The sequence below is a fragment of the Staurois parvus genome, unplaced genomic scaffold (genome assembly GCF_062004578.1).
Source record: "Staurois parvus isolate SC_StPar_1 unplaced genomic scaffold, SC_StPar_1.0 ptg000385l, whole genome shotgun sequence".
Lineage (NCBI taxonomy): Eukaryota > Metazoa > Chordata > Amphibia > Anura > Ranidae > Staurois > Staurois parvus.
Genome location: NW_028318181.1, coordinates 727,805 through 799,893, shown reverse-complemented (window position 1 = coordinate 799,893; position 72,089 = coordinate 727,805). Strand labels below are relative to the sequence as shown.

The following is a 72,089-nucleotide window of genomic DNA, read 5'->3' as shown; positions in this document are numbered from 1 at the left end:
GAGACTAAACACAGCAATCTGATTGGCTGTGTTGAATCAATACATACAGAGACCATTCCTCTTAGATACCTTGTTAAGTATTCTATTAAAAAAAAATTAAATGTGGTGCAGCGTGAGAGTAGGATAACCAATATTGCTGAAATGTACTCTCCTATAGCTATAGCTAGACAATTCCTTGTAAGATAAACAAACAAAAGGAGTACAGAGTGATCTTTGTTGAGTGTGATCACATCACAAGACTCCTTGTGACATTGTTGGGAAAAACAAGTCTTACCAGCACTGGATTCTGTTGATTGTCACTACGGGAAGGAATGTGAAGCTAGCATTGCATCGGTCAGGTGTGCAGCACACATTCTATCATACAGCTCCCCAGACTTGCATTTGACTTCCACCATTAATAACCTCATCTGTTATATTATTATATTGCATAGTTTTATATTATGATAGGTTACTATTATCAAGTATTTTTGTTTAAATGTGTTTACAATAGTCATGTCATCAAAGCAATTTGATGAAGAAGGAGGGACCCCCTAGGACTTGAGACTTTGAAGGTTTAAATAGTACCAAAAATATTAACAAAATAACATTTTGTTTGTGAAAAATTATTATCACACATAGACATACAATACAATACATCATACAGAGTCATAGTACAGCATCGAAACCCAAATATGAATTTACATGATAAGGATACCCAGTATGACTATGTTTGACTGGCCATAGAGGATATGAATTATGGTATCATCATTGATGTATTGATGTACAAAAACTGCAGAGATACTATTCTAATTGTTCCAGTTTTTGTATCTCTGCAACTTTTGTACATCAATGATGATACCATAATTCATATCCTCTATGGCCAGTCAAACATAGTCATACTGGGTATCCTTATCATGTAAATTCATATTCGGGTTTTGATGCTGTACTATGACTCTGTATGATGTATTGTATTGTATGTCTATGTGTCATAACAATTTTTCACAAATAAAAATTTGTACTTTTTTAATATTTTTGTTACTATTTAAGCCTTCAAAGTACTAAGTCCTAGGGGGTCCCTCCTTCTCCATGTTATTGTTATTTTGGAGATGGTGGCTTACAATCAGGAATTTTCCCTCTTTTCCATGTCATCAAAGCAGAGGCATTCTTTCATTTTCTGTCTTTTTTAGTAAGCTACAGCCAAACTGATCAAGACCAATTTTTGCTTGGCCCCAGCAGAATTGTATTTATTCAAACACTAAGAATTTCTATATACTGTATTAGTTATTATTATTATATTGCTTTTTAGTTTGTACCACTGATGCTTAGATTTGCAGAGGGGGCATAAGGACTGGAGCCTAGGGTGACACAATTTGGTAGGGAACACTGTTTTCATATGAAATCTAAGTAATATATATATAGAGTAAATATATGGGTACATTTACCACCCACAATGTGTTTCTACTGAGCCCAAAACTTCTTCAATTACTATGTGCCTGACAAACATATTCATACAACTTCATTTAATTTGTAGGATGAAGAATGGTTGTTATCAATATGTAGAGAAATAACTTGCCTAATGCTGTACAAAATTCTTGGTTTAAATTACTGTTAATTTTGACATCAAATTTTGATTTAGTTGTAGTCATAATCTTTTGACTAAAATGCAATTTTAGTTCTAGTTGTATCTTAGTAATCTTAATTTTTTTAGGTTTAGTCATATTTTAGCCAAATCTGCAGTACATTTTAGTGGAATAAAATCTCCAATCTTTATCGGCAAGCTGTATTGGCTGAAAGCCGCAGGGTCCCTCTGTCTGCCTGCTGCCTGGGAGTTCCGGAACAATGCCCTGCAAACCACAGAAGAGGAACTCCTCTGTTAGATTTGTGTCTGTCTGGACATGACGAGAAGAGGGTTTTGCACTGTGCAATATTACATTATGTCATATAATGTGTTATTACTGCCTCCCCAGACCATCCAGCTCTCTGCTCCTTTCCTCCCTCACTCTCATTTTCTTCCCCATCTCCAAAGTATAATGCACCTTGCCCTATGCCCTCCCTCACTCCCATTTACTTCCCCATCCCCACTTGTAGCCTGGCATTACAACCAATAGAGTTTACAGGTTTTTTTATATTTTAAAGTTGCACTTCTGTTTGTCAAAAAGCAATATTTTTGTTTGTTTATAAAACCTGGTTTTATTTATAAAGATGTTATATATCACAACGGCTAAATATGTGTTAGCTGTGAATGTTCAAACCTTAAAGTGGAAGTAAACTTAATTTTTTAAAATTTTCTGGCAGGCAGGGTATGGCAGAAGAGACCCTATTGGTCTCTTCTGCCATAAATGCATTCACCTGCCTGTCAGCTGCATGTTCACTGAGCCACACATGCGCAGCTCAGCCAACATTTACGGCCCCAAGCTGTGCCACGGCGATGTGACTCCCACGCGCATGTGCGAGAGTGATGTCATCGTGTACTGGCCTATCAAATGGTCGAAGACACAGAACCTGGAAGAAAGACCAGGCGAAGATGGAATTGCAGAGAGCCTGCAAGACTGATCCCATTGCAGTGCTGGAGGACATAGATTGACAGGTAAGTCTGCCATAATCTACTAATATGCTGTGCATACCAGCACATAAAAAGAAAATGATACAGCAGAGTTAACCGCCACTTTTATGCCATAAATAATAACATGTTATTAGTGTAGCGCTACCCCCACAGGTGCTGCTTGATAATGCTTGTCCCTAGTGGTTGCCCTGACCTTATAAGCCTCTCTACACCTCTGACACTCTGGGTTCAGACATATTTAAACTGTATGTAATAATGCAGGAGACACAATTCTTTAGTATACCTCTATACAGTATTAGTCTTGTTAAAAAGTGTAGACCACAAGAATAATGGGTTTAGGATATTTAATCCCAGTTAACACATAAAAATAGAACAATGGTAAGATAGAAATAATCAGTTAGCAATGTTTAACAAACGATACAGTCATGAGTAACAAGCTTCAACTGTTAAACTGCAACACCAGCAGTAAGAGGGGGAAGAAAAGGCTTGTTGACTCATCAGCTCCCTCTAGGCCACTGGCGTTGCAATGGTGGATGCAGAGAAATACATAAATGTATATTCCAACATAAATACAGTGGGGATCGAAAGTTTGGGCACCCCAGCTAAAAATTTGTATTAATGTGCATAAAGAAGCCAAGGAAAGATGGAAAAATCTCCAAAAGGCATCAAATTACAGATTAGACATTCTTATAATATGTCAACAAAAGTTAGATTTTATTTCCATCATTTACACTTTCAAAATAACAGAAAACAAAAAAATGGCGTCTGCAAAAGTTTGGGCACCCTGCAGAATATATAGCATGCACTGCCCCCTTTGCCAAGCTGAGACCTGCCAGTGTCATGGATTGTTCTCAATCATCGTCTGGGAAGACCAGGTGATGTCAAGCTCAAAGGTTTTAAATGCCCAGACTCATCTGACCTTGCCCCAACAATCAGCACCGTGGGTTCTTCTAAGCAGTTGTCTAGAAAACTGAAACTGAAAATAGTTGACGCTCACAAAGCTGGAGAAGGCTATAAGAAGATAGCAAAGCGTTTTCAGATGTCAATATCCTCTGTTCGGAATGTAATTAAGAAATGGCAGTCATCAGGAACAGTGGAAGTTAAAGCAAGATCTGGAAGACCAAGAAAAATATCAGACAGAACAGCTCGCAGGATTGTGAGAAAAACAATTCAAAACCCACGTTTGACTGCACGATCCCTTCAGAAAGATCTGGCAGACACTGGAGTTGTGGTACACTATTCCACTATAAAGAGTTACTTGTACAAATATGGTCTTCATGGAAGAGTCATCAGAAGAAAACCTCTTCTACGTCCTCACCACAAAAATCATCGTTTGAACTTTGTAAATGAACATATAGACAAGCCTGATGCATTTTGGAAACAAGTTCTGTGGACCGATGAGGTTAAAATTGAACTTTTTGGCCGGAATGAGCAAAGGTACGTTTGGAGAAGAAGGGACACAGAATTTAATGAAAAGAACCTCTGTCCAACTGTTAAGCATGGGGTTGGATCAATCATGCTTTGGGGTTGTGTTGCAGCCAGTGGCACAGGGAACATCTCACGAGTAGAAGGAAAAGTGGATTCAATAAAATTTCAGCAAATTTTGGATGGTAACTTGATGCCATCTGTGAAAAAGCTGAAGTTAAAGAGAGGATGGCTTCTACAAATGGATAATGATCCTAAACACACCTCGAAATCCACAGGGGATTACATCAAGAGGCGTAAACTGAAGGTTTTGCCATGGCCTTCACAATCTCCTGACCTCAACATAATTGAAAATCTGTGGATAGACCTTAAAAGAGCAGTGCGTGACAGACAGCCCAGAAATCTCAAAGAACTGGAAGACTTTTGTAAGGAAGAATGGGCAAAGATACCTCAAACAAGAATTGAAAGACTCTTGGCTGGCTACAAAAAGGGTTTACAAGCTGTGATACTTGCCAAATGGGGCAGTACAAGATATTAACTCTGCAGGGTACCCAAACTTTTGCAGACGCCATTTTTTTGTTTTCTGTTATTTTGAAAGTGTAAATGATGGAAATAAAATCTAACTTTGTTGACATATTATAAGAATGTCTAATCTGTAATTTGATGCCTTTTGGAGATTTTTCCATCTTTCCTTGGCTTCTTTATGCACATTAATACAAATTTTTAGCTGGGGTGCCCAAACTTTCGATCCCCACTGTAGGTATGTATCCTTATTTGAATAACAATGATCTTATAAGAAAAGAGGTCCCTTTAACTAGAGATTGCAACTTGAGTTCAGCTCACCAGTCCTATGAATAGCACTGCCAGAGCTCTTGGCTAAAAAAGGAAAAAAGGAACAATCCTCCTACGCTGCCAAATGGCTGTATTCCCCACCAAGTGGCCGCAGACACCTAACTATACTCCTATAATACTATATATACTACTATAATGGTGAAAGCAAAAAATGAATGATGGATTGGTGCTGTGGTACTTAGTGCATAAATAAACAATAAACATATAAATGTAATGAAGTATTAAGATGAAAATAAAATATACCCCATCCTCAAATGTAAAGATGAAAAAGTGCTAAAACAGCAACAAGTGTAAAAACGTGGCTAAAAATAATTATTGTAAACAATAAATCATCTACATAGCCACAAAGTGTAATCAGATAAACAAGTGAACGAGTGAGCAACAAATATATATAAATAAATATATGAAAAATGAATATAATAGTCCCATAAACAACAGACACAGTGAATCTTCAGCACAAGCCGTGAGACATCCAGTGGTCACTGCAAACAAACAATCCTCCACCAGCTAGCGTGAGCGCTCACCTTTAGACTGCGACCCACCAGGGGTCAAAAGGCATAAAACACTCAAACGATGGTCTCAATAAGAGTTGACCTCAGTAGTAAACAAACAAAGACTCCTCTCCGATGAAAATGGCAAGCACTCACAGGTGTAACTCAGATGTCCTTATAAAGATATAGCCATAGATCTCTTTCACCTCCAATATCCTCACATGGAAGATTAAACAAGAAAACTTCCCATAGTGTAGTAAGTTAAAAGATTTATTATAAAAAACACACAGAGTAACTACCCACATTAAAAATTGGGGTCCGCAGACCCATACAGGCAAAAGCACTTCAACAAACTGCAGACAAGTGTATGTGGTTGGGAGTACCAAGATGGCGGCTGCCGTCCGTACCAGAAATGACGTCACCAATCCTTCCGTCTTACGCATTACGTCACGAGTCACAGCTTGTGCTGAAGATTCAATGTGTCTGTTGTTTTTGGGATTATTATATTAATTCTGGGACTTATTTACTGTGTCATGTTTTGTTCATTTTTCATATATCTATTTATTCATATATATTTGTTGATCACTCATTCACTTGTTTATCACTGATCATCTGATTACACTTTGTGGCTATGTGGATGATTTACTGTTTACAATAATTATTTTTCGCCACGTTTTTACACTTTTAGCACTTTTTCATCTTTACATTTGGGGATGGGGTATATTTTATTTTTATTTTCATCTTAATACTTCATTACATTTATATGTTTATTTTTTATTTATGCACTTAGTAGCGCAGAACCAATCCATCATTCTTAGCTTTTGGGTGTTTGCAGAGATTTGCAGAGTTTCTGCCTGACAGCCTATCAGCGCAGCGTGCAGAGATGTCTGTGTGAAGACCGGATAGTGACAGTCCAGATGCGGAGAGGCTGATGTGATCCCGGTGTTGTTATCGGTGTCACTGCTGTGCTGAACTGATGTGCAGAATCCCGCAGCAGTAGGCCAGAAATGTGTCTCTGGAGGAGAATGACAGCCCCCTGTGTTCAGCTTTGATTCCCATGCCAAGAGAGAGAGCCACTCCCTTGCTGTGGAATATATCACCTCTCCCAGAAACCTTCTGGTTCCCCAGCTTTCTGGAAGTTGTAGTTCAATCAGCACTCAGAAATACAGGATGTATTGGCTATAGGACTACAGGTCCCAAGATTTTCTGCTGTTAGAAGAACTGGATCCAGTCTGCTAACAGGAGGTGATGTAGAAGTCCCATTCCTGGGCACTAGGAGGAAAAGGAGTAATCATGGTCACATCTGTAAATATCCCTGAAAGGCATAATGATATAGCCAGCTCCTGGCTACATTAAGATTTTTACTCTAGGAACTCTGGACAAATGCTTAAATAATACATTACAATTTAACTAAGCCCAAAAGATTTTAGTCGATTGAAATGTACTGGAGATTTTAGTTGACTAACTGAAAATTGGAATTGATTTTCATCATAGTTTTTCTCAATTGATAGGGGTTGTTCACGGTCAACATGTTTCTTTCCTGAGTGTTTCTGTTGCAAGTGTTCTCGCAGTTTTACCGCCGCTTCTATCACATTCATCATGTCTTCTCTGCCCTTTCACAGGTAAATGTCTGTATGCAATATCCATCTGTACTTATTCATCTGTACCATCTGCTATGCTATACAGTAAATGTCCACGTGCAATATCCCTTAGGCTTGTCTATATACTTGCCGATTTGAATTTTACCTCCTTTTTGCTTTAGCAATCAAAGAATCAATCACCTTTTATGACTTTGGCCCGTGTCTATGGCTTGTTTTTTTGTGGGTTTTTTTGCCCTCTCCCTCCTATTCAAGTGTCTGTAATCAGATCCTAATTTTAAATTTAGTTCAGCTTAAGGGGAAGTCTCAGACAGAGGTAGGTCACGAACACTCTTTTTTTCGTGAGTGTTGTCGCAGTTTTACCGCCACAGTTTAAAGAAAGCTATATGAAGATATAACAAGAACTCTGCTCCACTTTGGAAGGATGGCAAACAAATCAGCATTTGATATTGCCTTTCCTATGACGTGTGATTCCCACTAATATGCTCCCTCTACTCTTCCTTTTCACACTAGTGTTTTCTGTCCTCAAATTGTCCTTACTTTACCCTTCATCTCTACCCCATAGTTTATACATATCACCCTCACTCCTACCCTTTCCCTTTTACTGCACTCATCACCTCTTTCATACTGAACCCACATGCTGACACAAACACCAGGACAGTGAAATGTGTGCGCTCATATACATCCCGTTCCCATCTTGCTTTCCTCACCCTCCTCCTCCTCCTAATCTCTGGGGACATATCCCCCAATCCTGGCCCGCCATTTTCTTACTGCATACCCCACATCCGGCACCCTTCCTCCTCTGGCAACAGCCACAATGTTTCATTTCTATCCCCCTGCTCCCAAAAACCAGTCCCGCAATCTAATTTGCCCTCTGGAATGCCAGATCAGTCTAGAACAAGCTCACATCTGTGCATGACCTTTTTATCTCCCATTCCTTTAACATACTTGCTGTAACTGAAACTTGGGTTCAAGATTCTGACTCGTTTTCTCCTGCTGCCCTTTCCCATGGTGGTCTTCACTGGACTCACTCACCCAGACATAGTGGATGGAAAGGAGGTGGAGTTGGATTCCTTCTATCCCCACAGAGCACCTTCCAAGTCCTTCCTACCCCTTCCTCTCTCTCCCTCCATTCTTTCGAGACGTACTGTATTCGTCTGTTTTCTCAAATTTCTCTGAGGATTGCAGTGATTTATCGGCCTCCTGGACCAGTATCACACTTTTTTGACGAATTCTCTGTCTGGGTACCTTACTTTCTCTCCTCTGAAATACCCACTATTATTCTTGGTGACTTTAACGTCCCTGTTAATGTTAACAGCCTGGCTTCTGCTCAACTTCTCAACTTAACCTCATCTTTTGACCTAATACAATGTACACAGACTTCCACTCACTCCAATAGTAATACCCTTGACCTTGTATTTTCCAATCTCTGCACTCCTGGCAACCTTACCAAACCTTCCTTTCCTCTCTCTGATCACAACCTCATCACTTTCACAGTATCCTTATCTTCAACCACTTACAGTATCCCGCAAAGCTGCAAATGATTATTTGTACTCTGCTACTGACCACCTCTATGACCCCTTTCCTGTCCTAACCTGGCAACCTCTGTCTCATCAGTTCACTCTCATCCTCACTAGATGCTTTTGCTCCTCTCAGTACACGAAGAATCAGGCCCAGACCATTACAACTCTGGCAAACTGACAACACCAGAAATCTCAAGAGACATTGTCCTGCTCAGTGACAAACTTCAGATGGGCCTGGACATGTGCTTTCTTGAGCAGAGGAACCTTGCAGGCACTGCAGGATTTCAATCCTTGTCGGCGTAGTGTTTTACCAATTATTTTCTTGGTGACTGTGGTCCCAGCTGCCTGGAGATCATTGACAAGCTCCTCACGTGTAGTTCTGGGATGATTCCTGACTGTTCTCATGGTCATTGACACTCCACGAGGTGAGATCTTGCATAGTGCACCAGACCTAGGGAGACTGACAGTTGTTTTGTGTTTCTCCATTTGTGAATGATTGCACCAACTGTTGTTCGATTTTTAGACTGATCATTTCTTTGTGAGTGGGAAAACATTCAAAATCAGCAGGGGATCAAATACTTATTTCCTTCACTGTATATTATTATTTTATTTCAGGTACTTATAAAACACCATCAATTTACACAGCACTTTTACGTGTTTATTGTACATTCACATCAGTCTGTAACCCTCAAGGGGTGTGCAATCTAAGGTCCTTAACCCACATTCATTCATACACATACTAGGGCCAATTTAGAGAGGATCCAATTAATCTACCAGCCTGTCTTTGGAGTGTGTGAGTAAACCCACACAGGCATAGGGAGAACATGCAAATTCCAGGCAGGTGGTGCCATGGTTAGGATTTGAACCAATGATCCTAGTGCTGCCAGGTGGAAGTGCTAACCATTTAGCCACTGTGCTGGTAAGGACTCTAGTATGGTGGTACTACATGCAGTAGTGGCAAGTGTGTCCTATTACTGACAGCCAGCGCACGTCACAGGATAGTCCAGAGACCATTAATCAAGATGGCAGACAACTGTGTTAGTGCGTGCATGGAACAGCGTGTGGTGATGAATTTTTTTGTGAACAAAGGCATAACACCCATGGATATCTATTGAAGACTTCAAGCAAAGTACGGTGATGAGATGCTCAGCTGCAGTAAGACATTTAAATGGTGTAAACATTTCAAAGATGGCCGTACATCTGTCAGCGACGATCCCGGTCGTGGTGGTTCTCAGCCCTCAGCAGTCATTCCTGTGAACATTCAGAGCGTGGAACTCCTGATCCTGGATAATCGATACAAAACCTGTCATGAATCTCTCTTTGGGAACAGTGAACACAATGATGATGAGATGAAGTCGGCTGTCCTAGGTTGGGTCAGGTGTACTGACATGTCTTTCTATGCCGAAGCTTTCCAGGCATTAGTTAAACACTGGGATAAGAATATAAATGTAGCAGGGGAGTATGTTGAAAAATAAATGCAGTTTCCACTCTATGAAATGTGTTCTTTTATGATATAAACTCAAAAGTCCCGGTTTGACTTGAATGACCCTCATATACAAAATCTCCACTGAGTAGCCTCAAATATCCTAATGGGCTGTAGGTCCAAGTGGTTGTATGGTCTATGCAAACCTGACTACTTTTCAAGTTGATCTATAATCTAAAGTATGTAGAAAATTAAAAAAAAATAATAATATAGCATGTACAGTACAATTGCTACACAAGCCATGTTGAAAATGAATTTTGTTAAAAACTATCTTTCCCTTACAATCTGCAGCTGCTGTAATTTTCTGTAAAACTCAATGCAATATAGTCAAATTTTAGGCATCCCTTGTAATAGGAGTTTAAGATTTGAAAGCTGAAAGCCTAACAAGGCAGCCAGAGGGGGTCATCTGAGTATGAAAGGCAGCACTGTCACTTGCAATTAGGGGATGGCAAAAACATACGGATGAGCCATGTTTTTTATCCCCAATTGCTCCCTCTTAAGCTGAAAAGGTATCAGATCCTCCCTATTGCATTAGTTGGGTAGTACTGAATAGGGCCATGTTGCAATCACATGCAGTTTCAATGCAGCAGTGAGAGCTTTTAAGGGTTAAAACAGGCAGTGAGGTGGTGACATAATGCCCTCAAACACCCTCTGAAAAGTGATACATTGCTGATCACTATTTAGAGGGTGACACCAGTGTAAACACATCTTTAAATAGATCAGCCCCAGTAGAGTATTGCACTTGTTCCTTGCTACAAAGTTACAACTTTGCAGTCTGATTAATGAGGGAGAAGAGACTGAGAAAATGCTGCCTCCCACCTGCAACAGACTGGTCACTTCATCTCAGCCTAGGCAAAGTCACTCGCCTGGAGCTCATGCAATGATAAAAGGTGGAGTTTTTTTGATCATTTCTACTGTTGGTCTGTGATAAGAATGTCAGGAATGAATGCATGCAGCTCTATAAAACTACAATAATCATTTCCTTGAGCTTGCTCACCCAGTAATACATCTGCTGCTCTGTGACTCTTCGTCGCCTCACATGGCTCCGATCAGCAGTTTACTGAAATGTATATCAAATCCACCTCTCCGCACTGTTCATCTATGGACACAAAATAAAGCTAAGCCAAATCATTATTAGCAATTAAGAACATTCTTAATGAGGTCAGCGGCTTCCCTCCACAATACATATACAAATCCTGAAATGTAAGCAGAGCTGGACATCCACCAATCAAAGAGTTCATGTGTCATGTTACACGTGCTTTGATGTCTGAGACATGTGACGCGCTTTTCATTTTTCTGGCACATGGCCGTAGCAAGTTCACGTGCCAAATATTTAACATGCCAGTAATTACACAAATGCTTTGTTAGAGCAAAGTCCTCTTTTACTTGAGCAAGGTAATGTTCCTTTGTACGTTGTAGCAGGAATCAAAGAACACATTTCTTTAGGCGTGTTCTGAAAGTAGATGGACCATCCACCCGGACACTGACAATAGCGCAAAGACCTAGCCGAGGTTCACACTACACAATCATGCCTTTTTCAGTGCAATTTTGTAGTGCCTTTTTTGCATACTTTTGATGCATTCTAATGCCTCATTCTTTTTTTTAGTGGAGGGTACTGGTTGTTTAACCTCTTCACGTTGGCTGCATACAAATGTGTGGCCTCCCGGTGTCTGGGTCTAGATGCCGAGTGGTCGCACATTTGCGTTCTATTAAAAATGTACATATGTGCCGAGAGCGCGCGCCCTGCACGCTCCCAGCACACATGTCCAGTACTTACGGAAAGGTCCTGATCTCTTCTTTTGATCGGGACCTTTCCCGATCATGTGACCGCCGTGGCGGCGCGTCATGGCGGTCACATGTCACTAAACCCCGCCTCCCGGTATCTGGAACCCTTACAGGGCCAGGAGGCGCTGGCGTGAAGGGGTTAAAACAAAACATATCACTCCAAAAACACGTTTTTCTTTTGCTCTGTTGGTGTTAGAGCACTGTTTTCTTTTTTTATGTGCAATTGATGGCCCCTGCGTGGGCGTGTTTTGTTGCTCCTGTCTTCTTAAACTGTTTATAAATTAATAAAAACATTGAAATACAAAAACACATTTTTCATTGCCTTTTTTGATACACTCCTATAGAGGTCTATTGGGCCAAAATGCACCTAAAGAAGCACATGCACCTTTTCAAATTGCACTGAACCATGCTGCATTGATGTGAACAGGCACCACAGAGAATAATGCGATTTCCATTGCTGTTCATTACAGCATGATGGCAGAAGCAGGAGAATTCACACTAGTGCCTAATAGAATCATGACACGTTTTTATTGAAAGAAAAATCCCCTCTGGGTGATCAGTGTGCATTTTGGGGATTTTAACAAACTTTGTTGCTTTGGCTACTTCCGATACTGATTCTGAAAGGGAGGGTCTGATTCATTATAATCACCTGGTGCACTCTCAGTGTCCTGATGATAAAAGCTGCAGTGTCAGCATCCTTTTAGAAGTATTTAACCCTTACACAGTATCACATCAACACTAAAATGCCCATATTTTTTTTTTCACAAAAGTGGAGTTATCCTTTAACCACTTGTCTACTGGGCACTTTTACCCCTTTCCTGCCCAGGCTAATTTGCAGCTTTTTGCAATTTTCATGCTTTGAATGACAATTGCGCGGTCATGCAACACTGTACCCCTATGAAATGTTTATCCTTTTGATCACACAAATAGAGCTTTCTTTTGGTGGTATTTACTCATCACTGAATGGTTTATTTTTTGCATTTTAAACAAAACAGAGCAAAAATGTTGAAAAAATAGGTTTTCTTTGTTTCTATTGAAAAAGTTTGCAAACAGGTAATTTTTCTGTGCGTTGGTGAGGCTGCACTGATATGCAGCACTGATGGGCAATGTTAGGCAGCACAGATGGGCACTGATGAGGCAGCACTAGTGGGTATTGATGAGGAGGCACTGATGATGCTGTACTGATATGTGCCACTGATGGGCACTAATAGGCAGCACTGATGGGCACTGATAGGCAGCACTGATGGGCACTGATAGGCAGCACAGATGGATAGTGATGAGGCAGCACTGGTGGGCATTGATAAGGAGGCACTGATGATGCTGCACTGATATGTGGCACTGATGGGCACTGATAGGTGGCACTGATGAGCACTAATAAGTAACAGTGAAGGGCACTGACTGGCGGCACTGACGGGCACAGATTGGCAGCACTGCTGGGCAGCACTGTTTGGCACTTTTGGGGCTGCACTGATAATCAGAGCACTGATTATCAGTGCAGATGTTTCCTTTGACAGTTTCCAGTTATCTGTAGTACTTTCCTCACGCTGTCACAGCATGAGGAAAGTGCTGCCATTAACCGGCAAGTGTATTTACATGGTGATCAGCTGGGATTGGATACAGCTGATCACATGGTAAAAGGTCACTGTGATTGGCCTTTTACCATGTCATGTGATCAGCTGTGTCTAAAGGACACATAGAGCACAGACAGCACTGGGTGCATGCCGCTGGGGCATGTTCTGGGAGGACGCCATATGACGACCGCGCTGTAGCTGTCATTCGGCTATAGCGCTGTAAGGAGGTGGTTAAGCTGGCCATACACAATTTGAATATCATCCAGTTTCTGATAAACCAGCCCAAATTTTCTCCAGCGGTGACCCTTTCAATACCCTCCCACACAGTTGGGGTAGACATTTTTTAGCTGATTGTTGGCTGCATTCAATCAGAATGTTGGGAGATCACATCACAATAAACACAGCTGCACACGTGCAGTTCAGTTTACATGTCACAGAGACTGCAAGCAGGATGTACATGTCATTTCTGCGATAAATAGGCTGCCTACTTGTAAATTATTTACAAAATGCCTTTCGTTGCACTTTAAAGGTTCAAATGTTTGTAAATCCTTAAATATATCCAGTAAAGTGACTGGCCTTGGGTGGTGCACAGAAGTAAAACAAATCCTCCTACATAAGTTGTTATTGTATAACTGCAGTCTTCTCTATATCTTTTCTAAGTGCTGAATTTATAAAGCTTGTCTGAGAGTTCAGAAAAACAAGAACAGAGAGCTGAAATTACTCACTGCAGAGCTCAGTGAACTGATTGGAGGGAAGGGACACCCCCCCCCCCCCCCCTTCCACACAGCTCACAGGAACAGATCTGAGGCTGTCAATCTGCTGGAGGTCACTCCCCTGTCACCATTTTTCTCTTGGTGTCATGAAATCTTGTCAGAAGGGACTCATGGTGATAGCAGAGGAATGAAGCAGCAAACAGAAATGACACTTAGTGCTCTGGATAGAGACAAGTACACACTATAGAGGGATATGTTTTGTTCATGTTTCATGTCTGAAGTTTACAGCCACTTTAACTCCAGAAATGTTTTTTTTTTACATTTTAAGTTACATTGGTCCATTTTGGTTACATCTAATCCACCATATCCCACATTTAGAAGGCTGCTGTGGATGCAGAAATTGACCATAGTAGCCTGGGCTACATGGAGTCCGCACTGGTCTCCTCTTGGTGCTGCTTGAGTAATTAGCTTTCTATATACTAAATACCAGAGTCACTCACTCAACACCTCTACCATTCAGAGACTGTCATTTATTTTCAATAGCTGCAAGGAGTTCTCTTATTGGACGGAGCATCTTCATCTCCCCTCCTTTCTGCCTTGTGCCATGAGAGACTGCCTTGTACTCAATTAAAAAAATTCAAGATGTTCACTAAATGGCAGAGGTCCTGAGTGAGCGACCCTCTGTACTCAGTATATAGAAAGCAAGATGCTTGAGCAGCAACCAGAAGAAACTAGCGCTGACTCCATGTAACACAGGCTATTACAGGGAATTTCTGCATCCCCAGCAGCCCTGCAGGAGTGATGGATTAGATCACCAAGCTGGACCAATGTAAGTCTGAAAATAATAGATCATTCCTGAAGTTCAGCTTCAACCAATTTCTGATTGAACTTGCCCTTCCTATGTGTGTTTGTATGTCCCTCTGATAGGAACATTAGATTGAAAGCTGAATGTGAATGATTTTATGTACCCTCTCATACATAGTACAGGGGCTTGTGCTGACTTTATTTTCCTGAGTTTGTCATATACTATATTGCCAAATGTATTAGGACGCCTGCCTTTACACGCACATGAACTTTAATGGTATCCCAGTCTTAGTCCGTAGGGTTCAATATTGAGTTGGCCCACCCTTTGTGGCTATAACAGCTTCAACTCTTTTGGGAAGGCTGTCCACAAGGTTTAGAAGTGTGTCTATGGGAATGTTTGACCATTCTTCCAGAAGCACATTTGTGAGGTCAGGCACTGATGTCAGACGAGAAGGCCTCGCTTGCAGTCTCCACTCTAATTCATCCCAAAGGTGTTCTTTCGGGTTGAGGTCAGGACTCTGTGCAGACCAGTCAAGTTCCTCCACCCCAAACTCACTCATCCATGTCTTTATGGACCTTGCTTTGTGCACTGGTGCTCAGTCATGTTGGAACAGGAAGGGGCCATCCCCAAACTGTTCCCACAAAGTTGAGAGCATGAAATTGTCCGAAATGTCTTGGTATGCTGACGCCTTAAGAGTTCCCTTCACTGGAACTAAGGAGCCAAGCCTAACCCCTGAAAACCAACCCCACACCGTAATCCCCCCATAATCCAAGCTTTACACTTGGTACAATGCAGTCAGGCAAGTACCGTTCTCCTGGCAACCGCCAAACCCAGACACGTCCATCAGATTGCCAGACAGAGAAGCAGAATTGGTCACTCCAGAGAATACGTATCCACTGCTCTAAAGTCCAGTGGAGGCGTGCTTTACACCACTGCATCCGACGCTTTGCATTGCACTTGGTGATGTAAGGCTTGGAGGCAGCTGCTCGGCTATGGAAACCCATTCCATGAAGCTCTCTACTCACTGTTGTTGTGCTAATCTGAAGGCCACATGAAGTTTGGAGGTCTTTAGCTATTTACTCTGCAGACAGTTGGCAACTTTTGCGCACTGTGTGCTTCAGCATGTACTGACCCCAGTCATTTCACATGTAGTTTCTGCTGTTCCCAGTTGCTTTCAATTTGTTAAAATAACACTAAAAGTTGACCGTGGAATATTTAGTAGCAAGGAAATGTCACAGATGGACTTATTGCACAGATGGCAACCTATCATGGTACCACGCTTGAAGTCACTGAGCTCCTGAGAGTGACCCATTCTTTCACAAATGTTTCTAGAAGCAGTCTACATGCCTAGGTGCTTGATTTTATACATCGGTGGCCATGGAGGTGATTGGAACACCTGAATCCAATGATTTGAAGGGCTGGCCCAATACATGAAATGCAAATCAACAGACTCCCACTTATTGGCAGCACTTGAACTATTTTGTGTTGCATTACCTTGAACACAACAGGGCCTGATGAGATGTGTTTTCAGGGAAAATGCGCTTTGCATGCTTTTAGGCAACTTTGATTTGAATGCAAAATGCAATGTTCACAATAATGCACAAGCTCTAATTCTGCTGTAATATAAATACAGGAAATACAGAAATATTATACTTTATTGCACTTATCCTATCAGGCTTGTTGTTTGATTGTACAATCTTTACTTAGTTATGTATCCTTCTTAGCAATTATCAAGAGAAACATTGTTTCTAACCTATTGCTACTGAAAATTTATTATGAGACAACGTAAGAGCAGCAATAAAACAATGATCAGCATTTCTTGTAGTCAATAGTGACCTAAAAAGGGCAAAAACAACAATTTATCCCTGATTGCCCCAACAAACAGGGTAACCCGGGACATCTAATAACAGTCTGGATTGTTCACAGATTAATGTGAAGATTGTATTTATGATTTCCAGCCTATGTTCTGATGCTTGTTTATGAGGAGAAAGAAGAAAATGTGCATTGTGATAGAAAATTCCCCTAAAAAGCCCTCTAGCTGACCCTCACCTGACTGTCACATGTTTGGCAGATATCACATGGGAGCAAGCTGTCTATGAACATGCTAATTGTAAGCTAGTGAACCATAGGAAAGTGAAGAGAAAGCATCAGTATAACAAAGAGCAAAGTAAAGAAGGATTATAACCCCTGCCAGGTTTTTATCGCTGTCTGTGCTTCTGTAAACCACTTCCCGTCCGGCCCATGTACATGAATACTGAAAATTGGCCCGCTCCTGCACCGCTCCCTTCCGGCCGTTTATTTACATGGGTCCGGACGGGAGCAGTGCAGAAGTGAGTGGCCTCCGCATTCACTGCCTGTGCACGCTCCCTGGGAGTGTGCGGCACCGCGATCCAGTGCCCACACCGATCGCTGTACGGGACCTCTGTGTGAGGTCCCGATCATGTGGTCACTGATTGGCCAATAAGGGATCACATGAATAGTAGTAAGGAAGATGTTACTTCCTGACATTATTGCTTACTACTAGTGAAACCTGTGAATGATCACAGAGGTCACATGGTACAAGGCTATTCACAACAGCCTTGTACCATGTGACAAGCTGTGACCAATCACAGCTCTCACAGGTTTCTTGTCATTATATCTGCTTGGTTCATACATCCTGTACAGCAAGCAGATATACTGACAGGTCCAGGGGAGGACTGACAACTCATGGGGCCCCTCGGGCAATAGGGGATCATGGGGCCCGTGTCCTTGGCCAAACTCAAAAAAGCCTATGAAAAAGGTACCAGGGGCATCTCATGGGGCCCCCTACTGACCCCGGGCCCTCGGGTAGTGCCCGAGTTTCCAAATGGTCAGTCCGCCCCTGGACAGGTCTGCAGGAGACCTGCACCGATCTACTGATCACTGGTGCAATGCTTTCCAGGCTCCTTTGGAAAAAAAAAATAATAAATGCACATTTTTTCACCTGAAAAAAAAATGTGCATTTATTATTTTTGTCCAAAAGGTGAACTTACCCTTTAAGGTTGCCTACCCCTGCTATAGAGGGAAATGCTTTGTTCATAGTTCAGATCAGGTTTGCAGCCACTTTAAGTTTGTTACATTAATCATTGATAGAAGCAGTGTAACAATTTAGAAACATTGTACTTTGTTGCAGCTGTTTTACCAGTTTACAGGATTCTCTGTGACCTGTTCCAAATGTGCGCTGTTGTAAACACGTAAAATTAATTTTTTCTTAAATACGATTCTTTAAAATTTAACCCCAATCAACCCCCAGTGAATAAATACAAAATATGTAATACAAATAATACAAAATGAAAAATGACATCTTATTAACTATCTAGACCATGTAGGTAAGCTAATTTGTTGTAATAAATAAAGACACAAATTGCAGACTAAAATTCCAACCTGTATCTTCAGTTTTGCTAATTCTTCTAATATTACCATGAATGGAATGAAGGAAGGTGTATTTTTTCCTTTTTTTTCCTCTTTAACCACTTCCCATCCAGCCCATGTTTATAAACGGCCAGACGGGAGCAGTGCAGGAGCTGGTGGCCATTTATAAACATCTTTCCCACTTCTCTGCCTGTGCACACGGCACCGTGATCCGTTTCCCGCTGTGTTCTCCGAACACCAATCGCTGTATGGGACCTCTGTGTAAGGTCCCGATTATGTGATCACTGATTGGCCAATCAGTGATCACATGAACTGTAGTAAACAAGATGTCAATTCCTGACATCATTGCTTATTACTTGTGAAATCTGTGAATGATCACAGAGGTCACATGGTACAAGGCCATTCACAACAGCCTTGTCCCATGTGACAAGCTGTGACCAATCACAACTCACACAGTATTTCTCAATGGCTGCAAGAATGAGAAGGAGAAATTATTGATTTTACAGCCTTTATGGGTGTAAAAGCAATTAGTGTAAAAGAATCACCCCTACAAGTAGTACAGTGTCACTATGGTGACACTGTACTGCTAGGGCAACAGTGTGTTAAAAAAATAAATAAAACCATAAATAATAATATATAAAAATGTCAAAAAATGTTTTGAAAAATTATAATTTGTGGTTATAAACTAATTTGGGTTATTTTTTTTTTACTAAAAAGATAGCTGAATACATTTTGGCCAAGATTTATGAAGGATTATTTATTTGCAAAATTTTATAAGAAAAACACTTTTTTTTCAAAATGTTTGGACTTTTTCATTTATATAGCAAAAAAATAAAATTCACAGTGGTGAATAAATACCACCAAAATAAGTTTTATCTGTCTCAAAAAAATTAATATGGGTACAGTATTGCATGACTGCGCAATTGTCATTTAAAGTGTAATAGCACTGAAAGCTGAAAATTGGCCTGGATAGGAAGGGGGTAAAACGTGAAGTGGTTAAGGAAATTCACCTTCTCTATCTGTCCTGTTTCCCTTTTTTGGCAAAGCAGCGAAGACTACTACAGTAATTTCTAGCTTCTACAGGGATCCCATAGGGGATATACATACTCACATTCTAAGATGGATCAATGTAAATATGCAATAAAATCCAGACCTGGAATTCGGCTTTAGGCATGTATTTGTAGGTCATGTGAACACATAGCAGCTTACAGTATTTCTCAGTGCTGTTGTGAATATAGCGACAGACTGCTATACAATGTACAAACAGGGATTCTACTGTGTACATACCATGGAGGGATATTTCTAATCTTATCAGCAGAAGTAGGCTCATTTTATTGCTTCCCTATTTGCTTTATAGAAAAAGGCAGACCTCTCTTGTAGAACATGTCAGCAGGATGTATCATTAATGAGATCTAATGAGGCTGTAGCTTGAGGCTGGCTATACACACAGGATCATTTATATAAATATGTAGCACAAGAAGCAAAGCTAGAACCGTGTTCTGAACAAATCTAATCTGATTTCTTTCTACTGAGATCTGATCACTGGCTTCAGTAATCTGACATCTGTTTTATTATAAGCCGGTAACAGATAGGCAAATATTAGGAAACAATCTAATGGCCTGTACACATGATAAGAAAATTGTACGAAAATTTAACTACAAGGAATGTTGATTATCTGGTCATTAGTATATTGCTTTCAACAGCTGATTCTGACTGTTCAGAAGACAAAAACTGAGGGTGTGAGCTAAAAAAATGTTATTGTACGTGAACACAACATGCAGTTTTCATTTAATGTGTACATTAATCATACAAAAATAATCGAATAGAAAAAAGCATCCATGATCAGAAGCACAGAACGACCCTACACTTCCTCTTCTACTACACTAGTCCGTAGCTATGTTTGCCTTTGTTGGTCAAGAATTTTAATACTATAGTTAAGGCGGAGTTCCACCCAAAAGGGGAAGTTCCGCTTTAAAGATTGGTCCCCCACTCCCCATTAAGGATTGGCACCTTTGGGGGGCACCTTTGGGGAATTTGACAGGTACCCGCTCCCACTTCCGCTGCGATCACCTATGCAATCAGAAATGGAAGTTGTCCTCCTACCCTCCCTCCCCGAAGTCTTGTGGGACATGTGACAGGTCCCAGAAGACGACGGGCCGTTCAGGAAGCGCAGTGCTTCTTGCACATGCGCAGTGGGCACCCGGCTGTGACAGCTTGCGCCACACTGAAGATGCCGGCACCTGGAATACAGGAGGGCCGGTGAAACGGGCTGCGTCGGGGGCAACGCGGGATCGTGCGACAGGTGAGTGGCTGTCACAGTGACAGTTTTTGTAGCTGCTGACTTATTTTTTTACAGATTGAGTGGAACTCCGCATTAATACTGTTGTTGGTTACATCATGATAGGCACCTTTGTGGATATCTGACGAACATTCACCCGATTTTCTCATAGTGTGTAAGGGAAAAGTGTGCATACATGGAAGGAGCACCAAACCAAAAGATAAGAATCCAAATTCATAATAAAATCATGAGTCCAAAGCCTTGTACACACGATCAGAAAATTGTATGAAAAATACCATCTTAGAAGCGATCGTATGATAATCTGATCATTAGTACACAGCTTTTGTCTGAAATCATTTGAAGGGACAAGCAAGAAAATGTTTCTCGTACAATACCAGATCGTATGATTTTCATTTAATTGGTACAGTTTTCATCTGAAACTGCAATACAAATACATTACATCACTTCCAAATTTTCCAAATTTTCTTTCTGTCATACAAGAATTTTCATAACTTTAGTAACCTCTTCACTTTTGATATGAGACTTGCATTAACCACCCCAATACTGGGCACTTCTACCCCCTTCCTGCCTAGACCAATTTTCAGTTTTCAGCGCTCTCACACTTTGAATGATGATTAGTCAGTTATGCAACACTGTACCCTAATGAAATTTTTGTCTTTTTTTCACACAAATAGAGCTTTCTTTTGGTGGTATTTAATTAGCACTGTTTTTTTTTACTTTTTGCACTGTAACTGAAAAAACACCGAAAAATTAAAAAAAAAACCTGCACTTTTCTTCGTTTCTGTTTTCTTCGTTTGTGTTATAAAATTATGCAAATAAGTAATTAAAATGGGGTTTGCGGAATGAAGCGATCCTAGCCCTAAAGTGGAAAGCAGGGGCAGACTGACAACTCATGGGGCCCCCGGGCAATAGGGGATCATGGGGCCCCTGTGTCCTTGCCCAAACTCAAAAAAGCCTATGAAAAAGGTACCAGGGGCATCTCATGGGGCCTATATATTAAGATAGTTATTTAAGAGGTTATTGAATAAATTAGCGTGTCACCCAATGTATGGTCTCCATTCAGTAGCCAAAAGAGACATACAAAAAAGGGGGGGTTTTGTGAAAAGAGATTCACAGAAAGGCGGCTACATAGTGAACAGAACGTGACACACAGGAAGAAATTTCCAAAAATTATGCTTTATTACACATATAAAAATATGACATATGGGCTTTCGCCCTGGTTTACCATCACCTCAGTTGAGACAATACACACAGACCTAAAACCATTTAAAATGACACCAGAACCGGTCTAAATGTATGTGCAGCAGGGAAAATGGCTACAAGAGTCTAGTGTCCCTGTAGCACAAACACACAAGCGAACACTTCCCTAGGGAGGTGTATCCAAAAATTATGCCATGGGCATACCATAATGGAGGATATAAGGGATTAAACAGTAACCATATAGGCAAATCCCAATCAAGGAATCCAAAAATTATACTATAGATATGTATGTCACATGTATACAATAAAGCAAGCACAATATGCGTCAAAAAGGAGAATAGCAGGCCTCAGGCCTGTATGAAAGAAGACATAAATGTCAAATATATTATACAATACATTCCTGTGCCGGCACAAGTGGTTGGGGCCCATTCATCTGTAATATAGATAGCTGTTTCCTAGAGCTCTTGGATGGGAATATGCCCCAACTGACAATCTCATGGGGCCCCCTACTGACCCCGGGCCCTCGGGCAGTGCCCGAGTTTCCAAATGGTCAGTCCGCCCCTGGTAGAAAGATAAAAGAGATGTCTATATCCTTTCCTTAATTCATGATGACACCTCAGTGGAACTTCAAACAAGACAAGGTCCTGTCCAGAAACCAAGATGCATACATGACTATAGTTCATGTGGGGGGGAGGATATGAATGACCAGATGTTACAGACATACTTATCCACCAGGAGATCAATCTATTGGGATAAAAATGTTGCCATCTACTTGCTTCAGTTAGCCCTGTACAATTCATATGTCATATTTTCTAAATGCACACAAAGATTCCTAACCTACCTAATGTATCAAGAGTATATTGTTACAGCCCTTCTCTATCCGCATGGCCATGCCCCTGAACAAATTCCTTTGACCCCCCCCCGAAACGTTTGGCTGTCTTTTAACATAACATCAATAAATGAATTTGGACTCTTATTGTTTGGTCTGGTGGCACTTCTTCCATGTATGCACACTTTTTCCTGCTAACCTGCTGGAGTACCCACAGTAGAGTAACCTTGCCTATTGTGAGCACCCTAATATGAGCCAGTGGGCTCTTCAAATGTTTTTTGCCTTCTCACTACCTTGTTTAACCCTTTCTTGCCTAAGGAAAAAACAAATCTAAATGCCTAAGCACAATTTTGCAATGTTGACATGTGTTAGTAAAACTGTACATATCATCACAACTACTTTGTACATCCAGGTGGATTATACCGCGCTTTTTTTAGGACAAATTGGGCTTTCATTTTGTGGTAAATGGTAATGGATATCTCCTGATTTTTTTTATTATCAAAGGAAAATTGGCCCAAAATAGTAAAAAAAAAAATCATTTTTTTATTTAGCTGTGTTTCTTGTTACTACCATAACCTACCACCAAATAACAACCCAAAATAAATTATCCAGCTCTTGACGATTGCATCGATACCATTTATGTGTAAGTTATTTGTTGTTTGTACCACCAGAAACAATAGTGTGAATTTTGTTTTTGTCTTTTTTTTTTACCTAAAACACACTGACATTGAGACTAACTAACACTGATACCAAATTTTTTTAAATCCTGACCTTTGACCCTGACATTGACCTTTGACCTTGACCTTTGACTCTGACCTTGACCTTTGACTCTGACCTTGGCCCAAACAATAACCCTGGCACTGAACTAGATCAAACCTTGATCTAGGTATTTTTTCTTTATTTTTTCTTTTAATTTTTAATATTTATTTATCTTTTTTTTTTTTTACAAAATTTTTTTTCTCTCTATGCCAGAAGTTAGAGAGATTCAATGTATCTCTCTCCTCCATTCATAGAGAGAGAAAAAAACAAGGGGGTGGGGCTGCACAGTGACTGATAACTGTGATAGCCAATCAGAGGCTATCACAGCGATCAGGTAACCTGGAATCGGGAGTCCCGTGTTCTGATCGTTAGAACGGGACCCGGGGCTCTCAGTGACATCGCGGTCTTTGTGCTGGGAGCACGCAGTGCGGCGCGCTCCAAGCACAAAGACAGGTACGCAAATATGCGGCCCCACGGAAAAAAGCCCAGTTCCGTGAGGCCGCGTGATGTCGGCGTCAAGGGGTCAAACTCATATCAAAGTCTCAGCGCCTCTTGGATGCCCTTTTTTTTTTATTGGGGTGCTACGTTTAAGACATTGATAGTTAAATAGAGGTGATATGTCATCTCCTTGCTGGCTGTTTTAACCCCCAAAAAGCTGCACCCCCGTGCCACAACCACGTGCATTGCATGAGGTTAGAAGGCAGTTGCACAGTGGCCCCATTACCCTAGATGGGTGGCATTCGTCTTCAACATAGCCCACCAAACACGAAAGGGATGAGTTTAAGTTTTGCAGTGGCTGAGGTATATGTATAGTAGCTGCATGTCCTTGTTTAGGTGGGTGAGTAAATAGATACCAAAAATGTCAAGCCCTAAAATTGTGTGCACCCATCAATTGATGGGAACTTTGATATCCAACATTTTCCATAGGCAAAGCTCTACCTACTGTTTAATTGGGTGGGTAAAGTGGGGTACGCACATAAAGTGTTTTGTTGTTCGAGAGATCGCCATACTAATTATGCAATGTTAGTGCTGCAATCTCCCCTGCTGAGCTATTGTGTTCGGTAAGGAGGACATCCTCCCTGCCAGGAAACACTGATCAGCACTCGCAGCCATTGGCTGTAAGCACTGATCAGATGCTGGTTTTCCATCATGCTCATTCATCTCAAGACCGGCTTCTGTCGTACAGGAAGCTTTAAACTGACCAAATGTTGGCTGGTTCCCACCGAACCGACCGTTTTCAGGCCATTATCAGCTCGTGTTTATCCAGCTGAAGAGTTGACAGTGGCTCCTCCTAGGCCACCTAGGCCATTCAGAGACTAAGCAGTAGAAATGTGGAGCATGGGCACAAGCAATCGCAGTGTTGGAGAGGGTAGAAGAGCCTGCAGATCATTGACACTGCCCAAAAGCAGGAGGAATTGAAAGAGCAAGATCAACAGGTATCATTATATTGTGTTTTGGGGTTACTGACATTTTAAAGTGATATTAAACCCTCAGTTTTTCAGCACTTTCAGCAGCTGATGTATACCTATACTGAGTGTGCACATTCATTATCTTTTAATACTTTCCTATGTTCCAGTTTAAGCTGGTACCATGACTGTTTCCAGTTTCAGGGTGGCTCCTTTCTCTTTCAGCACCCAGTGGAGCCAACACTGCTTGCAGGGACTAGAGTTACATCTCCCTACAATGTGTGCATCAATAGAAACACACGGCCCCATACCCTAGGCAGGCAAGGCACTTCCATGCTTCTCCCTCTGCCTCCCCTCCCTCCTTTCTCCAGGTTAAAGTGGTTGTAAAGTCTCAAGGTTTTTTCCCTTTAGCATTCTATGCATGAAGGTAAAAAAACTTTAATGTGCAGCAGTGCCCCCCCCCCCCAGCCCCCTCAATACTTACCTGAGCCCATTGCGATCCATCAATGTGCACAACAGCCTCAGCTGTCCTGGGCTTCTGCCTCCTCATTGGCTGAGACAGCAAGCAGGAGCCATTGGCTCCCGCTGCTGTCAATTACAGCCAGTCGACCAATGAGGAGAGAGAGGAGGTGGAGCCAGGCTGCGGCTCTGTGTGTGAATGGACACCCAGAGCAGCGGCTTAGGAACACATCTGTTCAGGGGCCCCCATAGCAAGCTGCTTGCTATGGGGGCACCCAACAGAAAGGAGGAGCCAGGAGCACCGGCAGGGGACCCAAGAAGAGGAGGATCCATGCTGCTCTGTGCAAAACCATTACACACAGAAAGTAAGTACAGACATATTTGTTATTTTTAAAAAAGTGACCCTTTAGTATCGCTTTAACAGACTGACTGGAGACTGCAGTGTCCACTGTTAACTCTTTCCTGTGAAGATGGGATGTTCAGGGAAGCAGTACTAAGAGAATTTTAACAAATTGTTTACTGGGGAATGTTTACTTTATTGTGATCAATGGGGTTGATTTAGTAAAATCGGAGAGTGCAAAATCTGGTGCAGCTGTGCATGGCAGCCAATCAGCTTCTAACGTCAGCTTGTTCAATTAAACTTTGGCAATAAGACCTGGAAGCTGATTGGTTTCTATGCACCAGATTTTGCACTCTCGAGTTTTAGTAAATCAACCCTAGTGTGTTAAACGAAAAAAATAAATGCTGAGGGTTTAACACCGTAGAGGGAAAAAACAGCGCAAACTTTTTAAAATTTTTAATATACATACAGGTCTATTTAATTGCACAAAGAATAGTGTGCAGCATTCAGTAAGTCATTGTAGCCAGTTACAATTCATCTCTCTACGAACATGATTGAACTGAATTCTGACTGCATGCTATTGTCAACTGGACCAGGGGCGGACTGGGCCATTGCTTTTTGCACTTTCCTCTTAGATAAATCAAGTTGTGCATTTTCGGGATCCCATACCCATTAAGTTGTATAACTTTTTTGGCTCCCTGTGACACATTAGTAGGAGAAGCAGTGATGTGCGTGCCGGTACCAGGCTGTGCTCAGCACATCAACAATTAAGCTGCAGAGAGGCACCACACGAAGTAAACAGCATCTGCATCTTCCAGCCCTAGGGAGATGCTTCCTAGAATCACTGTCATTGCTAGGATCCAGAAATAGATCAGCCATGCTCCTTTGAATAAACTTAGATGCACGCATACTTAAATGCAAATTTTATATATGTGTACAACTTGCTTAAAATAAAAAACATGCATTTCAAATTGTTTACTTCCTTTCTTGCTCTAAATATACAGTACATATATGGGGTCAATGCACTAAGAAATAAACACCACCTGAATTTTTCCGTTACAATAACTCATGCTGTATTTCTCTTAAAAGTAGGCAATTCACTATTCACAATTTTTACTGAATGCGTCAAATATTTATGTTTTGCAATGTTTAGCGCTAGATTTTGCGCAATTTTTGGCATTTGTTTGCATGTTAGCACTGCAACAGAAGGCACACAGCCAGGGGCGGACTGACAACTCATGGGGCCCCAGGGCAATAGGGGATCATGGGGCCCTTGTGTCCTTGCCCAAACTCAAAAAGCCTATGAAAAAGGTACCAGGGGCATCTCATGGGGCCCTCTACTGACCCCGGGCCCTTGGGCAGTGCCCAAGTTTCCAAATGGTCAGTCCGCCCCTGGTCACACCAATACTGTGAAACTATGAAAACATTTTAGCATGCTTTCATTCACAAAACTATCTCCTTCTGATGAAAAATTACAATTTCTTTTCATTCCTGAGCTCATAGGAGAACATTTTCACACCGATACATTGTGTTCTTTTCACTTCCTAGCCAGTGCAGAGTTTCGTCTTCAGTCACACCGAATCCGACTTTGAAATTGTGAGTCTTCATTTGAATTTGCGTGATTTCAAACTCAGATGTCAGTGCAACTTCAGGTGTGACTTGGGAGACATCTGTGCGACTTCATGCACAGATGTCTATTCAAGTCGTACCTGAACTTGCAAAAAGTAGCACACAAACTACTTTCAAAATCGGTGCGACTGCAACTTGACGGAGCCGCACTGATTTGACCGCTTTCATTGCGGACAATAAAGTGTGACTTATTATGCGATTTGAAACAATCAAATCGCATGACAATTCGTACCAGTGTGACCAGGGACTTATTGTTATTTTGTGCATTTCTAACACCGCCAGCGAACACAGGTGCTATATAACAAATGTGTGTTTTTTAGTGAATTGACTGTAATGATTAACCACTTCCTGCCCGCCATGTAAGAAAATGAGGGATGGGCGGTGGTTATCTCGTTCTGGGAGGATGTCATGTGCTGTCGTCCCACTCTAACCGCACGTGCGTGTCAACGGGGGGTGCGCAGTGCGGCGATCAGTGGTGCACTGTGTCCCTGGGACACAACGGATCACCAATCAGCGGAAAGAGCTGATGACGTAGGGCCCTGATGATCAGTGTAGCCCCATCAGTACCACCTGTCAGTATCCATCAATGCCACCTGTCAGTGCCTACCAGTGCACATCAATGCCACATATCAGTTCCCATCTGCGCTGCCTTTCAGTGCCAACTATCAGTGCCAGCCAGTGCCGCCTATGAGTGCTGTCAATCAGTGCCCCCTATCAGTGCTGCCTATCAGTGCCAGTCAGTGCCACCTAACAGTTCCAGTCAGTGCTGCCTATGAGTTCCATATGTGAGTATGCCTTTCAGTGCCCATCAGTGATGTCTGTCAATGCCCATCAGTGATGCCTGCCAATGCCCATCAGTGATGCCTGCCAATGCCCATCATTATTATTATTATACAGTATTTATATAGCGCCAACAGTTCGCTCAGCGCTGTACATTACAATGGAGGACAATACTTGAGACAGTACAATAACAATACAGTGCGAAACACGAGGGGTTCGAGGGCCCTGCTCTTTCGAGCTTACAATCTAGGAGGGAGGGGATAGTGGTACGCGAGGAAAAGCTGTGGGGGATGGAGTGGTAGGAAGAGTGGAGGAGATCGGCAGTTAGCAGAGGGAGGGGTAGGCTTCCCTGAAGAGGTGGGTTTTTAGGGTGCGCCTAAAGGAGAGGAGAGTGGGTGATAGTCTGATGGATTGGGGTAGGGAGTTCCAGAGGATGGGTGATGCCCATCAGTGCCACCTACCAGTGCCTCCTCATCAGTGCTGCCTATCAGTGGCCATCAGTGCAGCCTATCAGTGCCCATCACTGCAGCCTCATTAGTGCACATCAGTGAAGGAGAAAAATTACTCATTTACAAAATTTAATAACAGAAACTAAGAAAAAAAAACGTTTTTCATTAAAAATTTTCAGTTTTCTGTTTGTTTAGCAAAAAATAAAAAATACAGTGGTGATTAAATACCACCAAAAGAAAGCTCTGTCTCAAAAAAAAGATACAAATTTCATATGGGTACAGTGTTGCATGACCGCGCAATTGTCATTCAAAGTGAGACAGCGCTGAAAGCTGAAAATTGGCCTGGGCAGGAAGGAGGTGAAAGTGCCCTGTAGACAAGTGGTTAATCTTATGTATTTATCTCACTATATTAACAAATGTGCAGTATTTACCTCACATTTAATATTTTACTTTGATGACTCCTAAATTTTATTATATCATAATAGTAATTTTATTACTCTCATGAATTTTATTACATCATGCGATATTTCTGAAAAGTGAGTCATGGGACCTTCGTATCGCATGTGGTAACCTTTAGTGAATTGACCCCATTATGAGCTAAAAAGTATAAAGCAGTGGTGTGCCCATAGTGGCCAATGGCCAACCACATTTATGAGCGGCCAGTATAATGAAACATTCTTGGTATTAGTTATTGCCCATAACTGTTTCCTTCATTAAAAAGGGCTATGATCTGTAAACCGTAAAAAAAGAACAAAGTCAATCTAATTAAAATGTGTTTTTTATGTCAGTAATACACAGGTGGGCAGCATGCTATATTTCTGAAGTCTTATATTGCTTATTTAAGGCGTAAGATGAAAGACGACCGAGGATTTAGAGTTAATTACATTATCACTAATCTCATAATTACCCTTTTGTGGATTACACAATAAAACTGCAATTATTACAATAATCAAATAGAATGGTTAGGCCAGGTTAAAGTGTTACTAAACCCACAACAGTAAAATCAGTCTGTATATGCAGTAACGCATGCTTGTTATACTCACTGTGGAACCTAAGGGGTTAATCCTCCACATTGTGTAAAAAGGCTGTTTGATCCTGTCTTCTCTGATCCCCTCCCCTTCTTCTACTGTCCCCAATCCATCTGTTGATGGAGCAGAGCCTTGGAAGTAACCTTCACATGCTCAGTTTGGTGTGTATTGCTAGAGAGTTTTTTTTTTCTAGGGAGAGTGCATGTGATCAGCACAGGGCCAATCAACACTGTCCAAACAGAGGGTTAGGGGTTATGCAACCTCATAGGACAATCAGGGGAGAATGAAAACTCCTTCCACAAACTTTAACCAGTGCTCTGCTGGCCACAAGACTATTATATACTGCAGATGCGAAAAGGTATTCAGCAGTTTATATTTACTAAATAATTGTACTTCCATGCTCTGTGTACTGCGGGAGATTAGATATAGTGAATGCAGGGTCCTGGGTTTAGCAACACTTTAATACATTGCTTGCTACCCCTATGGCAGAGATCTGTGGTGGATTTCTTTCCAGAGGTGTTTGATGGGCCTTGAGGAGGCAATACATCACCTCCTTGCCAGCAGTTGTAACCCTGTGAATGCTGCACCACCACGCTGCAACCACATGGATTACACGCAGTTCCAAGGCAATTGCAGACAGGGGGATAATGTTTGCCGTGGCTTGGAAGCAGAGATCACAGCCGTGGCATGGGTATGACCACATCTGGTTGCCATTGCAGCTTAATGCAGGGCAGCTGGGGGGCAGTAAAACATGGCTCCACTGCTTAGTTTTAACCCCCTCCCCCCAAGCTGCAAGTGTAAACAAGACCTAAAGACAAAGTACATACTGTTCCTGTTGGGATAAAAATTTAGCATTAATGAAGTGTTCATGTGTCCATAACAAGAGAGCAATTACTCTGAAGGTGTAATAAGGTCACAAATAACTGGGGAATAGAGCTTCCTCTTCTACTGCTGTTTCATTGAGGCAACAGTGGGATCTTTGTGTGCTAAATGGTTTCCAATGTAGAAGCATTTGCATGATATAGTTACATAGGCTGAAAAAAAGACACAAGTCCATCCAATTCAACCAACAGAAAAAAAACACATAGAAAACCTTCTTATACACAATCCTATATCCACAGTTGATCCAGAGGAAGGCTATAATCCCAATGAAGTGTGATTGAATTTGTTCCAGCAGGGAAAAAAAAATTCCTTCCTGATCCCCCAGGAGGCAATTCGATATTCCCTGAATGAACTACCCCTGGTGTTATTACCTATAAACATTAGTATCCAGTCTTATCTTGTGGTTTTAGGAATGCATCCAGCTCTTTCTTTAACTGCTTCCCCGCCTCCCTATAGCAGAACCACTGCTACAGGGCAGTGCAAAATCATGTATATATACATGATTTTGCATTTATGGGCAGGGGGCGTGCTCGCTCAGCCTCATCAGCGCCACCGTGCCAGCTGAAGATTCCCCACTGGCACCCGGCGATTACCGAGGAACAGTGACAGGGGAGAGGTCTGTGTGTAAACAATACAGATCTCTCCCCTATCAGCACGAACAGGCTGCTTTGTATGGCCCTGCACAGCAGAGCCATCCAAAGCAGCTTGTCTCCCTAGTAAAACACACACAGTTAACCCTTTGATCGCCCCAGATGTTAACCCCTTCCTGCCCAGTGTCATTAGTACAGTGTCAGTGCTTGTTATTAGCACTGATCACTGTATTAGTGTCACTGGGGATGTCAGTGGCAGTTAGTCAGTTCCCCCCACTATCAAAATACCTGCTACAGTCCCACAGTCCTGGTATAAGTCGCTGATCAGCGCCATTACTGGTATAAAAAAAAATTCCAGTATATACCGCCATTTGTAAATGCTATAACTTTCATGCAAACCAATTAATTTACACGTATTGGGATTTTCTTTTTAGCAAAGACATGTAGCAGAATACATTTTGGCCTAAATTTATGACGAAATCTGCTTTTTAAATTTTTTTTCCTGGATATATTTTATAGCAAAGTAAAAAACATTGTTTTTTTAAAAAAAATTGGCAGTCTTTTTTTGTTTATAGTGCAAAAAATAAAAAACACAGAGGTGATCAAATACCACCAAAGAAAGCTCTATTTGTGGGGGAAAAGGACGTAAATTTCATTTGGGTGCAGTGTTGCATGACTGCGCAATTGTCAGTTAAAGTAAAGCAAAAAAAGGCCTGGTCAGGAAGTGGGGGGGGGGGGTGTAAATCTTCTGGAAGGCAAGTGGTTACAATAATCTATTTATCTGGGCAGAACTAGTAATTGAGGGGGTCTATTACACATTTTCACAGCTCTAGGAGCCTTTCCATATTTAGAGGTTAAATCTCTTTTCCTCCCCTTGACCTGTGTGATCCTGAGAGTGATTAGCTCATTAGATGGACTACTTATGAGATTCACTGACACTGCCTTAACACTGATATTTACATATATTGTTCATTTGTATCAAATACTTGCCACCATACCATGTCACCAGCACTTACTAGAACTGTCTCCATAGCTACGTATTGACAGAGACCAGGGGCGGACTGACAACTCATGGGGCCCCCGGGCAATAGAAGATCATTTTATTAAAACAACAAAAATAAAAAAAATGTCCTCTGAAGACGATCCAATGTCAATCACTATGCCTGCCACCACTGCCGACTCCCCCCCCCCCCCATAAAAAAGGCTCCACTCTCGAAGTTGGCTCCCACCGGCCTGACAGTTCTTAAATATCTAAGGGGCGGGGCCACCTGATTACGTCAACCCAATGACCTTGCCCCCTTGTGACATCAGCAACCCAGCATGCCCCGATCGATGATGATTCTGTTCTCATGAAAAAAACAGTGCCTGTGTTGAGCACTTTAAAAATTAATTTCTCTACAATGCTTACAGCTACAGAGATGAATAAGAGCTTTTACCCCTGGTTCACATATCCACGTTTCTTTGGTCTGCGTTTTGCGTGGGCACAAGAGCCCATTCATTTGAATGGGCTCCCGTGCCCTCAGGACATGCAGGGAAGAAGTCCTTGCACTTCTTCTGAAAATGCAGCCCGCACGGGAACCTCGGTTCCCAGTACGGTTGCAATTTCCAGCGCGGGCAGCGTGCCATTAGAATTAATGGCAACTGCCTGCGGGTCTGCATTCCTCTGTGCCCTATAGCAAAAATATTGCTACAGGGCAGCAGGGCTGCGCAAAATCATGTAGATATACATGATTTTGCATTTCCAGGTAGGGGGTGTGTGTGCCCTACCCATGCCGCCATTGGCGGCTTCAGCTATCGATCACCAAATTGCGGCCAGCAATCCCCCGCCGGCACCCAGCGATGCCAAGTATCACTGATGGGGGAAAGGTCTATATGTAAACAATACAGATGCTTTGGCCAATCACAATGCACTGTCAGAGTGCAGTGTATTGTGGGGCACGGCAGGCGAACAGTCGATGTTCGACTAGAACATGAAGCCCATCACTATTTACAATTAGAGAGTATAACCAGGTAAACCCAAATGAAAAGGCTACATTGATCATGCCCATTTCACTCCAACTATCACAGGGCTGGCTAATATACAGGGTCATTTATGCGCCCCCTCCTTCCTAAATTCTATGTCCAAGAAAAGTTCTTAGGTGATATAGAATACCAATTGATTTCATAGCAGTTGTATAGTAGTTCTATGCAGGGGCGGACTGACAACTCATGGGGCCCCCAGGCAATAGGGAATCATGGGGCCCCTGTGTCCTTGCCCAAACTCAAAAAAGCCTATGAAAAAGGTACCAGGGGCATCTCATGGGGCCCCCTACTGACCCTGGGCCCTCGGGCAGTGCCCGAGTTTCCAAATGGTCAGCCTGCCCCTGGTTCTATGTATACTCATTTTATCAGTAATGGGTTGCTGAACTCTATTGCTACCGGCACAAATGACTGCACAGCTAGAACATTCTGGGCACCATAGTAGCCACCCCTTCCTTTTTATGTTGCTCATTATTCTTTATACAGTACATTTTTCCTTCTTTAGTTTTCCTCTTCCTTCTCAGCCTTCGGTAAGCCTTGAAGAACTGATAACCTATGCAAGCAAAGTAAGGCTAACATACTGTATATAAGAGATTTTTATGCCTGAAATTTCAATCTAGCAGCCAAGTCAGGTGAAAAGATCTTTTCCCAAAACACGCTGAAAATTTAATCAGGTTATTTCCCAGTGACTTCCACAATGAAATGATGCAACAGTCAGTTCACATGGTAGTTTTCATGCCAGGATGGTCAACTAAAAATATCAAAAGCTTTCATGTGCCCTAGCTAGGGGTAAGCGAACCAGGCAAAGTTCGGCTTGCAGGAGGTTCGGTGAACTTTACGGGAAGTCCACAAACCCCGAACATAGTGAAGAATGGTATTAGAGTGATCTTAACCACTTGTCCTCCAGAGGATTTGCCCACCCTTCCTGACCAGGCCATTTCTTGTATTACTTTTACTGACAATTGAACGGTCATGCAACGCTGCACCCAAATTAAATTTACGTCTTTTTTTCCCCATAAATAGAGCTTTCTTTCTGGGGTATTTGATGGCCTGTGCGTTTTGAATTTTTTTGCTATAAAAAAAAAAGACCGACAATTTTGAGAAAAAAAATTATTTTTGCTATTAAACATGTCCAGTAAAAGAATTAAAAAAATCTAATTTCCTCAGAAATTTAGGCCAAAATGTATTCTGCTACATGTCTTTGCTGAAAAAAATCCCAATAAGTGTAAATTAAATGGTGTACGTGAAAGTTATAGCATTTACAAATGGCAGTATAGAAACGTTTTTTTATTTTTACTAGTAATGGCGGTGATCAGCAACTTATAGCGGAACTGCGGCGGGCATTCTGACACTGGGGGGAACTGACTTGGTGTCACTGACATCCCCAATGACACCAATACAGTGATCAGTGCTAAAAAAAAAGCACTGACACTGTACTAATGGCACTGGGCAGGAAGGGGTTAACATGAGGGCGATCAGAGGGTTAACTGTGTGCTGGGAGTGTTTTACATAGGGGGCCATGTCAGTGTGCTTCACTGTAAGCACACTGCTTTGGATGGCTGTGCTGTGCACAGCCATCCAAAGCAGTGTACCCCAAGTGACAGGGAGGAGAACTGTTAGTAAACAAAACAGTTCTCCTCCACGTCTGAAGTTGTCGGACATCACCGGGTAATCATCGGCCGGGACCTGGTGATTGACTACCTGGAGATGCGAAATCATGTATATATACATGATTTTGCGCACCCGTGCCACCCTGTAGCAGTATTTCTGCTATAGGGTGGATGGGAAGAGGTTAAAGTCTTGGTTTTTTTTTTCTTTAAAATAAAAACATGTCACACTTACCTGCTCTGTGCAGTGGTTTGGCACAGAGCAGTCAGAATGCATGAAGGTAAAAAAACTTGAAGCTTTAGAACCACTTTAAAGTCTACTGGAGCAAAAACTTGCTAATTTTTCTGGCCTTTTCAAGGTTTTTTTTTACAAATTATTGTTCATAAAAAAAAGGAAATGGGTAGCTGGGCACTTCCATGAGGGACTGGTACTAATAGAAAAAAAATGTAGATACCGTACAGCACAGAAAGGGTCTTTTAGTGCAACCTGATGGACAACAATGAAAACACACAAATCCTTTCAGTAACATGCCTATAATATTCCCTTCCCAATAATTACCAGCATTACCAGACTTACATAAGATATCATACTCCATCACCCAGAAAGTGATGAAAGCTTGCATCAGATCTGAGAGATGGAAAACTAGTGCATTGATTTGTGCCTGAGGATATAGAACAATCCTTCACACTTCACAAAGAAGATACAGAGCTCTCTTTAAAGTGCACCTGAGGCCAGACTACAGGAATTAAAGCATTTACATATACTTAGTAAGCAGTAAAACAAGCCCTCACTTGCCTCTTTAGTTGCTTTTATTGTGAAGTTATTCATTCTCAAAGATCACAACAAAGATTCTAGAGTTAGGTTTCAGTCAATTTCTAAAATCTTAAAGGATAATTTCACCTTTTGGAAAAAAATAATAAATGCATATATTTTTGTAGGGAAAAAAAATAGCATTCATTATTTTTTCCCTAAGGAGCCTGGAAAGCATTGCACCCCTAATCAGTGGTGCATTGCCAGACTCCTGCAGACAAACCCTGCTGCTTTTACCTGCATCTGACTGTTTACAAACTGCAGGGCTTGTGAATGAACTACAAGGCAGCTTACCAGCGACCCCGCAGCCAATTTAGAACTCCAGGCCATCAGTCACAATGGCTGACAGGTAGTTGTAGTTTGTGTGTTCACAGGAAGCTGTGAATGAATGACATGGCCATGTGGGCAGAGCACTTGCAGTGGGGGGGAGAGACTGCAGCTGCTGGAACTTGTTACATACGGGTGGAAAATGTAACATGTTTCAAAAGGTGAACTTCTCCTTTGGCACTACAGACTTTTAAACAGGCGCGCCCGAAACACACGTGTAAACATGCATTTTAAAAAAAGCACCTGAAGGCTGTTGCTTTCCAAGATTCTCTTCTCATGAAAAAACAGTGCCTGTGTTGAGCACTTTAGAAATTAATTTTTCTACAATGCTTATAGCTACAGAGATGAATAAGAGCTTTTACTGCTTGTTCAGAATAGGTACTTTAATGTGCAAGATCTGGAAAGTTAACTTCTTACCTGCTACCCTATAGCAGAAATATTGCTACAGGGCGGCAGGGCTGAGCAAAATCATGTATATATACATGATTTAGCATTTTCGGGTAGGGGGCGCGTGTGCGCCCTACCCATGCCGCCATTGGCGGCTTCAGTTCTTGATCGACGGATCTCAGCCGGTGATTCTCTACCGGCACCCAGCGATTGCCGAGTATCACTGATGGGGGAAAGGTCTGTATGTAAACAATAAAGATATCTCCCCTGTCAGCTCCAGCACATTGTGTCAGGGCTCCAGGGTGTGACCAGAGGTATGTGACTGACGCAGGGAAACGCAGGCTTCAGATAAGTTATAAACAGTATAATTTATTAAAGACTAACAATACAAACATAAACGCAGTGCAATACTAAAACATAACACAGTGCAAACGAACCAAACCAACCACAGATAACAGTACATACAATGCAAGCGTCGTCAGGCAGGCCGGGTCAATAACAATCGGGCAGGTAGGTACAGGGGGTCAGGCAGAGAATGGTCGGGGTCGCAAGCCAGGGATAAAACAGGAGAAGTCAGCAGAGGTCCGGATCAGGCAGGGTCAGCAACGAATCAGACAGGGACAGGGACAGGAACAGGAACAGGAACAGGGATGCAGGAACAAGATACAGGGCCCAGGAAAAACACACACCAAGGCAGAGACTGCAGGTCTGGCCATCCCTTAAATACACCTGCATGATCAACTTCAGGTGTTTGGCTGGCTGCAGGGTTGAGTCTCTGATTGCCGGGAGCACCCGCTGGCCAGCCCTGGTACTGCAGCCCACAAGGCAGGTGGGTCCCACCATTACTGGCAAGTCCATTCCTGACACATTGCTTTGTATTGCTCTGCATAGCAGAGCAATACAAAGCAATGCAATGTGCTGACACTGCAAAACACACAAATAGCACACTGTAAAACAGCACACAGTTAACCCTTTGCCGCCCCAGATGTTAACCCCTTCCTGCTCAGTGTCCTTAGTATAGTGTTAGTGCTTTTGTTAGCACTGATCACTGTATTAGTGTCACTAAGGATGTCAGTGACAGTTAGTCAGTTCCCCTCCAGTGTCAGAATGCCTTTTATGACGAAATTTGATTTTTTAACATTTTATTACTGGACATGTTTAATAGCAAAAAGTCAACAATATTGTTTTTTTTTCTCAAAATTGTCAGTCTTTTTTGTTTATAGCGCAAAAAATAAAAACCGCATAGGCTATCAAATACCACCAACAGAAAGCTCTATTTGTGGGAAAAAAGGGCATACATTTCATTTGGGTGCAGTGTTGCATGACTGCGCAATTGTCAGTTAAAGCACCGCAGTGCCGTATCACAACAAAATGGCCTTGTCAGGAAGGGGGGTAAATCCTCTGGAGGGCAAGTGGTTAAAATAGGAAATAGTAAAAACTTGGTATGTTTATTTAAAAAGATGGGCAATAATTTGGCCAATTTACTTGGAATGCTGCGGAAAATAATAGGCAGTCAAAAACACAAAAAATCTAGAAGAAAAATGTGTTTTATCATTTAATACAGTTAGGTCTCTCTCTCTCTCTCTCTCTCTCTCTATATATATATATATATATATATATATATATATACTGTATTTGGACACAATACTCAACATATTCAAGCTATAGTTCTAGAATGGATATGGGCTGAAAGTGCACACTCTCAGGTTTAATTTGAGGGTATGTACATCCAAATTAGTGGAAGGTTTAGGAATTACAGCTCTTAAGAGTAGCCACCCCCCTTTTTCAAGGGACCAAAAGTAATTGGACAATTGAATATAATCATAAATAAAATGTTAATTTGTAATATTTTGTTGAGAATCCTTTACTGGCAATGACTGCCTGAAGTCTGGAACCCATGGGCACTACCAAAGATTGGGTTTCCTCCTTCCTGATGCTTTGCCAGGCTCTAACTGCAGCTGTCTTCAGTTTTTCTTTGTTTGTGGGTCTTTCTGCCTTTAGTTTTGCCTTCAGCAAGTGAAATGCATGCTGAATTGGTTTGGGATCAGGTGATTGACTCGACCATTGCAGAATATTCCACTTATTTTCCTTCAAAAGCTACTGGGTTGCTTTTGCAGTGTGTTTGGGATCATTGTCCATCTGTACTGTGAAGTGCCATCCAATCAACTTTGCTGCATTTGGCTGAATCTGGGCTGACAGTATATCTGTAAACACTGCAGAATTCATCCGACTGCTTCTGTCTTCTTTCACATCATCAATAAACCCCAGTGACCTAGTGCCACTGGAAGCCATGCATGCCCATGCCATCATACTGCCTCCACCATGCTTTACAGATGACATTGTGTGCTTTGGATCATGGGTTGTTCCAAGCCTTCTCCACACTTTTTTTTTTCCTGTCATTCTGGTACAGATTAATCTTAGTTTCATCCATCCAAAGAATTCTTTTCCAGAACTGGTCTGGCTTTTTTAGCTGTTTTTTGGCAAAGTCTAATCTTGCTTTTCTATTCTTCAGTCTTATGAATGGTTAGCACCTTGTGGTGAACCCTCTGTGGTTGCTCTTGTGAAGTCTTCTCTTGATTGTAGACTTTGACAATGATACCTCCTGGAGAGTGTCCTTCACTTATCTGGATGTTGTGAATGGTTTTTTCTTTACCATAGAGAGGATTCTGCGATCATCCACCATTGTTGTCTTCTGTGGACATCCATGTCTTTTTATATTGCAGAGCTCACCAGTGCGTTCTTCTTTCCTCAGAATGTACCAACCTGTGATTTGGCCACTCCTAATGTTGCTGCTATCTCTCTGATGAAAATATTTCTTTTGAAGCCTTACAATGGCCTGTTTCACTTGCATGGACAGCTCCTTTGAACGCATGATGTAGGTTCACAGAAATACCACACTTAGAATCAACTCCAAACCTTTTACCTGCTTAATTGATGAAGAAACAACAAAGAAGTAGCCCACACCTGGCCATGAAACAGCTTTTAATTCAATTGTCCAATTACTTTTGGTCCCTTGAAAAAGAAGGGATGACTACTCTTAAGAGCTGTAATTCCTAAACCCTTCCTCCAATTTGGATGTACATACCCTCAAATTAAACCTGAGAATGTGCACTTTCAGCCCATAACCATTATATAACTATAGCTTGAATATGTTTTGTTAAATGCCTGAAAAAATCTAAAATTGTTCCTGTGTCCATATATATGGATCTAACTGTATGTTCAGCTGAAGGCCCAACATTTCTTCCCTGCCACTGTTTGTGTGTCAGTTATTGCCAAGAATGAGATTGGTACTATTCCAGTTGTGTGATTAGGGTTACCCCCAATTCAACAGTCAAATACACAAATTATCATCTAAAAATGGCTCCATACATGCCTAGCCTTTCCAAAGCATCTTGGTGACTTAAAATCAAATGGAGAAGGCATGTAAAGTCTTTAAGAATGCACGAAATAAGATTCAAGCCCTGATGTAATTTACTCTTTTCTTCTAATCTTGTTTTCAATCTTAAAAACATTGCAGTGTGCACCTATCCATTATTTATATTTCCTTGCTAGATATCCAGTGGCTATGAATTTAATTCTTCTTTAATCAAAAATGATCAATCAAAGTCGTGTGAGCATATAGTCTTTAGAATATGCAGACACGGGTTTTAGGAAACAATTTGTACACTTGTTCATGGCTGAAAGTCATTGCAATCATGTACTGCACATGAATTATTAACAGCTCCTAAGGCATGTAAATAAACACAGTAATTATATTACACGTCTGATGCTTTCAGCTATTAGTAACAGATGTTTAAACAGAAAGTTATGGTTTCAAAAAGGAGGTGCAAAGCTAAACGTGCAAGAGGCATTAGCAAATGTTCTATCCAATAATGACAGATTGGTCAGAGACTTGCTTTGAGTCTGTGGCCTTGTGAGGAAGAGCAAGTTATGTGCCCTCCAAATGCTTTGGTATAAATGGCATTTTAAATTCACCGCTCATTGATAAGGTACCATTACCATAGTATTTTTTTTTCATTTTTTTTTTTTTTGATTATGCAAGTAAATCTAAATATTGGAGTCATTTTTATATAAGTAGGTTGTGATGCCAGCTGTTGAAACATTGTTGAACATATGCTTTCTCACCTCTCATAAACTACTATTTTCCATCAGCATTGGCATGGCTCATTGACACTTTTGTAAAGGGGATATGCAGCCATATGGACAGTGAATTACAGATTTACAAGGGCTTTACCGAAAGTCATGCAAAAGCGGTCATAACTTTTTTATTAACTTACATAGGTCATTCAAATTTCACATGTTGGTTGAGTAACTCCATAGTAATTTTTCTTTTTCGTTGCAAGTAAATAATGGATTCCAAGCAGAAGCAACACGTTGTCATGAAGTTCTTGATACAGGGGAGGTGCAGGTTTCCCAACATCCATGGAAAGCTACAGAATGTTTATGGGTATGACACCATTGATGAGAGCAATGTCTTGCCATTGGCTGGTCAATTGTGTAATCTCTGTAAGCATTCTGTAGCCTTCTGTACATATCGGACAGCCTGAACCCCTCCTTCATCAAGAACTCAGCATTGCTTCTTCTTGGAAGCCATTATTTAATTGCAATGAAAAAGAAAAAGATTTACTATAGAGGAAGAGTTACTCTACCAACATGTGAAATTTGAACAATCTATTTAAGTTAATGAAATATATATGCCCACTTTTGCATTACTTTCGTACATCCCTTGTACATTATGGCCAGAGACGAGTTTCATCCTAGGGTTTTCTGTAGTGCACACGAGTAATATCTCCCTCCTACAAAACCATGCTGCTGCCAATACATACAAAGCCCAACTCCATCCAATTCTTTTATGTATTTAGTTGTGAACAGGCTGGGGAAGAAATAGATCCTCGGTCTTGTTTTATTTATAGACAGTGTCCCCACTTCAGAGATTTCATCTCACTTATAGAGAGTGCTGATTACTAGGACATTAAAGTATAAGATTCGGCAATACTTAACAATATACACTAATCAAAAGTCTCTGCCCATGAAGGAACATACAAATGTTTTGAACTTGAAGTTTTACTGGGTCAAAACACACTACTGTGACTAAATATACTTTATCCAGGTTTTCTTATAGACGGTTAGTGCCAGGCTTCGTAGTGCTCACAAACATCTTTGCCTTGATGTAAATAGCTAGATTCTGTTAAATACTGCAGTAATGCCTGTGACCATGTTATTATGGGTTCCACTTCTTGCAGCATGCTTGTACTCACTGTACGTCTTCTTCCTGAAAAAGGTCTCTGGCGTCCTATTGTCCAACCTCAGCAGGACAAACTGAACCAGGTGAATGTGTTGGAAAGCCTGTAGTGTAGAGACCACTGACCCTAAGGCCAAAATGTAGGACATAACATAGCTGTCCCAACCTGACAGTGGCTTTTCAGTTCATAAAAGTGTCATCTGTCAGAACTACAGTATGGTCAATGAAGTGGGGTGTAAATAGTCATACTGAAAATTATTTACTTTGCATGTCCCTGGTGATTCAAATCTTCCAATGAGATAGGAACAGATGTTGGAAATGGTGCCCACTGTATCATGAGGATCGGTGCCATTAAAATTCCCATTGAGACATTGAGGTTGATTTATGTAAGCCAAATAGCCTGTTCACTTTTCAAGGGATATTCCTTTTGCTTAGTGAATGAGATGAAGCTTCTCCTGACTTCCATCTTCTAATCACATGCAGGAAAAAAATACTGTTTTTATTATTTTTCTTCTACATGAAAGTGTGTTCCATCCTTAGTGAAGTTTGGCTCCAGGCTGCAGATCAAACAAGGTTTTCCAGCAGGAACAATTTCTGTCAAACAGGGAGGGCTACACACAGTCCCTGCTGTACAGGCTGCATTTCAAGCCACATGTACCTAGCTTTAGTAAAAACCTCAACCCTATTGTCTCATTTGTAGGAACAAAGCATAGGGAGCAATTGTTATTCCCTTCCTGACTGGTAACTTGTTGTCCAGCAAAGATCTTATATTCTGGAGTGTTTTGAAGCCTACTCAAATATCTCAAGTCCCTCATTGGGAGTAGATGATTTTTGTAATTCACAATGTAACCAAAAAAGTCTCCAATAACATTAACACTTTGTCTCTGTGCTCAACCAGAGTCACTTACATCTGGGCCAGCAAAACTGTCTTGTTAGTGGTGTACCCTTACACCCATCTTTCTTAGCAACACTACTACTAACACCTTTGTGAAGGTGCATGGGGATGCTAAAACCCTAAAGGGCAGGGGAGTTAACTGGAATCACTGACCAGCTGCTGCCTCAATAATTCTTGATATGCAGGATCTATGGATATGTTCAGGTACACCTTCTTAAAAACAACTGAAACCACAAAGCCTCCTGGTTGGACTAACTGAATAATCAACTTCAGAGACTGTGTTGAACCACTACATCCATATGTGCTCTTTGATCCACTGCAAATTGAGAACCTGTCTTTAGCCACCTAATTTCTTGACAATTTTAAATCTCTAAAGACTATACTGCCCCCCCCATATTGCTAATCCCATGTTACCAAAATAACTATGGTTTAAAAGAGAGGGTCCCGACACCCACCTTGTCTTAGAGAATGGGGAACCTATCAAACACGAGTACCTCTAAACAAACTTCTGCAACTACAAGACCGTGTCCACTTGAAATAGGAGGATAAGATGAACTGCCCCAGGACCAGGCAAACTTCAAAGAAGTTCAGATGCTGAACCCAACCTTGGGAAAATAAACTCCCCCCCCCCCCCCCCCCAATTCCCCTTTTTGCTGGTAGCAGTGATGTGATTTTTTTTTTTTTTTTTAAGCACTGATATTTACATATCAGTGACCCATTTATGCCTACCCTTACTGCCCTACTGAAACAGGATCTGTGGATGGGGGCGGTGGACCATTCAATCACCCATCCATCTTCCATTTAGAGATCACATTCCATTCGTAGAAGTCATAATACAGCTTCCATAAAGTGGAGCTGGACAGAAAGGGTGGGCAGTCGTGCTTTTGATAAGAGCCTGTGACAGCCCCTTAGTTGTATTAACCCCCACTACCCTGGAAGACAGCAATGCCAAAAAGGGGGAGAAGACATGGACAGGGGGAGGCTTGTAATAACAGGAATCAGCACGAGGAACACACCATACAAACTGTATGTTATGTCCCTTGTGCTGAAGGATTTGAAACTATTTAAAATAGCTATCTGCAGTGGAAATTTTATTGCGTGGAAACTTGCATCATTAAGGAGAAACCCCTATAGAAAATTCACAGATTTTTGAAAACACTTCCTCCTCTCATTTCAGAATCAGGAATTGATGCTCCAAAAGACAAACTTAAAAAATAGTAAAGGGGATATGCAGCCACTTTATGCAATTCTTAAACAAGAAGTAGCTATAACTCTTTATAGTGGTGGTTTGTAGCTTAAAGTGAAACTCCAGGCAAATGGGTACATGTAGTTGAAATTCATATCTGCATACAGATGCACAATTTAAACCAGACATATATGGATAGAAATCGACTGGTTCAGCAGGGACTTGCCAAATTTAATCCATGTATGGACAGGCTTTCGACCAACTTGTGTAAAAATCGACCTGTTGAATAAATTCTCTCAAATCAGCACTGGCGGCTATAGCCATCGGTGCTGATCAGTGTATTCAGACAGTAGGGAAGTCTCATCAGAATCTCCACAGGGGGAATGAGAAGCTATATGGTCAATCTCTCACTTAATTCATCCAAAAAGGTATTAAATACATTCAAATTCCAGCAATATTCCGAGTGACATCCATTATATGTACACTGCTCAAAAAAAAAAAAAAAAAAAAAACCACCACAACCTACAGAGGACTGAACTCAAAGTGGAAAAAAAAAAATTGATGCAGGCTAGTCCATTTTGCTGAAATTTTATTGCAGCAACTCCAAATGGTACTCAGTTTGTATGGCCCCCACATGCCTGACATTGGGGCATGTTCCTAATGAGACGATGGATAGGGTCCTGGGGCATTTCCTCCCAGATCTGGACCAGGGCATCACTGAGCTCCTGGACAGTCTGAGGTGCACCCTGGCAGCGTTGGATGGATGAAAACATGATATCCCAGAGGCGTTCTATTGGATTTAAGCCAGGAGAGTGTGGCGGCCATTTAATGGTATCAATTTCTTCATCCTCCAGGAACTGCCTGCATACTCTCGCCACATGAGGCTGGGCATTGTCATGCACCAGGAGGAACCCAGGACCCACTGCACCAGCGTAGGGTCTGACAATAGGTCCAAGGATTTCATCCCGATACCTAATGGCAGTCAGGGTGCCATTGTCAAGCCTGTAGAGGTCTGTGTGTCCCTCCATGGATATGCCTCCCCGACCATCACTGGCCCATCACCAAAATGGTCACGCTGAACGATTTTAAAGGCAGCACAATGTTCTTCACAGATTCTCCAGACCCTTTTACGTCTGTCACATGTGCTCAGGGTGAACCTGCTCTCATCTGAAAAGCACAGTGAGCCAGTGGCAGACATCTCATTGTTGCCCATCCAGTGCACCTGTTAAATTTCATTAACACCAAAGCAGCTGAAACTGATTAACAACCCCCTCTGCTACTTAACTGACCAGATCAATATCCCAGGAGTTGATTGACTTGATACTATACTCTGATTAAAGTGTTCCTTTAATTATTTTGAGCAGTGTATTTGAAATCAAGGGGTTTCTGATTTTTAGTATATTAAAACAGAAAAAAAGCCATTCCCTTAATTTAACAGGGTATCCCCTCTTGGCAAATGACAATTTTATTCAAACATTCAATGTATTCTGCAAGAACATTGTGTTGGTCTTTGAGTTATGTATAATGTATAAACTACAGACTGCATTTGTCCACTGCATAACTTATCATCAGTGTCAAGTGCCTGCAAAAAAAAAAATATTTCATGCATCGCAGTGATTGTTAGAAGCTTACAGTTGTAGTGTTTGGGTGATCAGAGCATGAAATTGTATCTTAGATATTTTTTAGAACAATCATACCAGCTGCACTGAGGAGCAACACTCAAAGCAGTTATGTATACCAAACTCCCAACAGATGGAATGCATTGTGCCCTGACCCCCACCAGACGTTTAAAGCAGTGTTGCTCAACCAGAGTTCCATGGAACCCTAGGATTCATCCAGAGGTTCACCCTAGCATTCCATGAGCAATTTCTACCTCTCAGATACATTCCCACTGACACCATTAATCTTTTAGCCATCTGTAAGGGGGTGACCACAAGTGACAGGAGCATTCTATGGACCACCACACTAATGTACCTTGAATTGTAGATATAGTACATTTTAGCAGGGGCTCCCAAAACCAGAAAGTTATTTAAAGGGTTTCTGTGTGTTGAATGGGCTGAGAAAGGTAGTTTTAGATGTTAAAGTTGTGATATACCAGGTAATCTTTATACACCCAATAAGCAAAAACTATTTCAGGATGACCATTTCAATCTAAATAGTGTGTGCAAGTGGAATATCAACACAACATGTGGGAAAACACAAAAACAGAAGGCTCCAGTGTATCGCAAATGCTGATATTTATTAAAACATGATACGTGTTCATAAAAATAAAAATATGGTACAGATCATACATCAAGCACAATTGAATATATTATTGTTTTTTCCTTGGAAAAAAGTTACAAATGCTTACACAGAGATGCCAGATCTCCATGGGTTGGCCTAACTGAATATATTATAGCATAAATACAAATTTTGCCAAGTATAGGTTAAAATTAATATATTAGCAGTGAAACGTTTATCAAAAACTTCCACTAGTTTACCATGAATGTTTAAAAAGAAAGACCATGTGCTACTTAATTTAAATGTACAATCCTCATGACTAGAATAGCTGCATGTTCCGCATCACTGAACTGGATCAGGAAATATTTGTTACCTGTGACCTAATAGTCCCAAAATTCGTGTGGGACTTTAAGTAGTGTGCTCTAGTAGACACCAACTTTTCTTTAGGAAAAGTGCAACACAAAGCAGCCAATAAGGAATTATTTTCTCATCAGTGACTGCTAAACCCTTTGAAAGCCAAAGTCAAAATGGCTGTGTCAAATCTATACTAACCTGCTCTTTGGCTTCTAATAAGTTCTGTTGTGTGTTCATGATTTTCTTAGATCCAAGTTATTTAAATAGGGGGGGGGGGGCAATTATTCTAATGTAACTTTATAAAAGCTTCTAAAATGTAAGATCACCCTAAAATGTTGTCTTACACAAATATGTTTTACACTTACAATTTAAAACGCTACCAGTAAATCTTAGGAGAAAAACAAAAACCCTATCTAGTGCATTTTACATGATATCATATAAGGTATTTTAATTGTTTTTGGTCTAATTTTGCCAATTCACCAATCACAACATTTAAAGAAAAAAAAAAGCAGTTTGTGCTCCCATTAAAAAACAAAAACCCACAAGAACATTTTACAGTGAAATGGCAGTGCACAATTGTTCCAAGCTACACATCGGCCAAATCCATCCTTCTGAAAGTCTCGACGCAAAATCTTTGGCAACAACAGCTGAGAACAAGGTCCTATGTGATGGTCCATGAAGGTATTGGTGATCATTGGTGGCAGGTATTTCCTCGATAGTTCATCTTACGGTCAGGAGAAAGACTAATCCAGCAATCCCAAAACCAGCAGCTGCCATCAAGGCATTGGAAAACCTACTGTTATCTTGTATCTGGCCAGTTTCATGCTTGCTACAAAATTTGTGGAATCCCTCCTGAAAGACAAAGAAAAACAAAGAACACATCAATATTTTGACCAATACAGTTGGCACCAATATCTTAGCTGTTCTAATTGTTCTGTACTTAGGAAGCCACAGGTGGAGTGTATAGCCAACCATTGATGTTAATGGCTGTGCACTCTTGTACTAGATATTACATGTTCAAGACATTTTCCCCAAAGGACAGAAGCTCTGCATTTGAGAAATACATCACGTGTGTAAAGGGCAATGCACAAACACATTGACATAAATCAGAGTACAACAGCAACCACTTACTTCTGTGGCTGGCTGTATGTGCCATCTGCAGCTTCCTGGGAAAGATTTTACACCTCCGAAGGTCCATATGCATGAGGCCATTATGTAGTTACCAGCTTCTTTGTCAATTTAGCTTCTTAGCCATCGTAAGGCAGAAGCCATTATTTAAAGCTCAAGTTTAGGTATGGCAACATTTTATAGTTACATTGGTCCAGTTTGGACCAAAGCAAGCATGTGCCATACCGGTGGGATCCCAGTTGAAGCTGGAAACCTCTGTAGTAGGCAACACTATTACAGTGATCTCCACTAGCTTCCAGGTCCCATACCAAACAGCTCCCCTGCTGCATTGTGAATACAAGTTGTTTTCTATGGGTGCCAATCAGGGTACACTTTATATTTTTTCAACAAAAGCAAAGCATTCTGACCGGATGAGGTAAAGCGGTGGGGCAATGACATCCCCAATCTCCAGCTCATCCAACCAGAGAACACTGAACTACAGTGATTTCTAGTTTTCAGAGGTATGGCACATACTGTACATTGATCCACACTGGACCAATGTAACTTTGTAAAAACTGCCATACCTAAACTCAAACTTTATAACAGGTCAAATAAAAAATTGGTAATGGAATACTCTGATTTTTTTTTATGCATTGTTATCAATCAAGTGTACTTTAATCTATGGCAATCAGCTCAGTTCCCAAAAGACCAACTGCTCTAAGCTGCAGAAAAACAATTTACTGAACATGATTATTAGCCAATTAAAAAAAAAAAAAAAAAATAACCAAGTGGTATTTAAGTTTTTGCCACAGAGCGGTAAACTCATTTTCATTGGTTGCATGACAGCACAATGTCAGGCATCCAACGCTCAAGTCATAAAACAAATTGCACTTTTACCTCTACATCCACCACCAGTATTTGAAAGCCGTGAATCAAGGTGCTGCCGGTTTAGACCTACACCCTTTATTTTTTGGTAACGTACAGCTCAGCCAATTTATTTTAATCACTCAGTGGGAAGGGAATTTTTGACAAAGTATTAGTTCTATCGGTGGTCTTGCTGGAGAGGTCTACCAATTTTCTCCTGGCAATCAAAACAGGTAAGAGGAGAAATATTCCCATCAGAACACCAATTTATGTAAAATGGATTATAAAACCTTCTACATTCTATCTCAAACAAGAACCAAAAAGGTTTTGTCTGGAGTTGAGTTTTAACACTTTACCTAGTGCAGGAGGAGGGGGGTGTCATTCAAATGAACTACTCTGTAGTGTGAAACATGGCCCCGTGAACTCAGTCCATGATAGGTCCAATGCAGTTAGCAGGATGTCAAGCCAATGCCTTAAATATATAATTTTTTTTTTTTGGCTCATTGTAACCATTCCGTATTTTATTGTGTACAATATTGTGGTTATTTGCCATCCTGAAATACTAAATCCGCATTAACACTGAAAAGTGGGTTTCTTTAACAGAATTAATGCTTTCCCCAACTCCAATCTTCAGGCATCAGCGAGCATGCATCTCATGTGAGGAAGAACCTGAAATCGGTCCAAGGTAAGCCAACAGGAACCCAGGTGGTTACTTTCCATCAAAGTAGAATGTCTTACCACTCATTCAGCTGTAAATACCAAGACTTCAGTAATTGAAGCTCTGGATAGTACCAGTTGAATGGTGGGGATGGGGTGTAGAAGGCCAACACAGCTGTAATACCAACTGCTGGTATTTGGGAGGTTTCCTAAGCAGATGAACTTGGTGTTCACTTCACCTCAAAGTTTCATTTTGAGGGGGGAATATCTGACTACATCCCCATTGGGTAGTTTCCCCTCATGTCCTCTGCTGGAGACAGGACTTGGTCACTTTTTAGAAACATTAACCCTTCCCCACAAACATCTCAATATTGCAGAGATTTTCTATCCCTTCCTGTGTTACAGTCTACTGCCACCAGATAAAATCTCCTTGCTCGGGACAGACAAAAATCCAGCAGGTCTTAACCCATGTGGACGTTGGTCAAAACAAAACTAGAGATCTGGCAGCAGTTCCAACATACTAGCATTTTCTTTTCCAATAACAGTTATGGATTTCTCCCAAGAGAAATTAACATTACTGACAAGAAAACCGGTGTAGTCGGATCTCCATTATTCCCATTACAAATGAGAAGAAAAAAAATCTCACCAAAGACCAGCAGAATCCGTGAACCCACACAGATTGTAACCTGCTGTGGTTTTTCCAGCACGCCCGTTTGACAGAAGCCGTCAGTTGGTCAGGTGGGTGTAGACATGGGCCACATCGGCCAGTTTCTATTGAACCTGTCAGCTTTAGTCAGTTGGTCATAAGTGGGCTCCATAGCCAGCCCCCCTTAAGGCAGACTGATACATAAAGGGGGACCTTTACTAAAACTGGCTACCATGCACAGCTGTACCAGGTTCTGTGTGCACCAATCAGCTTCCAACGTCAGCTTGTTGAATTAAGCTTTGACAATAAAACCTGGAAGTCGATTGGTTTGTATGTAGAACTGCACCAGATTTTGCACCATGTAGTTTTAGTAAATAAGCCCCAATGCCTCCTCATCTAAAAATGAGAAGTTTAGGGTAGTTACCCAATAGGTATATAGATAAGGGGGAGTTCAAAGAAAAATGGTGGGTATATAATGAAGGGGAAATCATGTCAGGGACAGGAAAGGGTTGCCTCCACAAAAGGTAAACCACCTATTTGCCTCCTTGGGCTCCTGAAAGGTACTGAATCCACAGGTCCTAGACTTCCCTGAAGGCCTCCATCACTGTACTAGCATTTTAAATCCCTATTTCACCTGAAACTTTAGCTTGGACAAGCCATCCTTTAAAAGGCCTCACACTGCAGGTGATAAATAGGAGATCTGTCTGTTCTATATCAAGTTACATCCATTTTAAAAACCAGCTAGATTAGTGGAGACCTCTGCTGTGAAGTCAGCTTTGCTTTTATGACCCCACAGATATTTAATACATCTCTGCATGCTTTTCTCTATTCCAGATAAGCACTGCAGTTCCATGGAAGGACCAGGGACACAAGTGAGCAGCTGTTTACCGGATCTTAATTCAGCAGAATGAAGTATGGAAGCAATAGTCTCCAGATGGTAATGTTTGAATCCTGCTTGGCAGATGACTGTGTCAACAGTTATACCCTCAATACCTTCCGGAACTCTGCTCTTTACAATTAATTTGAGCAAACACAACTTTTCTGCCTTGCGATTCTCATTAACCTTTCCTATACCAGGCAAAAGGGGAAGATCATTGTTCATACTTTTGTTTCTGTGGTATGTATGAAAGCCAATATTTACTCTGCTCTTTAGACTTTTCTATCCTTTATAGGAACAGTCAGATCGCCTCAGAACTATGAGCTTCATCTGTAGCTGGAAGACTCAAATACTCTAGCAAATCCACAAAATAGAACAAATGTTCTTGAACATATAATTGTACAATTCCAAGGACATATCACTACTATAAGTAAATCCATAATATCTTCTACTACAAAACTGCCGTCCTTCGAGAAGCTGAGGCTGCCATCATTAACCTTCTAAGAATGCTGGTTTCCTGGATTTATCATCAATATGTTGAGTCACCGACCCAGAAGCCATTAGAAAGGCAGAACTCCCGATCTCCATAAGAACTCATACACCCAACTGTTATGAAGGGACTGATCCTCTATGCAGGATCTTGTCAGGAAAATCCTGCCTAAAAACGTATGTAATAGTCCAAATACAGAGACCCAAACAATTGACCGGCGCCACTCAAGACTCCACTGGGTCCCCTTATGTAGCAACTGCTTGGAGTGCAGACAAGGATAGAGCTCATCTCAGCTCTAGACATCAAGTGGAAAAGGGAGAAGTCATGGAAATCGCACATCTCTGCAAAACCTCTAAGGAGGTGTATGAGACTCCACCCGGGTTACAACCAGGCCACGCCCCAACATGTTTCACTTTGCCCACAGAATTTATTAGCCATGGTGATCCCCATGACCAAGCTCTGTGGGGTAGAGTGAAATTCGTTGGGGGCTTGGCCTGGTTGGAGTCCAGGCTTAGGCTGTCCTACACCCTACGAGGTTTTGCAGAGATGTGCGACTTTCAGAATTTTTCCCTTTGTCTGTAATTACACCCAAGTAAATGTCTATGCCCAAAATATCTTAAAAGAAATTTTAAAAAATAATTACACAAGTCCACACACTTCGATGTATAAATTACTGACCTTAGATACAGAGTTTTCTGAAGGTTTAGTGGTCTTTACAAAGCGGTGTGCAAGGACCCATAGAATACAATACACAGATTGGGATTAAAAAATGCTGTACTGATGCTTTTTTTTTTCTTTTCGCAGTTTTATGCATGAGCCCCAATTGTTTCCGTTCTTGCTTATAGTAAAAAGACTATGGGGTTGATTTACTAAAGGCACATGGACTGCAGTCGCTCCAGAGCTTAGTAAATGAGGGGGAGTGGAGCTCTGCTGACTTTCATCATCCATTCATGTGCAAGCAAAAACGCCATCTTTTTTCCCTTGGATGTGATTGGGTATTTTTTGTAAAGCGAAGCTTTAACCGCATTTACCAAGCTCTGGAGCAACTGAACTTGCAAAGTGCACAGTCTACAGTCAGGTCCATAAATATTGGGACATCGACACAATTCTAACATTTTTGGCTCTATACACCACCACAATGGATTTGAAATGAAACTCACAAGTTGTGCTTTAACGGTAGACTGTCAGCTTTAATTTGAGGGTATTTACAGCCAAATCAGGTGAACGGTGTAGGAATTACAACAGTTTGCATATGTGCCTCCCACTTGTTAAAGGGACCAAAAGTAATGGGACAGAATAATAATCATAAATCAAACTTTCACTTTTTAATACTTGGTTGCAAATCCTTTGCAGTCAATTACAGCCTGAAGTCTGGAACGCATAGACATCACCAGACGCTGGGTTTCATCCCTGGTGATGCTCTGCCAGGCCTCTACTGCAACTGTCTTCAGTTCCTGCTTGTTCTTGGGGCATTTTCCCTTCAGGTTTGTCTTCAGCAAGTGAAATGCATGCTCAATCGGAGTCAGGTCAGGTGATTGACTTGGCTATTGCATAACATTCCACTTCTTTCCCCTAAACTCTTTGGTTGCTTTTGCAGTATGCTTTGGGTCATTGTCCATCTGCACTGTGAAGCGGCGTCCAATGAGTTCTGAAGCATTTGGCTCAATATGAGAAGATAATATTGCCCGAAACACTTCAGAATTCATCCTGCTGCTTTTGTCAGCAATCACATCAATACAAGAGAACCAGTTCCATTGGCAGCCATACATGCCCACGCCATGACACTACCACCACCATGCTTCACTGATGAGGTGGTATGCTTAGGATCATGAGCAGTTCCTTTCCTTCTCCATACTCTTCTCTTCCCATCACTCTGGTACAAGTTGATCTTGGTCTCATCTGTCCATAGGATGTTGTTCCAGAACTGTGAAGGCTTTTTTACATGTCGTTTGGCAAACTCTAATCTGACTTTCCTGTTTTTGAGGCTCACCAATGGTTTCCATCTTGTGGTGAACCCTCTGTATTCACTCTGGTGAAGTCTTCTCTTGATTGTTGACTTTGACACACATACACCTACCTCCTGGAGAGTGTTCTTGATCTGGCCAACTGTTGTGAAGGGTGTTTTCTTCACCAGGGAAATAATTCTTCGGTCATCCACCACAGTTGTTTTCCGTGGTCTTCCGGGTCTTTTGGTGTTGCAGAGCTCACCGGTGCGTTCCTTCTTTTTAAGGATGTTCCAAACAGTTGTTTTGGCCACTCCTAATGTTTTTGCCATCTCTCTGATGGGTTTGTTTTGTTTTATCAGCCTAATGATAGCTTGCTTCACTGATAGTGACAGCTCTTTGGATCTCATCTTGAGAGTTGACAGCAACAGATTCCAAATGCAAATAGCACACTTGAAATGAACTCTGGACCTTTTATCTGCTCATTGTAATTGGGATAATGAGGGAATAACACACACCTGGCCATGGAACAGCTGAGAAGTCAATTGTCCCATTACTTTTGGTCCCTTAACAAGTGGGAGGCACATATGCAAACTGTTGTAATTCCTACACCGTTCACCTGATTTGGATGTAAATACCCTCAAATTAAAGCTGACAGTCTGCAGTTAAAGCACATCTTGTTCGTTTCATTTCAAATCCATTGTGGTTGTGTATAGAGCCAAAAATGTTAGAATTGTGTCGATGTCCCAATATTTATGGACCTGACTGTATTTGCCTTTATTAAATCAATACTTCTCTTCATCCTCAACCCAGCGATCACTTTGTGCTCCTGCTTGGAGCCACGCACACTTGCGGCAAAAAGTTTCCCTGCTTGGTCCTCTCCAGCCTTCATGCTGCAGCACTATTCATTCCTACAAGGAGAGCCGTACTCTGAAGATTGCTGTATTGAGGACAAAGATGAGCATTTCTCTTTGTAGACTGCACTCAGGAGTGGAGGTACAGTTGTCCTTTAAAGCCATGAAATCAGAATGACACAGACCACTAGCTTTTATCGGAGGGTTAGGTAAGCAATGACAACCTCCATATTTTCTCGGGACAGGTACATCAATTTGCATGTATTAACGAACCCTTCTACATCTTTGTAGAAAAGCAAAAACACACACCCCAAAACGACCCCCCCCCCCCACCAAAAAAAACCCCCTTCGACTTCCAATTGTCCCTGCCCCCCAAAGCAGCTCACAGCCCAATAACCCTTCTGCAGAACACACTAAGGGGCCACTGGAGAGAGCCGATTAACTTACATGTATATCAGGGGTGTCAAACTCCTTTCATCGTGGGCCGTGTCCATATTAGGATTGCCCTCAAGGGGCCGATTGTATCTGTAAGACTAAGGGGTTTATTTACTAAAGCTGGAGAGTGCAAAATCCAGCTCACTTCTGCATGGAAACCAATCAGCTTCCAGGTTTTATTGCCAAAGCTTAATTGAACAAGCGGAGGTTAAAAGCCGATTGGTTTCTATGCAGAAGTGAGCCTGATTTTGCACTCCCCAGCTTTAGTAAATAAAGCTCTAAATGTCCACAGCACCCCACATTACATCAGATGTCAAGAATACCACACCCTCCCTGTCACCGTGCACCCCCTTTGGGTGCAAAGCTGAAAAGCAGAAAGTGCAGGGTCTGGAGGAGGACCAGAGGAGGAGCGGAGTCAGTTACCAGAGACCAAGGGAGGCAGAGATTAGGGGGTGCTGCAGCTACACTGAGAGGTGCAGGATTTGGCAGAGGAGTTCTATTCTCTGCTGCTGACTGCAGAGACAAGGTGGGGGCAGAGACAAGGGCTACCTGCAGGAGAGGTGCGAGGGTCACAGGAAATGGTCTGGAGGGCCGGATTCGGCCCACAGGCCTGTGTTTGACACCTGTGGTGTATGTTTGAATGACCAGTCATTTTCTGCATACATATGGGCACATTAGGGAACCAATTCTGATCGACAGCAGTGTCAGCTACAGGGTAAAGTACAAATGGAAATACCCAAACATACCTGTATAGAAAATTTAAGAGTAAACTATGCGTGGGTCTCAGTTCAAAAGAAATGAGAAATCAATGTTGGCAAGACTTCCCACACAGCAGAAGTGAGGAAATCCCCTTGCTACAATGTACAGTCCAGGTGCTCTTTATACAAAGATCTGATTTTCATTGTGAAACCTGCCAATGAGAACCAACAAAGAACAGGAAAACACACCTGTTTCTTTTCAGGAAATAAAGATCCATTTACTGTAGAGCAGGCAGATTTCTGGTAATAGACAAATACTCACTGATGATGGATACCATCATTTACGTTCAGCTGACCCATCTCGCTCTCACTGACCACTTTATTAGGTACACCTGTTCAGTAACAAATTGCTAATCAGCCAATCACATGGCAGCAACTCAACGCATTTAGGCATCTAGACGTGGTTGAAGACGACTAGCTGAAGTTCAAACCGAACATCAGAATGGGGATTAAAAGGGACTTTGTACATGGCATGGTTGTTGGTGCCAGATGGGCTGGTCTGAGTATTTCAAACACTGCTGATCTACTGGGATTTTCATGCAGAACCATGTCTAGGGTTTACAGAGAATGGTCCAAAAAAGAATATCCAGTGAGCGGCAGTTGTGTGGATGAAAATGCCTTGTTGACGGCAGAGGAGAATGGGCAGAATGGTTGCATTCAGATGGTAGGGTCAGAATTTGACATGAAAGCATGGATCCATCCTGCCTTGTATCAATTGTTCCAGCTGGTGGTGGTGTAATGGTGTGGAGGATATTTTCTTGGCACTAGCAAGGTGAACCTAATAAAGTGGCCATTGACTGTATATACCCCACATGGACAGATCAGGCAACCATGTGTACACAACCAGACCCACACCTTTCCCCTGCAATCTTTAGGCTACCACTACTACACATTTGTCTTTCTAGGAATAAAAGCCATCTCCTTGAGAAAAAGAAAAAAAAAATTTAAGGCCTTTGTTTGAACATCCATGAAAGCAGGAGCATCAACATGACAGCCAGGCAACTAGCTTGTTGCCAAGATCAGCAATAGGAGCCCCCATTTCACAGGGTGCATTTCTACAGCAGAATGGCGAAGTAGCCCAAACCTTTAAAATGTACAGTATGCATCATCAAAACCTCCCAGAGAAATCTCCCCTTCCCTTAGGCAGAACAGGAAGTGAGGGGAAATCTCCCCAAAACCAGGGGAAGTCCCACTGCAAGTTTTACCTTCAGCTCTTTGACAGCTGTTATTGGATTTCCTTTCACCTTCTGTCTCGGTGGTCATGATCACAATAGTGGGGTGAAGCTCCCCAACAGGACACAGCTATACAAACCTGTCAGTCTAGCCCTTTCCCACTGACTACAAAAAAAAAAAAAAAAAAAAAAAAAAAAAAAAAAAAAGCACGTTTGTTTACAACCTCAGCCATGTAAGCAATCAGTAGATCAGTACAAGCAGATCCCAAATCTGTCACATGGCATTCTACTTGTGTGAAGTCTAGTGGAAGAGGCAAGTCCGTGGCCCCCGGGGTAGTGGCGGCAATGTAAACCGGGCTCCGATTCACTGCCTTGGAATCAATATACATCGGGCAGTTAAAATAGCAGCCTATGCCGGAGGCTTTACACAAATACCAGCATGGTGAATTCCAATGCATTGTGGTAAAATGTGCCCATAACACTCCAAAAAAAAAAAAAAAAAAAAAAAAAAAAAAAAAAAAAAGCCTGTGACCCATTTTGCCAATATCAGGACACCCAACAGTCACCAGCATTAGCAAATATCAGGGTCCTGATGGACTCCAAGTCAGCAGTCACTGTACTGTATACCTTAACGTGGTTGCAAACCTCAGACATGAAATATGAACAAAGCAGATCCCTCTATAATGTGTACTTAGGGCTGGTTTTTTAATGCATTTTAGTGCATTTTTTAATGCGTTCCTGAACCTTTTTCTGCTTTTTTTGGGTAATTTGGGGTCCAGTGCATTTTTTATGTGTTTTACCACATTCCAGTGTGTTTTGACTTTCTGGAACCGGAAAACACTAACTGCAAACATTGCTGCCAGCATGAATTACTTCCAACAAGTTTTCCTGACAAAAATAGTGACAGGGAAGGGACCCCTCCAGCAGATTGACAGCCTCAGCTCTGTTCCTGTGTGGAGGGGTGTGTCTCTTCCCTCCAATCAGCTCTCAGAGCTCTCCTCAATGAGTAACTTCAGCTCCCAGCCCCTGCTTTTCATAGCAGAGAGATCCTGTGTAAATTCTGCACTTTGAATGAATGTAGAGGAAACAGCTGCAGACAGAAAGGTACAACTGATGTAGAAGGATATTGGTTTCATCTGTATATCCTCTGAGGCCAATCACCTCACTGGGTACATGGAAGGGTTTACAACCAATTTAAAGTAGAATTTCACCAGAAGAAGAAAAAAAAAAAAAAAAAAAAAAAAGAAGAATGCAAAAGTCGGCAGCTACAAAAACTGTAGCTGCTGACTTTTAAAATACAGCCACTTACCTGTCTCTCGATCCAGCAGTGTCCTCACCATGGCTGGTTTCACCGGCCATCTTTCCCTGGCGCCGGCATCTTCAGTATGGGCACCCAGCTGTGACAGCTTGAGGCTTCACAGCCGGGTGCCCACTGCACATATGCGAGAAGCGCTGCGCTTTGTGAATGGCCCTGAAGTCTTCGGGGACCTCTGACGTGACGTGTCTGACGTGACGGGGGGGGGGGGGGGGTAGGACAACTTCTGCATCTGATCGCCTAAGCGATCACAGTGGAAGTGAAAGCGGGTGCTTGTCAAATTCAGGTACCCGCTCCCCAGAGATGCCAATCCTTAACAGGGGGCGGGGGACAAAGGCTTAAAGTGGAACTTCCCTATTGGGTGGAGCTCCGCTTTAAGGATGGATCCCATTAAAATTTGGCAACAAGAAGGTCCCCCTTGCTAATGCCAATGCGATGGGATGCTGTGCCAACCTATTGGGCTTGATATTCATTGGCACAGCACTTTGACCCCCGGTGTGTTTTCATATTGGTGGGGGGGGGGGGCACAAGCCCTGCTGTCACCAGCCTGTAAACCTCTATGGAAGGCTGAAAGAGGCTGCACTTGGACAGTGCATTAATTGGTTTTGGGCAGTATGGAAGAAGTCTGTTTCTGGCATTCACCCCTGGGCACATACTACCATAAACGCTAGGATCGCTTGCTGTACTGTTCAGCTGCAGCAGTTTTCAGCCTCAGAGTTTTACAGCCTCTTCCACCTGCACCAAAAATCCTGGGATCCCATGCACAGTGGCTAAACATTCAATGGAGGGTTTCCAGATGTAAAACCGCTGTCCACATGAGCATGCTACAGAATACATCCGTGTTGCCTGCATGTCCCCAACAACCCTGTGCAGGCAGTGCTGTTCATGTCATGTCTTTTGAGTCATATCATTTGAGCCCACAAGGCTGCAGAATTGGGAGCAGCCGCTGCATCCTAATGAACATGAATGGGACTGCACAGATCTACGCTCTAATACACCCAAGTGAACAAGGTCTAAGGAGTGCACTGGACTACATGAACTGGTGTCTACACTAGGATGCATGTACAGTCATGATCATCATTTGGTGTGTGGTTGTACATTGGAGGCCACATTAGACCCCCAAATGCACATTACAACTCTTATAAGACACAGATGTGAATGGGCCCCTCAGGGCCTGCATACACAGGTCACTATGACAAACACTGGTTGTTCTACACATAACCTGCACTGTGTGACCACTGAAGAATGTTCAAACACTAAAATCATATGCAAGAGTCCCATTTCCACATTGTATATCTTTGTGTATCAGACAATTCACACTGGCCGCATGCTGCCTCTTTGAATACATCTAGATCAGGGATGGGCAACTGTGGCCCTCCAGCTGTTGTAGAACTACAAGTCCCATGAGGCATTGCAAAACTGACAGTTACAAGCATGACTCCCAAAGGCAGAGGCATGATGGGACTTGTAGTTCAACAGCTGGAGGGCCACAGTAGCTCACCCCTCATCTAGGTTAGTGGTGTGCATGGCTTCTAAAGTCTAAATCCTGGTTCACACCAATGCTTTGTGCATGCTTCGCAGTGCTTTTTTTTTTTTAGCTTTTTTGTTGCTGGGCAGGATTAAAACAAAACCCCAAAAATGCAAAAATGTCGCAAAAAATCACTACATGCATTTCAGCAGCTTCCCCATTGAACTCTGTTGTAGCAAAAACACTGCTTTTTGCTGTTAAGCCCCTGACCCTTTCCAAAAATGCAGCAGCTCAAAAAAAGCACAGGTGTGAACATCCCATAGGAAAACCTGTGAAATGGACAGCAGTGCAGTTCTACTAAACCACATAGGTGGGATCCAGGCCTAAGGGACCTCACACTGGATTAAGTGTTCTGTGCACATTTCCTGCACAGTCAATGCACTGACCTCGCAAGACGCACGCAGGTGCCAATTAATTGTTAATGGCACCCCAAATGCATCTCACTAATGCAATGCATTTTGCAGCCACCAAACCACGTGGTACCAGTACTTTTTTCACATTGCAAATGGTACTTTCCATGCTCTGATACATTTGGTAGCCCATTGAAGTAAATTGGCTGTAAAAATCAGAACATGCGTGACCACACACATTCCAGTGTGGCCCAGGTCTTAAAGGGGTTCACAGCAACTATAAGCAGGTGGTTGAGCCAGTGTTTTACCACCCATGTAAACAAGTTATTAGACCCAGGAGCATGCAGATGCAAGATGTGTAAGCTAGTGTGTAGTACTAGTTGCACTTTGGAAGGGAATTTTTCTTTAGCTTAGGGAGTGATGTGAAGTGCAGTTAACGTCCATCATATGCAAGCAAAAATACGGTTTTATATTCCTCGCAAGTGATTAGCTGTTCACTGCGAGTGAACTTACACCACTTACCTTAAGCTCTGGGAAAAACTCCCTTGCAAATTGCATTTTCCCTAGCAACTAGAACAGCTTATGCACCTTTAGTAAGTCCACCCAATAGTTCATTCTGACAGCATACGTGAGTGACAACGCAGACATACAACTGGGAGGCAGGGAGTCACCCGGGAACATCATTGGTTATAACCGTGGAACATGCATGTGCATCTTCATGGCAGCTTATGTGAAAGGGTGACAACACCGGAACACAACTGGGAAAGAGGGAGTGCTGTCACCCTAGTGAAATGCCTGAATATGGACGCTCACAGCAGATCACCTGGGTGCTGTCAATGAAAGCTGCAGATTCAGGGCTGAAAATTACACAATCCATCCTCTGACATTTCAGGGATTGGGATTACATAAAGCATGCTGTATGGGTGGCAGCCAAGGGTCATCATATCCCATACAAAGGCCATTTCCAGAGATCAGACCTCCCCAGTGACAGGCGATCTAAACAAATACGATGTATACATTGATGGGGATGAGCCATTTCCAGCAGAAATACTTTGCCTATGACTCAGAGCTGCCATTGATGAGACTGGAACACACCGAGCTCTTAGTCATCACACGTGTACAGCCAGGCCACAGATCAGCCACTGAGACCACAGCACACGGAGCCCTTAGTCATCACAGCCAGGCAACCTGCCACCCCGCATACAGCCAGGCAACAGATCAGCCACAGACCACAGCACACGGAGCCCTTAGTCATCACAGCCAGGCAACAGATCAGCCACTGAGACCACAGCACACGGAGCCCTTAGTCATCACAGCCAGGCAACAGATCAGCCACTGAGACCACAGCACACGGAGCCCTCAGTCATCACAGCCAGGCAACCTGCCACCCCGCATACAGCCAGGCAACAGGTCAGCCACAGACCACAGCACACGGAGCCCTCAGTCATCACAGCCAGGCAACCTGCCACCCCACATACAGCCAGGCAATATGTCAGCCATCAAGAGCACAGCACACAGAGCCCTTAGTCATCACAGCCAGGCAACCTGCCGCCCCGCATACAGCCAGGCAATATGTCAGCCATCAAGAGCACAGCACAGAGCCCTTAGTCATCACAGCCAGGCAACAGATCAGCCACTGAGACCACAGCATACGGAGCCCTTAGTCATCACAGCCAGGCAACCTGCCGCCCCACATACAGCCAGGTAACAGATCAGCCACTGAGACCACAGCACACGGAGCCCTCAGTCATCACAACCAGGCAACCTGCCGCCCCACACACAGCCAGGCAATATGTCAGCCATCGAGAACACAGCACACAGAGCCCTTAGTCATCACAGACAGGCAACAGATCAGCCACAGACCACAGCACACGGAGCCCCTAGTCATCACAGCCAGGCACCCGGCATCTTTTAGCAGCTGAGCGGTCAGTGCGTTAAGCAGCCAATGGATCCTCCCTCCTGCTCTGGGGGCGACATAGTTTACACTGCTGAGTATTATGGTGGCCATACACGGGGCAATAGAACTGATCAATCAATTTTTGATTTGAAAAATTGATTGAATATCATGTCACAGAAAATGGCACGACTTTGGTTGTGGAAGAATAATAAAAAATAAAAAGGGGGGCAGGATTGATCGATGACATTTTGTGACATTGTGTATTACATACACTGATCTTTTTTTCCAAAGCCAATTTTGTCAGTACAACCAGCTTGGGCCAATCAAAACCACCACTATCTGTCATTCATCCATGCCATTTTTGGCTCATCCGATCAATGGCCAATTCCATCCTTTTGTCCAATCAAACATCAATTGTTCAGTTAAGTGACACTGTGTATGGCCACCACTTATATGATCATACAATCCGATTGTACAATCTCATTTAGGTCTACCCATGAGCTAGTATAGTACAAGGATCTGCCTGAATGGCCAGTTTAGACGTGTCTTCCTATTGCATAGCTAAACGAGATGACAGACTGTATAGGATTATGTTCACCTTTAATCTGTCCATACACTTTGCAATCTGATTGTACAATCTCCTTCAGATATGCCAACTATGTATGAGACAAACCGAAACAATGCATTCAATGTGAAGCCAGTCTGGTGGCCCCTTCTACTACATAGTCGATGGCACATCTAAAGGATTGTCATCTTTAAGCTGGCCATACACTGTACAATCTGATTTCACAAAACACAGATTTACCAAACGAGGATCAGCCTTAACAACCGATGGAATCGGCTCGTGTAGTGACTGACAGCTCGGCTCTCATAGAGAAGAGATGATAGAAGGGAGAGGATTACCCATGCTCCGTGCTCCCGGAACCAGTCGCCGTGCTGCACCGCCAGGAACGTGCTCAGCAGGCCGGCCAGCTCCTCGGGGGTGGTCCCCGCCTTGTGTCTCTGCAGCAGGACCCCGGCGAAGGCGATGAGCCCGATGATCCGGCCCCAGTTGAGTCCTCCGTCCTCCGGGAGCTGAGCCGCCACCTGCTCCAGGGTAGTGCGGGGCTCTCCGGGGAGCAGCTCGCACGATTCGTAGAAGTCCCGGTTCTTGGCGAGGATCTCCCCGGTCACCCTCCACAGGGTCTGCGCCACCGGGCTCGGAGGAGGCTGACAGTCCCGGCGGAGGCAGCGCTGGAGGTAATCCTCCAATAGAGCCCGGCTCTCCGCCACCAGCTGATCCGACATAGTACGATGGGGAGCGGGCACGGGGGGGCTCACTCCATATACCGGCACCGCACCACGCCCACCCAGCCTGGACTGCAATCTACGGATCAGAACCGAGCCCGGTCCGTATACACTCCGCTATGACCGCGCCGCCCCACACAGCCAGCTTTTGTTTAAAGCCCAGCTAGACTTGTGTGAGCGCTGATTGGCCGCGCATGGCCCCGCCCCTCCATTCATGAATGCGGAGACAGATATGAAGTGTGATGCCTCTCAGCATTCTGATTGGTCAAACAGCATTCCCTGTAGTAATAAGGATTTCCTGAAGCAGGATGGAAGGCGGGGATTCCAGGGCGTGTCAACGATCGCTCCGCCCTCCTTTGTACATGATGTCATGGGAAGCTCTCCGGGGTATTTCTGAATGTACTATTGTACTATACACAGGAACAGCGCGTTCCCTCTTCTCTGACGTCATCACACCACAGAGGAAAATACTGGAAAGAACTGGAATCGTCAGCTTTACTCCGATCTAACATCGCCTTTCATGTCTATAGTGTTCTTCTAATAGGAAAGATCTCTACCTATACCTCTGTCTGTCTGTCTGTCTATCTATACATCTATCTGTCTGTCTATCTATACATCTATCTGTCTGTCTGTCTATACATCTATCTGTCTGTCTGTCTATACATCTATCTGTCTGTCTGTCTATACATCTATCTGTCTGTCTATCTATACATCTATCTGTCTACCTATACATCTGTCTGTCTACCTATACATCTATCTGTCTGTCTGTCTATACATCTATCTGTCTGTCTGTCTGTCTGTCTACCTATACATCTATCTGTCTGTCTACCTATACATCTATCTGTCTATCTACCTATACATCTGTCTGTCTATCTATACATCTATCTGTCTGTCTGTCTATACATCTATCTGTCTGTCTGTCTATCTATACATCTATCTGTCTGTCTACCTATACATCTATCTGTCTGTCTATCTATACATCTATCTGTTTATCTATACATCTATCTGTCTGTTTATCTACCTATGCATCTGTCTGTCTATCTATACATCTATCTGTCTGTCTGTCTATACATCTATCTGTCTACCTATACATCTATCTGTCTGTCTATCTATACATCTATCTGTCTGTTTATCTATCTATACATATATCTGTCTGTCTACCTATACATCTATCTATCTATCTATCTATCTATCTATCTATCTATCTATCTATCTATCTATCTATCTATCTATCCATCTGTCTGTCTATCTATACATCTATCTGTCTGTCTATCTATACATCTGTCTGTCTGTCTATACATCTATCTGTCTGTCTGTCTATACATCTATCTGTCTGTCTGTCTATACATCTATCTGTCTGTCTGTCTATACATCTATCTGTCTGTCTATCTATACATCTATCTGTCTACCTATACATCTGCCTGTCTATCTATACATCTATCTGTCTGTCTGTCTATACATCTATCTGTCTGTCTGTCTATCTATACATCTATCTGTCTACCTATACATCTGCCTGTCTATCTATATATCTATCTGTCTGTCTGTCTATACATCTATCTGTCTGTCTGTCTACCTATACATCTATCTGTCTATCTATACATCTATCTGTCTGTCTATCTATACATCTATCTGTCTGTCTATCTATACATCTATCTGTCTGTCTGTCTATACATCTATCTGTCTATCTATACATCTATCTATCTATCTATCTATCTATCTATCTATCTATCTATCTATCTATCTATCTATCTATCTATCTATCTGTTTATCTATACATCTATCTGTCTATCTATACATCTATCTGTCTATCTATACATCTATCTGTCTGTTTATCTATCTATACATATATCTGTCTGTCTATCTATCTATCTATCTATCTATCTATCTATCTATCTATCTATCCGTCTGTCTATCTATACATCTATCTGTCTGTTTATCTACCTATGCATCTGTCTGTCTGTCTACCTATACATCTATCTATCTGTCTATCTATACATCTATCTGTCTATCTATACATCTATCTGTCTGTTTATCTACCTATACATCTATCTGTCTATCTATACATCTGTCTGTCTATCTATACATCTATCTGTCTGTCTGTCTATACATCTATCTGTCTGTTTATCTACCTATACATCTATCTGTCTATCTATACATCTGTCTGTCTATCTATACATCTGTCTGTCTATCTATACATCTGTCTGTCTATCTATACATCTATCTGTCTGTCTGTCTATACATCTATCTATCTACCTATACATCTATCTATCTACCTATACATCTATCTGTTTATTCTTTTCGGCCACTTTATTAGGTACACCTGTTCAATTGCTTAGTAACACAAATTGCTAATCAGCCAATCACATGGCAGCAACTCAATGCATTTAGGGATCTAGACGTGGTGAAGATGACTTGCTGAAGTACAAGCTGAATCAGAAGGATTCAGCATCAGAATGGGGAAGAAAGGGGATTTAAGTGACCTTGAATATGGCATGGTTGTTTTTGCCAGATGGGCTGGTCAGAGTATTTTTAAAAAACTGCTGATCTACTGAGATTTCCATGCACAACCATCTCTAGGGAAATGGAGACTCATCAGACCAGGCAATGTTTTTCCAATCTTCTATTGTCCCATTTTGGTGAGCTTGTGGAAATTGTAGCCTACGTTTATTGTTCTTAGCTGACAGGAGTGACACCAGGTGTGGTCTTCTGCTGCTGTAGCCCATCTGCTTCAAGGTTCGATGTGTTGTGCTTTCAGAGATGGTGTTCTGCACACCTTGGTTATAATGAGTGGCTATTTCATTTACTGTTGGCTTTCTATCATCTCCAACCAATCTGCCCATTCTCCTCTGACATCAACCAGGCATTTTCATCCACACAACTGCCACTCATTGGATATTTTCTCTTTTTGGACCATTCTCTGTAAACCCTAGAAATGGTTGTGTGTGAAAAGTTTTTGAAATACTCAGACCAGCAGGTCTGCCACCAACAACCACGTCACGTTCAAAGTCACTTAAATCCCCTTTCTTCCTCATTCTGAAGTTCAGTTTGAACTTCAGCAACTTGTCTTCACCACATCTAGATGCCTAAATGCATTGAGTTGCTGCCATGTGATTGGCTGATTAGCAATTTGTATTACCAAGCAATTGAGCAGGCGTACCTAATAAAGTGGCTAGCGAGGGTGTATGTATATATATATAAATGTGTATGTATATGTAATGTTTTCATATGCTCTGTGATTTTGTGACCATGTGGTGGCTTTTTTCACCCAATGTGTTGTTCCCCCAATGTACAAAAACACACTGCCCATCTGCAGAGAGGTGTGAACGTGCATGTTCCCACGCATCACATGTACAGCAACCTATTCACTTCAATGGGCTTCCCTACTCGCAAGAAACATGGAAAAGCAGAAGTCCCAGATTATTTTCCGGAGATCTCTTTTCCAGAGATACGCCACACCAAATGGCATGGTGCTGCGGCACCACACGGTTTGGTGTGCATGAAAACGCAGCACATTTGCAGGGGTTGACATTAACAATTAAAGGCACTCCTGCACAACTGGCAGTGCATTTCTGTGTTGGGAATATGCGTGATTTTTGCACACGTTCCTGACACGTAAAGGTTTAAATCTAGGTTGATTCTTAATGGCACCCCATGCATCTTTCTAACGTGAATGCATGCAGTACCCTGCACTGTGATGTGGTGCAATTTCTAAAATGGGTCAGGTACTTCTTTGCATATTTCTTGCACATAGAGTAGTTCACGGAAATCAATAAGCCATTGTAGATGTGATGTGCTAAAACACGCAGAAAAGCAAGTGTGCTCTGTCACTGCTAGGGCACCTAGAAAAAAATGGTGCCTATTCACCCGGCAATGTTGGTCTGAGTTGCAGTTATGTAGCATATCTGCATTTTTCTGCAGGGCACTGGATGACACCATGTGTTGTTATACAATTCACAGCACTGCTGTGTAGTGAGCCCATTCATTTCTATGGGCTGTCCTACCTGCAAGACACACAAGGAAAGAATAACCTACTCTATTTTGAAATTACGCCGCATTGAGTTGCAAGGTGCTGTAGCAGCATGCGTTTTGCAGCTTTCCTGCAGTTTTGCTGCACTTAGCCATAGATTTCTAATATATCCTGCAGGTGTGGTGCACTTTCAGAAATAGATATAATAGAGGTCTACAGCCAAGCACAGCTAACCCATAGGGAAGTTGCAGATACGCTGCACTGCACCTGCCAGGCAGGTAAACTGCATCAGTGTAAAAGCAGCCTTATATATCGCCTAGATTGTAAGCTCCAAGGAGCAGGGCCCTCCTATCCCTCTTGTATTGAACTGTATTGTTGCTGTATTGTCTCCCGTTATATTGTAAAACGCTGAGCAAACTGTTGGCGCCATATAAATCCTGTATAATAATAATAATAATAATATAGGGGGCTCAGAACAGTAAGGGTTCATTTACATTTGCAGTTTGGAGGGTGGTAAAACCCCAATGTTAGGACATGTTTTTCCCGCCCCAACCGTACCCTCTTTAGTTGCAGTGGCCAGGGGGTACACATGTCGCAGGAGTTATACCCTCTGTCATGGTTGTTGGGTGTAACACTTACAAAGCATGACCCATTCAAGTGAATGAGGCCGCTCTGCAGTGCCCTGCAACCTTTTGCAGTACAGCAAACAAGGGGTTAAGGAAGACAGCGTTGTGTTGCTTTTTCACCATCTGCTTTATCCCTTGAACCAAGCAGGAGCATGCAGTTGTGGGGAGCTTGCAGAGTGACCCCATTTACTTGAATGGGTCACCATTGGCAGGTGGTAGCACCCACCAAAAGCAACAAGGTGTTTAATTCCTCCTGCTGCAGCATGTGTACACCTTTGGCAGCTAAAAAGGGTAGGGATGGGGGCAGTAAAACAGCGACTCAACCACAGAGTTTTACTCTCCCTCCCTAACTTTACATTTGAACAAGGTAGCCACTGCTGTATGCAACTATGAGCTCATTCACAAGTGCAGCAGACACTGCTGTTCCTCTGAAAAGTGATCTGAGTGTGTTTGACAGGTGGTGAGGAGGTGATATTTTGCCTCCTCACCACTTAATGTAAACTCATGCTTGTTGTGCAGTGCATGTGATCATGACACTGTAGTATGGCAATTAGAGGTTTAAATCAGGTGTGAGGAGGTGACACCGTGCCGGTGATCTTTGACTTCTCCCATGTTGGTCAGGTAGATCTCCACCTCTTTAACCGCCTCTCGCCCATCCTATAAGGAACTAACGGGTGGGCGGTGGTTCTCTCATTCTGGGAGGATGTTATATGACGTCCTCCTATTCTAACTGCACATGCACACCCCTGGGGGCGCACGGCGATCGCTGGTGTGCTGTGTACCTGGGACACAACGGATCACCCATCACACTAAAGAGCCAATGAGGAGAGCCGGTAATCGGCATTCCTTAGAGGGGACATCTACACTGATAATCAGTGCCCTGATGAACCAGTGTAGCCCCATCAATGCCACCTGTCAGTGCCCATCAATGCCACATACCAGTGCACATCAGAGCTGCCTTTCACTGCCAACTATCAGTGCCAGTCAGTGACACCTATCAGTGCTAGTCAGTGCTGCCTAACAGTTCCAATCAGTGCCGCCTATCAGTGCTAGTCAGAGCCACCTATCAGTGCCAATTAGTGCTGCCTATCAGTGCCATATATGAGTGCTGCCTTTCAGTGCCCATCAGTGATGCCTATCAATGCCCATCATTGCCATCTATCAGTGCCTCCTCATCAGTGCAGCATATCAGTGCCCATCACTGCAGTCTCATTAGCACACATCAGTGAGGGAGAAATATTACTTATTTACAAAATTTTATAAGAGAAACAAAATAACCTTTTTTTCCCCAAAATTTTCAGTCTTTTTAGTTTGTTTGGCAAAAAATAAAAAATGCAATGGTCATTAAATGCCACCAAAAGAAAGCTCTATATGTCTAAAAAAAGATAAAAAATGTGTTTGGGTGCAGTGTTGTATGACCGTGAAATTGTCATTCAAAGTGCGACAGCAGTGAAAATTGGCCTGGGCAGGAAGGGGGTAAAAGTGCCCGGTAGGCAAGTGGTTTTAAAGGATAAGTTCACCTTTGGGAACATGTTACATGTTCCACCCATTTTTAGCGTGGAACATGTAACATGTTCCCATAGCTGCCCCCGATGTCCCCCTCCCTCTAACATATAATACAGGGAGAAGGCTCCCTGTACTGTTTGTCAGATTTGAAAACAGCGTGGTCGGCGAGGCTCCACCCACACTGCCGCGTCATTTATTCACGGATTTCCGTGAATGAATGAAATGCAAGTCCCGACTACCTTAGCGGTTGTTGGCTTGTAGTTTTCAATGAACTACCACGGCATTGTGGAGCACCGTGGTAGTTCATTGAAGTTTCTTGTCATTATATCTGCTTGGCTCATACATCCTGTACAGCAAGCAGATATACTGACAGGTCCAGGGGAGGACTGACAACTCATGGGGCCCCCGGGCAATAAGGGAACATCGGGCCCCTGTGTCTTTGGCCAAACTCAAAAAAGCCTATGAAAAAGGTACCAGGGGCATCTCATGGGACCCCCTACTGACCCCGGGCTCTCGGGCAGTGCCGAGTTTCCAAATGGTCAGTCCGCCCCTGGACAGGTCTGCAGGAGACCTGCACCGATCTACTGATCGCTGGTGCCATGCTTTCCAGGCTCCTTTGGAAAAAAATAATAAATGCACATTTTTTTACCTGCAAAAAAAATGTGCATTTATTATTTTTGTCCAAAAGGTGAACTTACCCTTTAAGGTTGCCTACCCCTGCTATAGAGGGAAATGCTTTGTTCATAGTTCAGATCAGGTTTGCAGCCACTTTAAGTTTGTTACATTAATCATTGATAGAAGCAGTGTAACAATTTAGAAACATTGTACTTTGTTGCAGCTGTTTTACCAGTTTACAGGATTCTCTGTGACCTGTTCCAAATGTGCGCTGTTGTAAACACGTAAAATACATTTTTTCTTAAATACGATTCTTTCAAATTTAACCCCAATCAACCCCCAGTGAATAAATACAAAATATGTAATACAAATAATACAAAATGAAAAATTACATCTTATTAACTATCTAGACCATGTAGGTAAGCTAATTTGTTGTAATAAATAAAGGCACAAATTGCAGACTAAAATTCCAACCTGTATCTTCAGTTTTGCTAATTCTTCTACTATTACCATGGATGGAATGAAGGAAGGTGTTTTTTTCCTCTTTAACCACTAACCGTCCAGCCCATGTTTATAAACGGCCAGACGGGAGCAGTGCAGGAGCTGGTGGCCATTTATAAACGTCCTTCCCACTTCTCTGCCTGTGCACACGGCACCGTGATCCGTTTCCCGCTGTGTTGTCCGAACACCAATCGCTGTACGGGACCTCTGTGTAAGGTCCCGATTATGTGATCACTGATTGGCCAATCAGTGATCACATGAACTGTAGTAAACAAGATGTCGATTCCTGACATCATTGCTTATTACTTGTGAAATCTGTGAATGATCACAGAGGTCACATGGTACAAGGCCATTCACAACAGCCTTGTCCCATGTGACAAGCTGTGACCAATCACAACTCACACAGTATTTCTCAATAGCTGCAAGAATGCAGGCAGAGAGAAGGAGAAATTATTGCTTTTACAGCCTTTATGGGTGTAAAAGAAATAAGTGTAAAAATAAAAATTCATTACCCCCCACAAGTAGTACATTGTCACTGTGGTGATACTGTACTGCTAAGGTGACAGTATGTTTTAAAAAAAGAATATTAAAAAAAGTCAAAATTGTTTTATAAAAATTATAATTTTTGGTTATAAACTAATTTGGGTTTTTTGGTTTTTTTTTTTTACTAAAAAGATAGATGAATATATTTTGGCCAAGATTTGTGAAGAAAGATTATTTATTTGCAAAATTTTATAGGAAAAACACTTTTTTTTCAAAATGTTTGGAATTTTTCATTTATATAGCAAAAAAATAAAAATCCCAGTGGTGAATAAATACCACCAAAATAAAGTTTTATCTGTCTCAAAAAAATGCTAAAAAATTCATATGTGTACAGTGTTGCATGACTGCGCAATTATCATTCAAAGTGTGATAGCACTGAAAGCTGAAAATTGGCCTGGGCAGGAAGAGGGTGAAAGTGTTCGGACTTGAAGGGGTTAAAGGAAACTGGTGCTAAGAGACACACGATATGAAAAAAAAAATGTGTGTATATATATATATATATATATATATATATATACACATACACACACATACACACACACAGTATATAAAGCTCAGACGCGATTTTATAAAATATTTATTTGTATTTATTGACATAACTATACAGAATCTAGCATCAAACACAATACGCTCCAAATAAAATATAGAAAATGAAAGGTACCATAAATTAGTATGATTTGTACAACAGTGCATTAACTCATAAACATAAACTAGACGAACAGATCCAAGTGCAATACCATATTTGGTGCATTCTACATTCTATAATTAGATTATTGAAGATTTCTTAGTTGTGCAACATCCTGTGATATCTCTCTGGTAATATCAGAACACAAGCACTGAGTCTTCTGTCCAGTTTAGGTAGTAGGCCATAGTATAATGAAAGGAGAACATTAAAGTGTTACTAAACCCAGGACCCGGCATTCACTATATCTGGTCTCCCACAGTACACAGAACATGGAAATGCAACTAATTTAATAAACTGCTAAATACCTTTTCTCATCAGCAGTATATAGCAATCTTGTGACTTCTATCAGTGTCCAGCTGAGCACTGGTTAAAGCTTGTAGGAGTAGTTTATTTTCCTCTGGCTGTCCCTTGAGGCTGCATGACCCCTGACCCTCTGTTTGGACAGCGCTGATTGGCCCTGTGCCGATCACATGCACCCTCAAAGGAATAAAAAACTCTCTAGCAATACACACCAAACAGAGCATGTGAAAACTTGCCAGTGCTGCTCTGTACTTTGGCAGATGGATTGGGCACAGCAAAAGAAGGGGAGGATCAGAGAAGTCAGGATCAAACAGCCTTTTTACACACTGCAGAGGATTAACCCCTTAGGTTCCACAGTGAGTATACCAAGCATACTTTACTGCATATACAGACTGATTTTACTGTTGTGGGTTTAGTAACACTTTAATGATCATCGAATATGAAAAAAACAATCATTTAGATATTTCAGAATGTTCACCCCAGGGGTGGACTGACCATTTGGAAACTCGGGCACTGCCCGAGGGCCCGGGGTCAGTAGGGGGCCCCATGACATGCCCCTGGTACCTTTTTCATAGGCTTTTTTGATTTTGGGCAAGGACACAGGGGCCCCATAATCCCCTATTGCCCGGGGGCCCCATGAGTTGTCAGTCCGCCCCTGGTCCACCCGATATACACATATGCAGAAAGAGTAATGCATGTTTTTCCTTTTGAGAATACAGTATTTATATGCATATTTTTACAGATTTGTTTCCATATAGCTTATATGTTTCTGTTGAATTATTCCTCGTATGTTGACAACCAGTGCCATGATATGACAACATAATGTGTTAAACTGGAGCTAAACTCTCTCAATCAACAAGTGGAGCTAAACTCTCTCAATCAACATTAACTATTTTTAATCCTTATGCTCCTTATGCTGCTGGAGGAGGGGCTTTCTCAGCTAAGCACACCCTCCTGCCTGCATGCCTGAGCTAAGGGCAGATGGATTCCAGGAAATAAATGCTACATGAATCATCTGCCTTACTGAAGATGGCAGCAGCTAGCAATGCTAGGGAGGGGGGGGGGGGGTTTCAAATTGATTTCTTAACCAAATAAAAACATGGAGGCATGGATGCATGGATGAGATTGCTTTGAATATTAAAAATGAATTAAAATGCAGTTTCAGTTTGTGGTGATCAGATACAGTTTAGTTCCCCTTTAACTTGGCATTTTGTAGTCAACTGTCTTGGAAGACTCATCATTTGAGATCATTACAAAAGAAGATGAAGTATTATTATTATTATTATTATA

At 42.1% G+C, this 72,089-nt stretch overlaps 1 protein-coding gene and 1 long non-coding RNA gene across 2 annotated transcripts; one reads left to right on the top strand and one right to left on the bottom strand.

Moving 5' to 3' along the window:
- Nucleotides 1-45,522: 45,522 nt before the first annotated feature.
- On the bottom strand, nt 45,523-62,235 carry LOC149455887 (anti-apoptotic protein NR13-like). The gene is made up of 2 exons (XM_089685759.1): nt 61,673-62,235; nt 45,523-46,728 (listed from the first exon to the last, which is right to left on the bottom strand). The coding sequence occupies exons 1-2, from the start codon at nt 62,054-62,056 to the stop codon at nt 46,597-46,599; spliced, it is 516 nt and encodes a 171-aa protein (XP_089541885.1). The 5' UTR covers nt 62,057-62,235; the 3' UTR covers nt 45,523-46,596.
- LOC149455888 (uncharacterized) lies at nt 48,448-50,233 on the top strand. The gene is made up of 2 exons (XR_016314007.1): nt 48,448-48,532; nt 49,985-50,233. It is a non-coding gene; the product is annotated as an uncharacterized LOC149455888 (long non-coding RNA).
- Nucleotides 62,236-72,089: the final 9,854 nt, after the last annotated feature.

Excerpts from the sequence above, each read along its gene's own strand:
- LOC149455887 (XM_089685759.1), bottom strand. The coding sequence starts at position 62,056 with ATGTCGGATCAGCTGGTGGCGGAGAGCCGGGCTCTATTGGAGGATTAC. Across the intron at positions 46,729-61,672 it reads TCCGGGAGCACGGAGCATGG|GAGGGATTCCACAAATTTTG; the intron begins GTAATCCTCTCC and ends TTTGTCTTTCAG.